The sequence below is a fragment of the Buteo buteo genome, chromosome 13 (genome assembly GCF_964188355.1).
Source record: "Buteo buteo chromosome 13, bButBut1.hap1.1, whole genome shotgun sequence".
Lineage (NCBI taxonomy): Eukaryota > Metazoa > Chordata > Aves > Accipitriformes > Accipitridae > Buteo > Buteo buteo.
This window is the reverse complement of record NC_134183.1, coordinates 12603903-12671138: the sequence shown is the minus strand read 5'-3', so window position 1 is coordinate 12671138 and position 67236 is coordinate 12603903. Positions and strand designations below refer to the sequence as shown.

The following is a 67236-nucleotide window of genomic DNA, read 5'->3' as shown; positions in this document are numbered from 1 at the left end:
CACCACAGGGTTTCACGGTAGCGACGCCAAAGTTTCACCACAGGGTTTCACGGTAGCGACGCCAAAGTTTCACCACAGGGTTTCACGGTAGCGACGCCAAAGTTTCACCACAGGGTTTCACGGTAGCGACGCCAAAGTTTCACCACAGGGTTTCACGGTAGCGACGCCAAAGTTTCACCACAGGGTTTCACCGTAGCAACGTCAAAGTTTCACCGTTCAACATTCAAGTTTCACCACAGGGTTTCACGGTAGCGACGCCAAAGTTTCACCGTTCAACATTCAAGTTTCACCACAGGGTTTCACGGTAGCGACGCCAAAGTTTCACCACAGGGTTTCACGGTAGCGACGCCAAAGTTTCACCACAGGGTTTCACGGTAGCGACGCCAAAGTTTCACCACAGGGTTTCACGGTAGCGACGCCAAAGTTTCACCACAGGGTTTCACGGTAGCGACGCCAAAGTTTCACCACAGGGTTTCACGGTAGCGACGCCAAAGTTTCACCACAGGGTTTCACGGTAGCGACGCCAAAGTTTCACCACAGGGTTTCACGGTAGCGACGCCAAAGTTTCACCACAGGGTTTCACGGTAGCGACGCCAAAGTTTCACCACAGGGTTTCACGGTAGCGACGCCAAAGTTTCTTATAGCAGCTTTCAAGTTTTACAATACAGTTTCACAATAGCAACTTTACATTTTTACAATACATTTGTACAACAGCAACTTTAAAAATTGCAATACAAATGGCTTCCACCATAATAGTAAATTTTTTATTTTTTTTCTTAATTACACCCAGGGGCAGTGCCATATCCTACTGCTTTTTATTATTGTTTCACATAGTATTTAAATACAAAGTTTACAGACCATGTTCTGAGTTTACAGACCATGTTCCAACGCATCATTCTTTTCCACATTCCTCACTGCCATTATGTCCTTTGCTGCACATCCAGAAGTTTTACTGCCCCAGGTGACGTTACCTCCATGATCGCTGTTCCCAAGTAGAAAAGGAGTTAGCTCCGCTCCTTTTCACAGACTGCCGACTTCCACACCTAGGTGCAAAAAACAAAAATTGAAAAATACCGTTACATCACAAACTACAAAGAGCACCCTAATATTTTACAAACACACCAAGGAAAAATACAGTTACACTCACGCACTTCACAACCCTGGCCTACTCCATGCTGGCCATCTGGTCCAAATGCCCCCACCCTTCGCCCGCAAAATCCTCAACTGTCTTGCAAAGACCATCCGCTGACCAACTTAATTCCCTACACTAATTGGCAATTACCATGTTCCATGGGAGCACCATTCCCGGAACCCTGGAAAAAAATTGTCCTGCCTACCAAAACCCCAGCCCAAGCCTGACCCCCATCAGAACATTGGCAATGAACATCACCTCACAGAGCAGCTGGTACTGGGGAAAAAAAAAAAAAAACAAAAAAAAACAAAAAAACACCACCACACAACACAACCCTGGCTGGGGGAAAAAAAAAAAAAAAAATCCCTTGGGTAGAGGTTTTTTTATTCTAATTATATTTTTTTTTCAATTCTAATTCCCTGGAAAACATCTCACCTGTATAACCTGAAAGGAAAAAAAACATTAGAAAGTCAAAACGCATAACCTTACAAGGTTACACACATTCACAACACACCACTCATTCAGATCACATGCACACTAGCCCTCACTCTCAACTAACCCATCCCACCAACAAAGGGTATCAAGGGGCCATCACCCCTTACTCGCAGCACCCGGGCCCTCTAAAATCACCCTACCAGCAAAATCCCCAGCCCAACCTCCTTCCAAGCTCCCCACAAACTACCCTTCCATTACAGCAACACTTCAACACACACCATCTGCACCATACATAGATTTTCAACCAGATACTTAGCTTTCATAATGGCACTTACCACAGTCCAACCTCTGTAGCAGCCACATCGCCTAAACACGAGGTTCCTTCAATCGCCTTGTGGCCAGTGATCACCTGCAAAACCAACACACCAAACTCTTGAATACGCACTTCACCCTCGGCATAAAAAGAAATCCTCCACAGCTCCAAACACCTGCTTCCCACCGATTTCAAAAACAAAAACCTCAATGCCTTAACCATTTCTACAAGCTTACCACAAAGTGCCCACATAAACAATATTAACACCCATGCCCAGTTACTGCCTTACTATATTCTACCTCACAATCCACTTGCAATCCACTCCCCTACTGACATGCGATGACTGAAAAGTCATCTAACCCTCAATGCTAGCAATCTAGACATCTCAACATTTCACCTATAGACCCTTATTGCTGTTCCACCTACCCCTGACTCTACAGCCCCGGGCAGAGCAGCTCCAAGCCAAATGCACCCATGCACAGACCAACACAACACAGAACACTACAGACAAGGCAATTCGAAGAGAGAGAAGACTCTCAGCAAGAAGAATGACCCCCGGATGGGAAGTGCCATCTGGAAAATTGACCTACAACGCCCAAAACCACGAAGCGAGGAGGCTCTACGACAGCCCCAAAGAAGAAGAGGCAAAAGTAAGGGCCCATTACAAGATAGTACTGTCAAAACTAAGATGATGGATGCATAAGAAACCTGTCATCAAGACCTAGGAACATCAAGGTGCAGGGAAGAACTCCCAGTCCAAGACAACACACAGCTAGAGAGCAGAGCTGCCAAAGCAGCGCGGAAGAATGCCGCAAAGGAGAACCAGCAGGAACCTTCCAACACCAATCCACGCTTTAGAGCTCCGAGCGCAAGAAAAGAAGCGCCCGACTGGCACAGTGCCGATGAGTAAGGGCATTCAAGACCCTAGGGACGGTGCCTGAAGCGCATGCCGCACTCCTCCGGCACAAAGACTGATCATGATCATTGAGACTGATCATTGAGACCTGAGGAAGGTCTAAGCACAGAAGACAGACTACACAAACTACACACCACCACAGACACAGGCTGGAACTGCCCTGCCTGGCACACACTGGTCTCTTGCTGAAAAGCAACCCGCTCCCTTCATCTGCCCAAACAGGACTGCTCCTGGACAGCCCTGCCCTCCCAGTCCAACTTTAAAAACCCTTCTGGCAATTCCCAGCTTTGTCCCTCCCTCCCAGCTGCTCCCCAGCCCAGGTCCCTCAACTTAGCTTTCAGAGGGCCAAGAATACGAATCCATCCTCCGCAAAAATCACATGGGCCAACTGGGACGATCCGGCAGTCACCAGGCTCCTCTTCATCATCTGCAGTGAAGACAAAAAAAAAAAAAAAAAAACACACACAAAATCAGGAGAGGCAGTAAGTAACCCATCAGCCAACACCAACTACTTTCCCAACCCCCCACTTAATCACACACACCACAGCGTTATGCTTACCTGCTCATTCCAGAGTCAGACCCTGCAGCCATCATCATTCATGGTACCCGAGACAGCAAGACACACAAAATTAGCATAGCAGTCGTGAGACTCACCAGGCCCATTCTCCTCCTCCCTAATCCACAGCTCACCTCAAACGCTCATCCAAATCCAAAGGTGGCCCGCACAGCGCCTGCAAAACAAAAGATAAATGCTTAACCAAGCAACCACGTAATATTTGATATTCAGCACCGACTCAGCCCACAACCACCTCACCTTCTCAAACTCCTCATTGGCCTGCAGCATGGCTCCTCTGAGGCTGCGTGCACAACCTGCAAAAACCAAAGCAGAAGACGCATGCTGAGAGGCCGCCCGAAACCCTCAGCCTGCCCAGACTGATTCCCAACTCCCTCTCCTTTACCTTGGCCGCTCAACTACCCTGCTCTGTCATCGAGAGCTTGCCACGTCAAAGCATGTGTACTACCTGCAAAAGACAAACAAGGGATGCTTCCAACTTTGCCAACAATGCGACACCTCCAAAGGAACGGTTCCTTTAACCCAGTAGTCACAGCTCACCTTGCCAGAGACACCTCCGGTGCTGATGGCCCGCTTCGCTCCTTGCTTCGCACCTTCCAGATAAAAGAAAAAAAGAACCCTATCAGCTAGTCATAGAGCCACCGGCCGCATCTTCCCTCTGACTCCACTCACAGACCCACCTCCTTATGGCGCTCCGCTCCCCTCCTCCGTCGCTCTGGGGCACGCATCTTGTCTCTCCGCATCTGACTAAAACCCCATATCGAACGAGTCAGCCTGGATGCGGAGCAAGAGCCTAACAACTCCAGAGATCTTGATTCCATCTAGGAATACCAGTACTCCAGCTACAACCAGCCATTTTTTAAAAAACAAAAAACAAAACAAAAAAAACAGGGCCAAACTTTAAGCCCATCACATGCAAGCCCCAACACCTTAGAGACTCAAATCCACTTCACCACCCCTCAACAGCCTCTGCCACAAGCTTACAATCATTTCCATAAACAAATCTCAACGTTGCTGTCCACACAGCCCACCAATGCCTACTCGATCCCAGATGACTGTACAACCCGTGCCTAAACTATTAAGTCAAATCAACATTTCACCCATAGACTCTTATCGCTGTTCCACCTACCCCGACTCTACAGCCCTGGGCAGAGCAGCTCCAAGCCAAACACACCTGTGCACACACCAACACAAGACAGAACAGTACAGACAAGGTGATTCAGAGAGAAAACTCTCGGCATGAAGAATGACTCCCGGATGGGAGGTGCCATCCGGCAAGATGACCTACAGGGTCCAAAACACTGAGGCGAGGAGGCTGTACGGCAGGCCCCCGAGGAGTCCAACGTAACAGCCTGTTACAAGATGGTACTGTCAAAACCGAGATGATGGATGCGCCAGAAGCCTGTCATCAAGACCTAGGAACATCAAGATGCGGGGAAGAACTCCCAGTCTGAGAAAACGGACAGCTAGAGCGCAGAGCTGCCAAAGCAGCCCGAAAGAACGCCGCAAAAAGAACCGACTGGAATCTGCCGAGACCGATCCGTGCTTTAGAGCTCCAAATGCAAGAAAAGATGCACCTGATTGGCACCGGGCCGATGAGTAAGAGCATTCAAGACGCTAGGGACGGCTCCTAAAGCACATGCCATGCTCCCCCGGCACAAAGCGCAACGAGGACATTGAGATCCGAGGAAGGTCTAAGCCACGGAGGACAGACTACACAAACTGTGCACCACCACAGACACAGGCTGGAACTGCCCTGCCTGGCACATACTGGTCTCGTGCTGAAAAGCAACCCCCTCCCTTCACCTGCGCAAAGGTGACTGCTTTGAGACAGTCCTCTCTCCTGCGCTAACTTTAAAACCCCTCCCTGCAATTCCCAGCTTTGTCCCTTCCTCCCAGCCGCTCCCCAGCCCGGGTCCCTCAACTTAGCTTTCAGAGGGCCAAGAATACGAATCCATCCTCCGCAAAAATCACATGGACTAACTGGGATGTTCCTCAAGGGGACACATTGCTCTTCAACATCTGTAATGAAAAAAAACAAACAAGCAAAAAAACAACCAAATCAGAACAGGGAGTAAGCATCCCGCTGGCCAACGCCAACTACTTCCCCAACTCCCCCCTCCTCACAAGTGCCACTGTGTTTGCTTCCCCGCTCATTCCGGACTCAGTCCCTGCAGCTGTCATCACTCGGTGTCTCTTGGTACCTTAGGTACCACGAGACACCAAATTAGCATGGCACTCATGAGAAGTCATCGGCCCCACACTCCTCCTCCCTAATCCACAGCTGACCTCAAATGCTCATCCAATTCAAAGATAGCCCACACAACGCCTCCAGAACGGAGGTAAATGCTTAACCAAGCAGCCCCATAATACTTCGCTATTCAACACCGACCCGGCCAACAACTGCCTCACCTTCTCGGACCCCTCGTTGGCATGCAGCTTTGCAGGAGACCTTATGGCAGACTTCACAGTATGTAAAGGGTGCCTATAAGAAACCTGCAGAGGGACTTTTTACAAGGGTGTACAGCAATAGGACAAGGCAGTAACGACTTCAGTCCTAAAGAGGGTACATTTAGTTTAGGCATTAGGAAGACATTTCTCACTAGGGGTGGTGAGGCACTGGAACGCGTTGCCCAGAGAACCTGCGGATGCTCCCTCCCTGGAAGCATTCAAGGCCAGGTCAGATGGGGCTTTGAGCAAACTGGTCTCGCAGAAGGTGTCCCTACTCATTGCGGGGGGGGGGGGGGCAGAACTAGAGGATCTTTATGGTCCCTTCCAACCCAAACCATTCTACTATTCTATGACATCCCAATCCAACTGCTAAACTCATCTGAGAAGGGCTGGTGAACCCTCCTCCCTTTCCCCAGCAGTCCCAAAACTTTAGAAACCCCTTTTCTTCTCCTCAACTGTCAGGAAAGGAACCCTACTGCTTCCTGACACCTCCTACCCTTGATTCACACCCCTGAACCCCCTTCAGCGGCTACTCCTCAGGAGCTGCTCTTCTGAGCCACATCCCAAATTCTGGAGGCACCTCCTAACCTACAGCTTCCCAGAGACTCTAAGCTCTGCTACATGCCCACAAAATAAATTCAAGTCCCAAGACTTGTAACCTACAAGGGGCCTGCCACAAGCTGCAAAGGTTCTAGGGACAACATGGCTTTCTATGGGCAATGAAGAAAGGCGACGAGGTATCCCAGACCCTGAAAGTCATTGTGCCTCCCGGCACTTCTGCTTTCTTCAGAAATACTAAAACTCCATATACAAATACATACAAGACACTCACCCTAACCTCTGCTAAACAATGTCACCATCAGTCCCGTTAAGAGAGATATCAGCAACTTACACAACATACAGCAGAACTGGTGAAAAAAACCAAGGTTCCTTTTTCAATAAAGTTGGGAATTCCAGGAAAACACAATGCATGAAGAATAAAAAAAACCCAACAAACAATGCATACTATTAAACCATCTTTCTACACCTCAAAACAAAATTACTGACCTGAAAAAAAGAAAGGAAAAAAAAAAAAGCTGCATACAAGTGTTACTTTCTACCACACATGCTGCTGAACCTTGACTGGTCCTGAAGCTCTTACCTCAGGCAGACACCTCTTCCCAAAGGGCTGAGCCAGCTCAAAAGCTGCAAAGGACTCAAGGAAGAGCTGAACACCAACACCAGAGAAAGCCAGGAGCACAATAAGCTCCCTTAGCAGAGGCTGTGGCTCAAATACCCCGAGCCTCCGCCCACCACCCTTAGTGCAATCACCTGGGAAAGGGGATGGGCAAACCACCAGAAGTTATAAAGTCAGCTGCAGGAGCAGCAGCACTGTTCTCACCTGCCTTAAATTTACAGCAAATGAGACCCCAAACAGAGAAAGCGACACTTACTGGCAACAATGATACGTGCTCCTGTACTACAGCTACAACTATTGTATCGGCAATGTGACCAGGTAAGGAGTTCAACTTAATTTTTCTGAGGCGGAGACATAAAAAGATACACGTGTCTCTAAAGTAGGTAGGAAATTAGCTCGTTAAATGCAATAACAATGTAGTTATTAAAATCACATCACTCACTAGTGAGGCCAGCAGACGCAATGGTAAGTTGGCAGCTAAGCGCTAGAGTGAGGCGGACCGGGAGGTTCCCGAGGCCCAGGAGCCCTGGGGAAGAGCAGAGGGACAGTGCAGAGCCGGCAGCTCTCGCGAGAGAGGCTGACGTGGCGTGGGCATTGCCAGGGGCAACCGTGGGAGATTTAAATGGCCCTGAGGAGCGCCAGCGACGGGGAGCGTGGCAAACAGTGCGTGGTGCGTCAGAAAGGTGTGCTGTGGTGTGGCAGTTTGCGCGGGTAGGGCGCAGCCCCCGCCCCCCCTTCCCAGCTCGAGAAGGCTACTGAAGTGGTGGGCATCGGCCTCAGAAGGAGACCCCGATATGGCTGCCACTCAGCTGAAAGCCATTGCTAGGAAAAATGTAGAAAGAGAAATTAAAATGCAACTGGGTACAGGAAACATGGGAAAGCAGTAAAAAATAGGGAGCCACAGAGGGAAATGTAGAAAAAAAAAAAATAAAATTATAGATGAAGTGGTACAGGGCAGAGTTGGCAGAAGAGTAACAAGTTTTTGGGAGCCAGGCGGGCAGGTGGGCCGATGGAGGGAGAGACAGAAGGAGGGACAGGCAGGGAGGCGAACAGAGATCTGGGGAAGGGTGGCAGAGATGGAGCGGGATGCACGCGACAGAATGCGCGATGCTCCGCAGCTCCCGGCATCGGTGGGAGACCTTCACCGCCCCGATGCTTTTCTCTCTGCCTTGGCGGCAGGCGCCTCAACGCTCCTCTCCCGTGAGGCTTGCCGGTGGCTCACGCGCGTGGCCGACGGAGGTGCCGAGCTCCCGGCGCCGCGTGCTACTGGCGTGCTCTGTTGGGGATGGCTCGGAGGGATCCTTCCTTGCCGCGGGGGCTGGCTGTTCCTTGCTGGATGTGGCTGCCTGCGGGACCCCCTTGGATTCCCTCCTCGGACGGTTCACCTTCGTCAGCTCCCTCGGGTGGGCATGCCTGGGCAGACCCTTCCCCAGCTCAAGGGAGGGATTCCAAAATAGGACCAGTGAGCTGGATGGAGGGGTACATAGAAATAAAACTTAAAAAGCAATAGGGTACAAGACAGATAGGAAACCGTGAAGAAATAAAGGCAGGGAGATGGACTGGGGGATACATAGAAACAAACGAGAAAGCAGCGGGGTACAGGAAACAGGAAACAGTTTAAAACCAGGGACAGGGAGGAAGATAGAGGGAGAAATAGAAAAAAATTTCAAAAAGCGATGGGGTACGATTCACATGGACGCAAATTAAAAAATAAGTCCGGGGAGCTGGAGAGAGATGTACATATAAAGAAAATTTTAAAACCGACAGGGTAAAGGAAAGAGTGAGAAGAAATAAAGAAGAGGAAGAGGGAGCCAGATAGAGGGAGGCATAGGTAGAAATTTTTGCAAGAAATGAGGTGAAGAGCAGAGGGAATTTCCTGGGTTTGGCTGGAATAGAGATAATTTTCTTCCTAGTAGCTGGTATAGTGCTGTAGTTTGCATTTAACATGACCATAATGTTGATAAAAGACTGATGATTTAGTTGTCACTACGCAGTGTTCATACTAAGTCAAGGATGTTTCAGCTTCTCATACTGCCCTGGCAGCGGAGGCTGGGAGTGCAGACAGCTGAGCCAAACGAGCCAAAGGGGTATTCCATACCATATGATGTCCCAGCCAGTATATCAACTGGGGAAGTTGACCCCTAACCCCAGGCCCTGACCCCTGGCCCTGAGCCATGACACTGTGATCCCTGACACCGTGACCTTTGAGGCTGCGAACCCATGCTGTGACCTTTGACCCAATGGCCCTTTTCACCCTGTGACCACTGACCCCTGGCCTGGTGACCCTTTGACCCCTGATGGGTGACCTTTGACTTCTTGTCGGTGGCCTTTGACCCTGGCAGTTAAACTTTTGATCCTCTGATGCGGTAACCTTTGAGGTTTTGACCCCAAAGGCCTTTGACCCCTACCCTGTTGCCCTTTGACCCCTACCCGGTGATCTTTGACCCCAATGACCTTTGGCCCGGTGACCTTTTGACCTTAGCCCCATGACCTTCGACCCCAAGCCTGTGAACTTTGACCTTTGATCCCTGGCCCGGTGACCTTTGACCTCTGACCCTTTGACCTCGGTCCTGTGATCTTTGACCCCAAACCTGTGAGCTATGACCTTTTGTCCCTGTGACATTCGACCTTTGACCCCGTGACATTTGACCTCTGAGCTTTGACCCCGAACCAATGACCATTGACCTCTGACCCCCGTGACCTTTGCACCCCAACCCATGACCTTTCATTATTGACCCAGTGACCTTTGACCCCTGAACCCGTGACCTTTGACTCCTGACACGTGACCTTTCACCCCGTGAGCTTTGTCCTCCGATCCTTGACCTGTGACCCCAACCCCCACGACCTCTGACCTTTGACCCCGTGACATTTGACTTTTGACCCCAATCTATGACCTGTGACCTTTGACCCCTGACCCCATGACATCTGACCTTTGACCCTGGACCCCTTGATCTTTGATCTCTGACCCCGTGACCTTTGACCTCTGACCTTTCACTCCGGTCTACAACCTTTGACCTCTGGCCCCACGACCTTTGACCCCTGTGATCTTTGACATCTGACCTTTGACCCCATTCCATGACCTTTAACCTCTGACCCCGTGACCTTTGACGTCCTGACCCGTGACCTTTGACCCTGACCCCACAACCTCTGACCTTTGAGCCCAGACCCCTTGACCTTTAACCTCACTACCTCTGACCTTTGGCACCTGACCTCTGACCTTTGACCCCGTGACAGTTGACCTTTGATCTCTGGGCCCGCAACCTTTGACCTCTGACCCTGACCTTTACCCCCGATCTCTGACCTTTGACCTCCGGTCCCTGCCCTTTGACCTCTGACCCCATGGCTATTTCCGCTGACTTTGTGACCTTTGACCTCTGACCCTGCGACCTTTGACCCCGACCCCGTGGCACCTGACCCTGTGGCACTTGACCTTTGACAGCCGACCCTGTGGTCTCTGACCCCGTGACCTTTGACCCCTGACCCCATGACCTTTGACCCCTGAGCCCCATGAGCTTTGACCCTGACTTAGTGACCTGTGACCTTTGAGCTTGACCCTTGAACCTTTGAGCTTTTGACCCCCTGCCCCCAGTGACCTTTGACCATAACCCCGTGCCCTTTGAACTTTGACCCCGTAAGCTTTTACCCCATGACCTTTTACCCCGAGCCAGCAACCTTTGACATTTGACCCCTGACCCCATGAGCTTTGACCCTGACTTGGTGACCTTTCACCCCAACCCGTGACCTTTGAGCTTGACCCTTGAACCTGAGCTTTTGACCCCCTGACCCTGATGACCTTTGACCCCAGTGACTTTTGACCCCTGACCCCATGAGTTTTGACCCGGTGACCTTGGACCCCCTGGCTGTGGTGAGCTTTGACCCTTGGGCCTGGTGGCCTATGGCCTCTCAGCCCCACGACCTTTGACCTCCAACCCCTTGCCTTTGACCAAGTTAAGCACAGCAGTACTGCACATTTTGAAGTTAAACCACTGCCCTACTGCAACGTTGCAGTTGAAAATGGTTTCTGTCCTGGGAGTAAATTTTTTAACTTTACCTTATAGCTCTTTACTCCCAGAGACTGAGCCAGCGGCTAGTGCTGTTTTGTTTTAAGTTTAAGTTTTACAATACCTTTTTACAATCGCAACTTCAAAAGATGTACTTTTGTGCTGTGATATTAAATTTGACGTCTGCTGTGATATTAAATTTTTATTTTTTTTTACTTAAAAACTTCTTTACTTACACTCGGCAGCAGTAACATATTCTACTACTTTTTATTTTATTTAATTTCAACGTTTTGCAGAGCATTTTCCACCATATCACTCTTGTCCACATTCCTCATTGCCATTATGTCTGTTGTTGCCTGTCCAGAAGTTTTACTGCCCGAGGCGACGTTACCTCCATGATCCCTGTTCCCAAGCAGAAAACAAGTGAGCTCCACTTCTCTTCACACACTGTCCACTTCCACACTTAGACATAAAAATTATAAATATCATTAGATCACCTCAATATTTTACAAACACACCATGGAATAATAAAGTTACACTCACCCACTTTACAACCCTGGCCTACTCAATGCTGGCCATCAAGTCCAACTCCCCCCACCCTTTGCCCACAAAAATCCTCAACTGTCTTCCAAAGACCATCCACTGACCAACATAATTTCCTGCACTAAGTGGCAATTACCATGTTCCAGGGGAGTGCTCCACAGAACCGCCGCTCCCGGGAGCCTTGAAAAACCCACCCTACCTGCCACAACCCCAGCCCGAGCCTGACCCCCGTCCGAACATTGGCCATGACCACCGCCTCGTGGAGCAGCCAGGACCGGGAAAAAAAAAAAACAAAACCCACTCAGCTGGGTTGTTTTTATTCTAATTGTATTTTATTTTTTCCTAATTGCCTAACAAACATCTCTACATCCACCCTGCAAGAGACCACTAAAAAAGCTAAACCCCATAACCTACACAAGTTGGACTGTTGCAGTCTTACAGGGTTCGCAGAGCTGGTGTGTGATATTGGCACGAGTGGAGTGCTGCGTGGATGTGGAGAAGCTCTTTAGAAAGGACAGTGAGGGAAGATAGTGGAGGATTAGTTGTGCTTTCTGCAAGGAACTGGCCACAATGCACGGCACTTCACCATGGAGTGGGTGAGCATAAGCTCAAGAGCCTGTTCCTCAGGACTGGAGGGGAGAACACACTGTCAAGACGATGACGTGGTCACAGAAGGCTAAGCAGCAGAATGAAGAACCTGGGAGCTCATGAGAGCACTGAGGATTCAAGTTTCAAAATGAAAGAGGAGCTTGGCTTGTTCAGGGCAGGCAGGATCATTTGTCTGGCCCCTAGAGACTCACACAGACACAAACAGGCTCTATGGTATCTCTGGCAGATGGCCAGGACCCTCTGGTGCCTCCTGTAGCCAACACCTTCTGTGACCTCACCCTTACAGATACAGAGCCACTCGCTGCATCATCTGGCTTGATACTCGAGAACAACCACACGCTGACTTGCATACCCACACATGCTCCACTTGCTGGCACAATATTTCCACTCACCCTGGTCTGTCCAGGTGCTGGCACCCCAGACAAACACTCCCAATGACCTCTGGTCCCACTCCAGTGACTGGCACAACCAACACAGTAACCATGGCGACCTGTGGTTTGACTGCAGTTGCTGGCCCCTAGACTTCCATACACACACACACATACACACAGAATAGAGAGCCCATCGCCAGGGAAATTAGTTAGCAATACAACTTGAGAAGAAGCCAGGACAGGCTGCACTGATCAGAAGCAGGGCATAGCCAGGCAAGCATCCAAAAAAGCAACCATTTCCTAAGTGACAGCCACGTTATCCCACCTTCCCTCTAGATATCTCACATTTCTTCCTCCCAGGGGCACCCTGAACCGTCCTTTCACCCACCTCTGGTTCCTCCCCCAAAACATCCCATACTGAGCCTCGTGCTGTCCTGTGGTGCTCTTTTCCTGCACTCATCACAGTTTTCCAGTACTTAAAGGCCACTACAAAGACGACGGAGACTCTCTCTTAACAGCGAGACACATGGAGAGGACAGGGAGCAACCGGCAGAGGCTTCGCCTCGATATAAGAAAGACTTTTTTTACAGTGAGAACAATCATTCCCCGCAACGACCTCCCCAGAGACGTCGTAGAGTCCCCAAGACTGAAGGTTTTCAAGATGCGATTGGACAGGGGGCTAGGTAATCTCGTCTAGGCTCCCTTTCCCACAAAAGGTTGGACCAGAAGATCTGTTGAGGTTCCTACCAGTCGGGGCGATTCTACGATTCCATGAAAACTTGGCCTTCCCTCATACTTTGTTTTGTGGCCTTCGAGGTGTCCCGATGGGCAATGGGGCTCCTTCCACAAGAGCTCTCGCCCCAAACCGGCCTTGTCCCCATTGCTATGGGATGTCCGGGGCAAAAGACGAGGCCCTCTCAAACCCAGGAACTACGGAGAAAACCGTCGCTTTACCAAGGGAGGAACTCTTTTGGATACTCAGCTGGCTGGGACTGGAGAAGAGGGGAGAATGAAACACGACTCCCTTGCAAAGCTGATGCCCAGTGTCTTTAATGAGAAAATCAAAGGAGAAAGGAAAAGACGAGAGCATTTGGGAGGCTGAGTAAAGCTCAGAGGAGTGCTGCCATCTGAAGGAAAACCTCCACGGCAGGGATGCTTCTTTTCCAGTTCCCCTTCAAGGCTCTGGCAGTCATCTGTCGTTATCACCTAGACCCGTTGCTACGGAAGGAAGGAGGAGGTATTTCATGGGGAGCATGAGGTAAAGCAGAGCAAGAGGGGCAAAGAGAGAGGCTTCCTTGGAAGAGACGGAAGGCCAGCGCAGGCCCCTTCCTCGCAGCGCAGGCGGAGAAGCGGGAGCTCGGCTCCTCTGCGGACCACGGCCACGCGCTCAGGGCTGGCTCCAGGGCTTTCCTCGAGGCTCCTGGCGCTCGGCCACGGGCAGGCAATCCACGGGCTTCAGCATAAGAGATTGCCCCGTCCCAGAGGCCCACAGAGCCCACGGCCCAGACCGGACCACCCAAAGCCCCCAGAAGCGATGGGCACACTGCCAGCGCTGAGAGAGCTCCCCACGGCAGCCGACGCGGTGGATCCCACAGCTGTGCTCTGAGGGAAGGAGCTGAGGATTGGGCCCGGCAGCGTCACCAGGACTGGCGAGGGCTGGATCGCAACGCTGGAGTCGGCGCACCGGATGACGCACGGCTCGTTGCAGCTGTTGGCAAGCGGGGTTGGGCCGCAGGCGGCTGGCAGGCAGGAGCTGTAGCACGACATGTCTCGCGGAGGGAGGCGACCCTGTAAGACCGGGAGGGAGCAGAGGGCATTAGCTGTTGGGCCCTTTCGGACGCCCAGCTTGGCTCCCCTGAAAACGGGCAGCGCCTGGGAGCTCAGCGGAGAGAGATTTGGGATGGGGCACGAGTCAAGAAAGCTGTGTCCAGCAGCAGGGCTCACAATGGTGCCCTGCTGTGCTCTTGGCCGAACACCACAACGCACCCTCCTCTCCACCGCCTTAACCTCCCCGCTGCCTGGTCACACCCTGCCCTATCTGAAGACCTCTTCTCTCAGCCGCCTGGGATGTCTCACCCACAGGGACCTGGGCTAACGTGGCCAGAGTTACTTGCAACACCCCCATGAAATGCAGGGTCCCACTTGGTAATCATTCTCAAAGGCGGAAGCAGTGGCATGGCCCAACAGTTGATGGACCTCCAGTGTCTGCAGAGAGGGGGGTTCTGGGCCTTTTGGTGGGCCGGCAGTGGGCGTTTGTTTGTAATTGAAGGGTGATCCGAGAGGGTCCGTCCAAACGCAAGGAAGGTCCTCCCGTCCAAGGCAAGCTCCTTCGCAGCCTATACCTCAGCCGGCCTTGCCACTCCCAGGCATGCCTGACGCATGGAGGCACCCGGCTCCCTCCGGTTGCTCCATTAGCAAGGGTACGTCTGCAGGCTGTGAGGCTATTTCACAACAGTCCTTCTGCTCAGCCTTGAAGGCTTGGTAGGGAAGGCGCTCCAGAGAGAGCCCTCAGTAAGCCCCCTCCCAGTATGCGGAACTGGATGCCAGGTTTTTCAGATGGGTTGAGCATAGCCTTGATGCCATGGCCTTAGTCAGGGAAAGATTTCCTACCGCAGACCAAGAGGCTCCCCCTCCTCTTGGCGTCAGGCTGTGTACCTCCTGATCATCAGCCCTTGTACCAGCATCAATGTGTTCACTCAGACAAACAGGTCTCCTTCTCCCCCCTCCCCGCCCTCGAGACCCCTACTCTTGTCAGGTCAGGCTCCTCTCGCCCACTTCTCTCAGGAGGGGACATGTCTGAGTAAAACGCAACAGGGCTCCTGAAGACAGCAGCCACTACGGAAGAAGACGTCTATGGTGGGACTAGCTCTCCTGAGGAAGCTCCTCGTCAGGCCAATAGCGCAAAGGGAGCATTGCCGAACTGCGGATGGCAGAGGAAGTGCCCAGTCATTGGTTAGAGAGTGCTGGCCGTACGTCCCGAGCCTTGGAAAGAACCGCTGCTGGCAAAGAAACCAACCCATGCCCTGTTTCACATCCTAGACCATTCACCGAGGACAAGGGAGGCAAAATGCATGCAGCCCTCTCCACAAAAACTGTCCTGCCAACCGAGGAGACGAGAGGCAAAATGAACTGAGACTTACCAACTTCCCAGAGCAGAGGAAGGCACGAGGAGAGGATAGGGGAGCTGGGAGTTGGGCACACTTTTATACAGCGGGCCAGAGCCCCAGGGGAGCTGAAAAATGACGCAAACATGAAGCATGTTGAGAAACAGCAATTTTGGCTTCTCAAAGCTCTGCTGGTAGATGAAAGACATGCCTCCTTTGCCTGAAATGCTTGGCTCCCCTTTCATCCTGGGTAGCACTGAAGTGATTTTGTTGATAGCAATTATGTTTCTTCCCCAGACCAAGGCTCGTTTGAGGCCTCATTCCAGCAGCAGATTCAGGCCACGAGTAGGTGTTGTGCACGTCCTGCCCTTCCTGGGGAACACGGCCACCACTCACTTAGGACTTTGCCTGTGGAGCACGCCTGAAGGCCACTCAGAAGGGTCTCTCTTTGATGGGCTGAGGCTGACCCGGAGCAACACCAGTGCCTGCAGGCTATGGAGCGGCTCAGCGCCCAGCCAAGCCTCTGCAGGATGGCTGTTCCGCTGAGGGACAGAGAACGGAGGAGACTCAGACCCGCGGGGTGACTGGAAGGTGGTGGTCAAACAAGGCCCTCCTGCAGTCTGGAGAGAAACCCCGTTGTGTGCAGGGATGGGGACGCTGAGGCCATTGCTGGAGTGGACGAGGGTACTCGGCGGCAGATCTCTGCTCCCCCCCGGGCCTCGGTGATGCACACACTTGCCAGCCGTGCAAAGGGAGCCCAGCAGTTGAGCTGTCGTCTTCGGTGAGGAAAGGCCAGAGTGTTTTCTTTGGGAACTGCACAGCCCTTGCCTCGCCTGCCAGGACTTTACTCATCACTCTCCTGAGGAGAAGCAACGGCTCAACGTGGCCCTGGAGAGCAAGGAAGGAGCCTGCTGACTCATGCCTGAAAGTGAGCCATCACCAAGTGGACCTGTTTGCTTCGGCGCAGTCTTCCCAAACAACACTCATCTTTGCATCGTTGCTGGGTGCTCGTTCAGGTCACTGACCCAGAGGGTCTGGCTTGTTTTTCCTGGCTCAGGGACGGATTGGCACATTTAATTGCAAGGTGGCACCAGCAGACCACCTCGGAGTCACCTGTGAGTCACCCAAAAGTGCCGAGGCACTATGAGAGACCTCAGCTCCACCTCGGTGCGAATCATCCATGCACTGGCATGAGGGGCTCTGGGGGAAATGGATTCAGACGTGCAGAGGACCCTAGGCGCAACCTCATGTCCGCATTCCTGCAGAAATGCAGCTTTTTGTACAGTGTTGTCACCATGGCTGTTAGCATCTTGCCCAACCGCTTGGTGACTCCTTGACATCCTGTCATGCTCCTTGGTGAAACTGCAGCCAAAGGAGGACATCATGGACGTGCCCTGACGTTCCCACTCCCGGACAGTTCTGGAGCACAGACCAAATTGAGGAAAGTCGAGGCCCCTACGTGTCCAGGGCCTGGGGAGCCTGCTTTTTTGACGGACCGGTGTGACAGACCACCGGACTGAGGCTGCAGCCACTGAGTGGCACCAGGTGGTGCTCCCTGCTGCCCTACGAGACATAGAGGAGACCGGGCCAGTCGGTCTGGGAAGGCTGGGGGGGGAGCTCAAAGGCCAGGCATGTGTCGCCAGCCCTGAGAGCTGCCTGGAAAAGGCCTCTGACTACCCACGCTGCTCGGGAAGGTGGGCCACGCTCTCACCCGGGCGGCCGTGCTGTTTGGGGGAAGGGTCTTGGGAGGGGATTGTTGTTTTCTCCTGCAGAGGATTGATGGCTCTTGTCTCACTTCTGCTGTCATTTCCAGCAGGGCCATGCTCTGGGGCTGTTGTGCCATCCTGCCAGGACGGTCGACCCAGTGCCACAGCTCACAGCAGAAACGCACTCGCTGCGTACAGGCAGAAACAGGTCCCAGGAGTCAGTATGGCACCAGGGTGGGAGGCAGCCACCCGCGGCTCTTTTCCAGGTGGAACTGGAAGCGCACTGACAAAGCAGCCAGTGATGCTCCCTCCTGAAAGGCTCCGAGAGGAACTTGCGAGGCACTCAAGCCGCAGCGTGTCCTCAAGTGAAGGGCAGGAAGCAGCTGCCTATCTCTTCCAGCCCCCCGAGCCCCAAGATGTGGCCCTTTGAGATGTGGCCCAGCCCCGCAGAAGAGGCACGGGTTGCCCACAGCAATCTCCACGGGGGAAGCCGCCAGCAGGAACCAGCCACGAGGGAAACTCCCCGAATGGGACGACCTGCCTGTCGTGGCTTAACCCTAGCCGGCAACTGAGCACCACGCAGCCGCTCACTCACCTCCCTCACAGTGGCATGGGGGAGAGAATCAGAAGGGTAAAAGTGAGAAAACTCGTGGGCTGAGATAAAGGCAGTTTAATAGGTAAAGCAAAAGCCGTGCACGCAGGCAAAGCAAAACAAGGGATTCCTTCACTACTTCCCATCGGCAGGCAGGTGTTCCGCCTCCATCTCCAGGAAAGCAGGGCTCCATCACGCGTAACGGTTACTTGGGAAGACAAACGCCATCACTCTGAACGCCCCGCCCCCCGCCCCTTCCTTCTTCTTCCCCCAGCTTTATATGCGGAGCATGACGTCGTATGGTCTGGATTATCCCTTTTGTCAGTTGGGGTCAGCTGTCCCAGCTGTGTCTCCTCCCAACTTCTTGCGCGCCCCCAGCCTACTCGCTGGTGGGGTGGTGTGAGAAGCAGAAAAGGCCTTGACTCTGTAGAAGCACTGCTTAGCAGTAACGAAAGCATCTCAGCATTATCAACGCTGTTTTCAGCACAAATCCAAAACATAGCCCCATACTAGCTACTACGGAGAAAATTAACTCTATCCCAGCCAAACGCAGCACACTGCCCTACGGCTGCTCTGTTCCCGGATGGTGCGCTAATGGAGGAGCGCTCAAACTACTGATGTGCACCAGCACGTGCCAAAGGCCACGGTGGGTGAGGGGAGAAGTTGAGTACAGCCTTGCTGTTCGTCCCTCCCTGCTCTCCCTTCTGGCAATTGAGAGGCCATGCAAAGAGGAGCAGACGCCGGGACAGACACTCTGCTCCTCACGTAGCCTCCTTTGCCACCAGACAGGAGCATGACACAGCCCGTCACACCTCCGCTACAGCAGGCAGTGAGTACCATTGCTGGGCTGCTCTCCTCCTTGGCCTGCCACCCTGCCCCGCTGCTGGATGCGGGAAGGGTGGTGAGGCATTCCTCTGCCGCATGAGGAGCCTGGCATTTGCTGTGCCTGAGCAAAGCTGAGGCAGCGGGAGAGGGCACATGCATCCACCTGCCTCAGCAGGCATGTGGTAACACCTGAGGGCAGGAAGCGGACAGCACAGGCCCATCCTTGCTCCGCAAGATGCCTTCTGCTTTGAACTGCAGCCACAAGAGGACATGTCCTTCCCAGGGCTGGCAAGGCAACCGAAAGTGAAGAGCACCCTCAGTCAAATGCCTGTGAGTTTACTCCTCAGCCGCTTTGACCTTGAACCCTTGGGGCTGACTACCCACTTTGAGAATGACAGTTTTGAGAATGAGAATTGACAGATTGCCATAGAACAAGATTTCCGCGCGCCCCCCCGCCCCCTCCCCTTCCCATTTTTTCCTTTGTTTTGGCGCCACCACAGAGCTACCGGGCCACCTCTAGGAATGGTCCCAGTGCCCCCACCCCTTCACACAGCGGCGCTTCTCTCCATCTCACAGAGGGTCCTTCCTTGGCCTTCACCTTCCAACCACCTCTGGGCTTCTGAGTCCCCTCCTTTCCGTCTCCCTCGGCCAGACAAGCATCCAGCTGGGGCTTGGCTGATTGCTGAGCCCTTCCATGGCCCTGCGGGGCCTTGTGCTTCTCAGGGTCAGCCTCAGCCCTTCAACAGGAGACCCACGTGAGTGGCCTTCATCAGGAGTGCTCCACAGCTGAAGGCCTGACTGAGAGTGGTAGTCACGTTCCCCAGCAAGGATGTGCACAACCCACACACAGGCCCTGGAGCTACTGAAACCCTTTCCTGGGAACTGGCATGGGACCTCAAATGACCGTTGCTTTGAGGAGCCAGCATCTAATGCATCACTGTGCTCTCGCCCAATAGGGAAATGCAAGCCAGACCTTGCAGATGAAAGAGACAAGCTCTTCACCTCTTGGCTGCGCTTTGCAAGCCTCAAATTGCTGTTGGTCAATGTGCTTCACACCGAAGGCGTGTTCCAGCTCTCCTGAGGCGCTGGCTCACCATATAAAAAGCCTGTGCCACTCCAGGCCCTTCCATCCAAATCTCTTCCCTTGCTCTCCACGGTGAACTTGGTAAGTCTGAACTCACTCCCTCTCTTCCTGCTGGTAGGATTTCTGTCACGGGGACTGCTTCCCTTCTGTGCGTGGTCCTTCTGATATGTGGTCCAGGCTTGAAAACCCATTGTGCTTCCCTCTTCCGGGAGGTGAGTTGGTGAGGGAAGAGGGGAGGCTTCAGTCCCTTCCGAGGGGGACTGGGCTCTTTTGTAGCAGCGGCTCTGCTGAAGCCTGAGGCTGAACGACCAGTACCATCTAACCGGTCGCCAGGTACTTCCTCCCCCAACGACAGTGCAGCGACATGCCTCGGTCACTCTTGGCGTGGAAAGGAACTTTGCAGGGAGATCTGGCCCTACGCAGGCACTGCCCGTTTTCAGGGGAGCCAAGCTGGGCGTCCGAAAGGGCCCAACAGCTAATGCCCTCTGCTCCCTCCCGGTCTTACAGGGTCGCCTCCCTCCGCGAGACATGTCGTGCTACAGCTCCTGCCTGCCAGCCGCCTGCGGCCCAACCCCGCTTGCCAACAGCTGCAACGAGCCGTGCGTCATCCGGTGCGCCGACTCCAGCGTTGCGATCCAGCCCTCGCCAGTCCTGGTGACGCTGCCGGGCCCAATCCTCAGCTCCTTCCCTCAGAGCACAGCTGTGGGATCCACCGCGTCGGCTGCCGTGGGGAGCTCTCTCAGCGCTGGCAGTGTGCCCATCGCTTCTGGGGGCTTTGGGTGGTCCGGTCTGGGCCGTGGGCTCTGTGGGCCTCTGGGACGGGGCAATCTCTTATGCTGAAGCCCGTGGATTGCCTGCCCGTGGCCAAGCGCCAGGAGCCTCGAGGAAAGCCCTGGAGCCAGCCCTGAGCGCGTGGCCGTGGTCCGCAGAGGAGCCGAGCTCCCGCTTCTCCGCCTGCGCTGCGAGGAAGGGGCCTGCGCTGGCCTTCCGTCTCTTCCAAGGAAGCCTCTCTCTTTGCCCCTCTTGCTCTGCTTTACCTCATGCTCCCCATGAAATACCGCCTCCTTCCTTCCGTAGCAACGGGTCTAGGTGATAACGACAGATGACTGCCAGAGCCTTGAAGGGGAACTGGAAAAGAAGCATCCCTGCCGTGGAGGTTTTCCTTCAGATGGCAGCACTCCTCTGAGCTTTACTCAGCCTCCCAAATGCTCTCGTCTTTTCCTTTCTCCTTTGATTTTCTCATTAAAGACACTGGGCATCAGCTTTGCAAGGGAGTCGTGTTTCATTCTCCCCTCTTCTCCAGTCCCAGCCAGCTGAGTATCCAAAGGAGTTCCTCCCTTGGTAAAGCGACGGTTTTCTCCGTAGTTCCTGGGTTTGAGAGGGCCTCGTCTTTTGCCCCGGACATCCCATAGCAATGGGGACAAGGCCGGTTTGGGGCGAGAGCTCTTGTGGAAGGAGCCCCATTGCCCATCGGGACACCTCGAAGGCCACAAAACAAAGTATGAGGGAAGGCCAAGTTTTCATGGAATCGTAGAATCGCCCCGACTGGTAGGAACCTCAACAGATCATCTGGTCCAACCTTTTGTGGGAAAGGGAGCCTAGACGAGATTACCTAGCCCCCTGTCCAATCGCATCTTGAAAACCTTCAGTCTTGGGGACTCTACCACGTCTCTGGGGAGGTCGTTGCGGGGAATGATTGTTCTCACTGTAAAAAAAGTCTTTCTTATATCGAGGCGAAGCCTCTGCCGGTTGCTCCCTGTCCTCTCCATGTGTCTCGCTGTTAAGAGAGAGTCTCCGTCGTCTTTGTAGTGGCCTTTAAGTACTGGAAAACTGTGATGAGTGCAGGAAAAGAGCACCACAGGACAGCACGAGGCTCAGTATGGGTTGTATACATGGATTTGTGTGTGTGTGTGTGCCTCCTGGGAGGGGTGTGTGTGTGTGCCTCCTGGGAGGCATGCTCAGCCTCGCTGCTGGCTGGGCCTGGGGGCGTGGAGCTGTGGCAGCCTGGGCTCTGCTGGGCTCCTGGGTTCAGCAGCCACTGAAGAGAAAGGGATCCTTCTGGGCTGTCCAAACCACCAAGCTCATCTGTCGATGAGAAAGAGTTCTGCTCTTCTTCTCTTCCCTGAGGCTGGCCAGGTGAGATCAAGGTGCCCATGAAGAAGCTGACCCCTCCGCAGCAGGCAGCCCCTTTCTCATCTCCCCCAGGCTCTGCCTCTGGATTCAGACCCAACTGGGCTGGCAGTGGCCCCCTTTGCCTGGCTCACAGGCCTTAGGGATACGCGAGGCTGGCGGCGGGGTGGGGTCAGCAGCATTCTGAGCTCTGAGCCCCTTGGCCAAGCCCCAGTCTCTTCTTCTCGTATCATGTTTGCATGCTGGCGCGTGCGGGCACGCTGCTCACAGGTGCTGGTCAGCAGGAGCCACGAGGCATCCTTGGAAGTGCAAACCTACTGGGAAGGGCACCCAGAGGAGAGCAGGGTGGGGAGAGCAAGAAGCCCACGGTCGTGGGGAAGAGATATCCGAAGGAAATTGGGTGAGGGAGGCAGGTGGCCAGGGAGGCAGAAGTGCAAGTGTGTGTAAGGGAGGGGAGGTCGCGTGGGCAGGAAGAGGCTCCAGCCAGCTCTGTGCCTTTCACAACCACGCTGGATCGTCCCTGTTCCTCCGACCCCTGCCAAGTCGCTCCTGACCACCCGGGACAGCACATCCCTTGGCGGCATGGCTGGCTGCTGGCTACCCCTGCCTGCACACGGGTCTTCCCTGCAGATCCCTGCTTTGTCACAGAACCGGTTAAGGGCTTGGCGAGTCTGAAATAGGAGGGGAGGCTGTGAGAGCTGGGATTCTTCCCACACCTGACGGAAGGGAATGAAGAGGGAGCCAGACTCTTCTCACTAGTACCAACTGGCAGCGCAAGAGTCAATGGGCACAAATTAAAACACGTGAAATTCCATCGCAAGGCAGGAAACCACTTTCTTACCGTGAGGGTGGTCAAACAGTGGACCAGGTTGCCCAGAGAGGTTGTGGAGTCTCCATCCTTGGAGATACTCAAAACCCAACCCGACTACGTCCTAAGCAACCAGCTCAAGTTGACCTTGCTGGAGCAGTTGGCTTGGACTAAAGGATCTCAGGAGGAGGATCCCTTGCAACCCCAACGATTCTGAGATTCTGTGAACGGATAAGAGCAATGTCTCCCACAGCAAAATACCTTACCCAAAATGTTCTGTGACTGGAAGTGCTTGACGCCTATTTTGTTTTTCGTTCCCATGGCTGGTTGAGCCTTACCGAAGGCAAGGTAAACAACATCCACCGCTCTTCCCTTCCCCACCAAGCTAGTCACCTCACTGTAGAAGGCTACCAGCTTGGTTAAGCATGACTTCTCCTTTGTAAATCCATGCTTGCTACTCCCAACCACCTTCCTGTGCTACCTATGTTTGGAAACTACTTCCAAGATGTTTTGCTCTACCGTCTTCCCAGGGACTGCGGAGAGGCTGACCATCCTGTGAGTTCCCTGGATCTTCGTCCTCTCCCTTCTTGTTCCTCTTGCCTATGTGGAGACAGAAGAGGTTGAGGTGTGTCCTGAGCCACTTCAAACCCTCGCAAGTTTCTTTGCAGGCCACTCTCATCTCAAAACAAAGGCTTACTTGGGGGCACACATCGAGCTGCTCACACTCAGAAACTCTGACCATTGTTGGGCTGACCGACGAGGATGGGATTCGAACCCATGCGTGCAGAGCACAATGGATTAGCAGTCCATCGCCTTCACCACTCGGCCACCTCGTCAGCATGCTGCTGCTGCTCCTGCCACTGCTGCCGCTGCTCCTGCTGCTGCTTCTCCTGCTCCTGCTTCTCCTGCTCCTGCTCCTACTCCTGCCACTGCCGCTGCCACTGCTCCTGATCTTGCTGTTCCTGCTCCTGCTCCTGTTCCTGCTCCAGCTCCAGCTCCAGCTCCTGCTCCTGCTCCTGACACCTACACCTTTTTAACCTGCTTCTTGACATGGCAGAGAAGGAGCCAGCCTCCAGCTTTTGCCTTTTGGGACTGGTCCACTCTCCCGACAGCTGGGCTCAGCTCCAGGGACCTTTCGGAAATAGGTCTCGGCGTTCACATCAGAAAATGACTGAACGGCGGAGCCCCACGCTCCTTCCCGGGAAGGAACACGGGAGAGTGACCCCGGAGTGGCTCAGCGCCTCCAAAGGACTCGAGCCTGGCTTTGAGATTAATTTCTCACCAGCCACGTTCCCCTTGCACTCTGGAAGGATACCACCAGCTCATACGGCCAGGAGTCACTCACGCTTGACGGGTGGACTTTTCACCAGGACAGAGCATGTGCCTCAGGCTTGGCTGTGGTGTCTCTGTGCTGTTCCCCCTGGCGCTCACCCAGGATCTCGTCACAGGCTGCTTCTCTCCCAGCACAGCTAACAGTCGGGAACGAAGCGGGAGCTGAGGGGCACCGGCCCCACTGCACACAACTCCTCTTCTTACCCGCCAGAGCTCCAGTGCTGCAGAGAGTTGAAACCACTGCACTGGTCCCCTGAGCCCAAGCCTCTCTGTGCCTTGAAGGTCAGACCTTGAGCTGGGGGAAACGGTGCAGAGGCCAGGCTTGCTGCCCCTGGTGGATAACAGAAAGGTGGGTAGGGGGTTGCGCACTGTGGGGTGGACACCGATGGCAGGGCCCTGCGATCCTCTCTTTCTGCTCCGCCCGGTTAATTCCTGTCCTGGACAAAAGGGAGCAGTGCACAGCCTTGGGGGGCTGGGACCAGAACCACTTGCACCCTGGTCACTCCGAGTAGTTTCCCCAGCCCGAGCCCGCCCCATGGGCCTGTAATGGCAGAGCTATGTGAACAAGGAGGACCGGCAGAGTCAACATCGCCGCCGGGGCAGGAGCCCACAGCAGGAGGGAGGACTGGCCTGGGAAACACAATGCTCTGCCGACCTCCTTCCCCAGACTGATGGCACTCCCTGTTGTGGATATGAAAAATTCCTGGGATTGGCTTTCTGAGTTCTTAACAAAGACGTTCCTGACAAAGTAGCCAGCGCCACCATTGGCTCTCATTCATCCAGCAGCCTGTTGAGTCCCTGCCGTAACCAATGCAGCACAGGGAGATTCAACAGAAAATTCGGGCTTCCCTCATACTTTGTTTTGTGGCCTTCGAGGTGTCCCGATGGGCAATGGGGCTCCTTCCACAAGAGCTCTCGCCCCAAACCGGCCTTGTCCCCATTGCTATGGGATGTCCGGGGCAAAAGACGAGGCCCTCTCAAACCCAGGAACTACGGAGAAAACCGTCGCTTTACCAAGGGAGGAACTCTTTTGGATACTCAGCTGGCTGGGACTGGAGAAGAGGGGAGAATGAAACACGACTCCCTTGCAAAGCTGATGCCCAGTGTCTTTAATGAGAAAATCAAAGGAGAAAGGAAAAGACGAGAGCATTTGGGAGGCTGAGTAAAGCTCAGAGGAGTGCTGCCATCTGAAGGAAAACCTCCACGGCAGGGATGCTTCTTTTCCAGTTCCCCTTCAAGGCTCTGGCAGTCATCTGTCGTTATCACCTAGACCCGTTGCTACGGAAGGAAGGAGGCGGTATTTCATGGGGAGCGTGAGGTAAAGCAGAGCAAGAGGGGCAAAGAGAGAGGCTTCCTTGGAAGAGACGGAAGGCCAGCGCAGGCCCCTTCCTCGCAGCGCAGGCGGAGAAGCGGGAGCTCGGCTCCTCTGCGGACCACGGCCACGCGCTCAGGGCTGGCTCCAGGGCTTTCCTCGAGGCTCCTGGCGCTCGGCCACGGGCAGGCAATCCACGGGCTTCAGCATAAGAGATTGCCCCGTCCCAGAGGCCCACAGAGCCCACGGCCCAGACCGGACCACCCAAAGCCCCCAGAAGCGATGGGCACACTGCCAGCGCTGAGAGAGCTCCCCACGGCAGCCGACGCGGTGGATCCCACAGCTGTGCTCTGAGGGAAGGAGCTGAGGATTGGGCCCGGCAGCGTCACCAGGACTGGCGAGGGCTGGATCGCAACGCTGGAGTCGGCGCACCGGATGACGCACGGCTCGTTGCAGCTGTTGGCAAGCGGGGTTGGGCCGCAGGCGGCTGGCAGGCAGGAGCTGTAGCACGACATGTCTCGCGGAGGGAGGCGACCCTGTAAGACCGGGAGGGAGCAGAGGGCATTAGCTGTTGGGCCCTTTCGGACGCCCAGCTTGGCTCCCCTGAAAACGGGCAGCGCCTGGGAGCTCAGCGGAGAGAGATTTGGGATGGGGCACGAGTCAAGAAAGCTGTGTCCAGCAGCAGGGCTCACAATGGTGCCCTGCTGTGCTCTTGGCCGAACACCACAACGCACCCTCCTCTCCACCGCCTTAACCTCCCCGCTGCCTGGTCACACCCTGCCCTATCTGAAGACCTCTTCTCTCAGCCGCCTGGGATGTCTCACCCACAGGGACCTGGGCTAACGTGGCCAGAGTTACTTGCAACACCCCCATGAAATGCAGGGTCCCACTTGGTAATCATTCTCAAAGGCGGAAGCAGTGGCATGGCCCAACAGTTGATGGACCTCCAGTGTCTGCAGAGAGGGGGGTTCTGGGCCTTTTGGTGGGCCGGCAGTGGGCGTTTGTTTGTAATTGAAGGGTGATCCGAGAGGGTCCGTCCAAACGCAAGGAAGGTCCTCCCGTCCAAGGCAAGCTCCTTCGCAGCCTATACCTCAGCCGGCCTTGCCACTCCCAGGCATGCCTGACGCATGGAGGCACCCGGCTCCCTCCGGTTGCTCCATTAGCAAGGGTACGTCTGCAGGCTGTGAGGCTATTTCACAACAGTCCTTCTGCTCAGCCTTGAAGGCTTGGTAGGGAAGGCGCTCCAGAGAGAGCCCTCAGTAAGCCCCCTCCCAGTATGCGGAACTGGATGCCAGGTTTTTCAGATGGGTTGAGCATAGCCTTGATGCCATGGCCTTAGTCAGGGAAAGATTTCCTACCGCAGACCAAGAGGCTCCCCCTCCTCTTGGCGTCAGGCTGTGTACCTCCTGATCATCAGCCCTTGTACCAGCATCAATGTGTTCACTCAGACAAACAGGTCTCCTTCTCCCCCCTCCCCGCCCTCGAGACCCCTACTCTTGTCAGGTCAGGCTCCTCTCGCCCACTTCTCTCAGGAGGGGACATGTCTGAGTAAAACGCAACAGGGCTCCTGAAGACAGCAGCCACTACGGAAGAAGACGTCTATGGTGGGACTAGCTCTCCTGAGGAAGCTCCTCGTCAGGCCAATAGCGCAAAGGGAGCATTGCCGAACTGCGGATGGCAGAGGAAGTGCCCAGTCATTGGTTAGAGAGTGCTGGCCGTACGTCCCGAGCCTTGGAAAGAACCGCTGCTGGCAAAGAAACCAACCCATGCCCTGTTTCACATCCTAGACCATTCACCGAGGACAAGGGAGGCAAAATGCATGCAGCCCTCTCCACAAAAACTGTCCTGCCAACCGAGGAGACGAGAGGCAAAATGAACTGAGACTTACCAACTTCCCAGAGCAGAGGAAGGCACGAGGAGAGGATAGGGGAGCTGGGAGTTGGGCACACTTTTATACAGCGGGCCAGAGCCCCAGGGGAGCTGAAAAATGACGCAAACATGAAGCATGTTGAGAAACAGCAATTTTGGCTTCTCAAAGCTCTGCTGGTAGATGAAAGACATGCCTCCTTTGCCTGAAATGCTTGGCTCCCCTTTCATCCTGGGTAGCACTGAAGTGATTTTGTTGATAGCAATTATGTTTCTTCCCCAGACCAAGGCTCGTTTGAGGCCTCATTCCAGCAGCAGATTCAGGCCACGAGTAGGTGTTGTGCACGTCCTGCCCTTCCTGGGGAACACGGCCACCACTCACTTAGGACTTTGCCTGTGGAGCACGCCTGAAGGCCACTCAGAAGGGTCTCTCTTTGATGGGCTGAGGCTGACCCGGAGCAACACCAGTGCCTGCAGGCTATGGAGCGGCTCAGCGCCCAGCCAAGCCTCTGCAGGATGGCTGTTCCGCTGAGGGACAGAGAACGGAGGAGACTCAGACCCGCGGGGTGACTGGAAGGTGGTGGTCAAACAAGGCCCTACTGCAGTCTGGAGAGAAATCCCGTTGTGTGCAGGGATGGGGACGCTGAGGCCATTGCTGGAGTGGACGAGGGTACTCGGCGGCAGATCTCTGCTCCCCCCCGGGCCTCGGTGATGCACACACTTGCCAGCCGTGCAAAGGGAGCCCAGCAGTTGAGCTGTCGTCTTCGGTGAGGAAAGGCCAGAGTGTTTTCTTTGGGAACTGCACAGCCCTTGCCTCGCCTGCCAGGACTTTACTCATCACTCTCCTGAGGAGAAGCAACGGCTCAACGTGGCCCTGGAGAGCAAGGAAGGAGCCTGCTGACTCATGCCTGAAAGTGAGCCATCACCAAGTGGACCTGTTTGCTTCGGCGCAGTCTTCCCAAACAACACTCATCTTTGCATCGTTGCTGGGTGCTCGTTCAGGTCACTGACCCAGAGGGTCTGGCTTGTTTTTCCTGGCTCAGGGACGGATTGGCACATTTAATTGCAAGGTGGCACCAGCAGACCACCTCGGAGTCACCTGTGAGTCACCCAAAAGTGCCGAGGCACTATGAGAGACCTCAGCTCCACCTCGGTGCGAATCATCCATGCACTGGCATGAGGGGCTCTGGGGGAAATGGATTCAGACGTGCAGAGGACCCTAGGCGCAACCTCATGTCCGCATTCCTGCAGAAATGCAGCTTTTTGTACAGTGTTGTCACCATGGCTGTTAGCATCTTGCCCAACCGCTTGGTGACTCCTTGACATCCTGTCATGCTCCTTGGTGAAACTGCAGCCAAAGGAGGACATCATGGACGTGCCCTGACGTTCCCACTCCCGGACAGTTCTGGAGCACAGACCAAATTGAGGAAAGTCGAGGCCCCTACGTGTCCAGGGCCTGGGGAGCCTGCTTTTTTGACGGACCGGTGTGACAGACCACCGGACTGAGGCTGCAGCCACTGAGTGGCACCAGGTGGTGCTCCCTGCTGCCCTACGAGACATAGAGGAGACCGGGCCAGTCGGTCTGGGAAGGCTGGGGGGGGAGCTCAAAGGCCAGGCATGTGTCGCCAGCCCTGAGAGCTGCCTGGAAAAGGCCTCTGACTACCCACGCTGCTCGGGAAGGTGGGCCACGCTCTCACCCGGGCGGCCGTGCTGTTTGGGGGAAGGGTCTTGGGAGGGGATTGTTGTTTTCTCCTGCAGAGGATTGATGGCTCTTGTCTCACTTCTGCTGTCATTTCCAGCAGGGCCATGCTCTGGGGCTGTTGTGCCATCCTGCCAGGACGGTCGACCCAGTGCCACAGCTCACAGCAGAAACGCACTCGCTGCGTACAGGCAGAAACAGGTCCCAGGAGTCAGTATGGCACCAGGGTGGGAGGCAGCCACCCGCGGCTCTTTTCCAGGTGGAACTGGAAGCGCACTGACAAAGCAGCCAGTGATGCTCCCTCCTGAAAGGCTCCGAGAGGAACTTGCGAGGCACTCAAGCCGCAGCGTGTCCTCAAGTGAAGGGCAGGAAGCAGCTGCCTATCTCTTCCAGCCCCCCGAGCCCCAAGATGTGGCCCTTTGAGATGTGGCCCAGCCCCGCAGAAGAGGCACGGGTTGCCCACAGCAATCTCCACGGGGGAAGCCGCCAGCAGGAACCAGCCACGAGGGAAACTCCCCGAATGGGACGACCTGCCTGTTGTGGCTTAACCCTAGCCGGCAACTGAGCACCACGCAGCCGCTCACTCACCTCCCTCACAGTGGCATGGGGGAGAGAATCAGAAGGGTAAAAGTGAGAAAACTCGTGGGCTGAGATAAAGGCAGTTTAATAGGTAAAGCAAAAGCCGTGCACGCAGGCAAAGCAAAACAAGGGATTCCTTCACTACTTCCCATCGGCAGGCAGGTGTTCCGCCTCCATCTCCAGGAAAGCAGGGCTCCATCACGCGTAACGGTTACTTGGGAAGACAAACGCCATCACTCTGAACGCCCCGCCCCCCGCCCCTTCCTTCTTCTTCCCCCAGCTTTATATGCGGAGCATGACGTCGTATGGTCTGGATTATCCCTTTTGTCAGTTGGGGTCAGCTGTCCCAGCTGTGTCTCCTCCCAACTTCTTGCGCGCCCCCAGCCTACTCGCTGGTGGGGTGGTGTGAGAAGCAGAAAAGGCCTTGACTCTGTAGAAGCACTGCTCAGCAGTAACGAAAGCATCTCAGCATTATCAACGCTGTTTTCAGCACAAATCCAAAACATAGCCCCATACTAGCTACTACGGAGAAAATTAACTCTATCCCAGCCAAACGCAGCACACTGCCCTACGGCTGCTCTGTTCCCGGATGGTGCGCTAATGGAGGAGCGCTCAAACTACTGATGTGCACCAGCACGTGCCAAAGGCCACGGTGGGTGAGGGGAGAAGTTGAGTACAGCCTTGCTGTTCGTCCCTCCCTGCTCTCCCTTCTGGCAATTGAGAGGCCATGCAAAGAGGAGCAGACGCCGGGACAGACACTCTGCTCCTCACGTAGCCTCCTTTGCCACCAGACAGGAGCATGACACAGCCCGTCACACCTCCGCTACAGCAGGCAGTGAGTACCATTGCTGGGCTGCTCTCCTCCTTGGCCTGCCACCCTGCCCCGCTGCTGGATGCGGGAAGGGTGGTGAGGCATTCCTCTGCCGCATGAGGAGCCTGGCATTTGCTGTGCCTGAGCAAAGCTGAGGCAGCGGGAGAGGGCACATGCATCCACCTGCCTCAGCAGGCATGTGGTAACACCTGAGGGCAGGAAGCGGACAGCACAGGCCCATCCTTGCTCCGCAAGATGCCTTCTGCTTTGAACTGCAGCCACAAGAGGACATGTCCTTCCCAGGGCTGGCAAGGCAACCGAAAGTGAAGAGCACCCTCAGTCAAATGCCTGTGAGTTTACTCCTCAGCCGCTTTGACCTTGAACCCTTGGGGCTGACTACCCACTTTGAGAATGACAGTTTTGAGAATGAGAATTGACAGATTGCCATAGAACAAGATTTCCGCGCGCCCCCCCGCCCCCTCCCCTTCCCATTTTTTCCTTTGTTTTGGCGCCACCACAGAGCTACCGGGCCACCTCTAGGAATGGTCCCAGTGCCCCCACCCCTTCACACAGCGGCGCTTCTCTCCATCTCACAGAGGGTCCTTCCTTGGCCTTCACCTTCCAACCACCTCTGGGCTTCTGAGTCCCCTCCTTTCCGTCTCCCTCGGCCAGACAAGCATCCAGCTGGGGCTTGGCTGATTGCTGAGCCCTTCCATGGCCCTGCGGGGCCTTGTGCTTCTCAGGGTCAGCCTCAGCCCTTCAACAGGAGACCCACGTGAGTGGCCTTCATCAGGAGTGCTCCACAGCTGAAGGCCTGACTGAGAGTGGTAGTCACGTTCCCCAGCAAGGATGTGCACAACCCACACACAGGCCCTGGAGCTACTGAAACCCTTTCCTGGGAACTGGCATGGGACCTCAAATGACCGTTGCTTTGAGGAGCCAGCATCTAATGCATCACTGTGCTCTCGCCCAATAGGGAAATGCAAGCCAGACCTTGCAGATGAAAGAGACAAGCTCTTCACCTCTTGGCTGCGCTTTGCAAGCCTCAAATTGCTGTTGGTCAATGTGCTTCACACCGAAGGCGTGTTCCAGCTCTCCTGAGGCGCTGGCTCACCATATAAAAAGCCTGTGCCACTCCAGGCCCTTCCATCCAAATCTCTTCCCTTGCTCTCCACGGTGAACTTGGTAAGTCTGAACTCACTCCCTCTCTTCCTGCTGGTAGGATTTCTGTCACGGGGACTGCTTCCCTTCTGTGCGTGGTCCTTCTGATATGTGGTCCAGGCTTGAAAACCCATTGTGCTTCCCTCTTCCGGGAGGTGAGTTGGTGAGGGAAGAGGGGAGGCTTCAGTCCCTTCCGAGGGGGACTGGGCTCTTTTGTAGCAGCGGCTCTGCTGAAGCCTGAGGCTGAACGACCAGTACCATCTAACCGGTCGCCAGGTACTTCCTCCCCCAACGACAGTGCAGCGACATGCCTCGGTCACTCTTGGCGTGGAAAGGAACTTTGCAGGGAGATCTGGCCCTACGCAGGCACTGCCCGTTTTCAGGGGAGCCAAGCTGGGCGTCCGAAAGGGCCCAACAGCTAATGCCCTCTGCTCCCTCCCGGTCTTACAGGGTCGCCTCCCTCCGCGAGACATGTCGTGCTACAGCTCCTGCCTGCCAGCCGCCTGCGGCCCAACCCCGCTTGCCAACAGCTGCAACGAGCCGTGCGTCATCCGGTGCGCCGACTCCAGCGTTGCGATCCAGCCCTCGCCAGTCCTGGTGACGCTGCCGGGCCCAATCCTCAGCTCCTTCCCTCAGAGCACAGCTGTGGGATCCACCGCGTCGGCTGCCGTGGGGAGCTCTCTCAGCGCTGGCAGTGTGCCCATCGCTTCTGGGGGCTTTGGGTGGTCCGGTCTGGGCCGTGGGCTCTGTGGGCCTCTGGGACGGGGCAATCTCTTATGCTGAAGCCCGTGGATTGCCTGCCCGTGGCCGAGCGCCAGGAGCCTCGAGGAAAGCCCTGGAGCCAGCCCTGAGCGCGTGGCCGTGGTCCGCAGAGGAGCCGAGCTCCCGCTTCTCCGCCTGCGCTGCGAGGAAGGGGCCTGCGCTGGCCTTCCGTCTCTTCCAAGGAAGCCTCTCTCTTTGCCCCTCTTGCTCTGCTTTACCTCATGCTCCCCATGAAATACCGCCTCCTTCCTTCCGTAGCAACGGGTCTAGGTGATAACGACAGATGACTGCCAGAGCCTTGAAGGGGAACTGGAAAAGAAGCATCCCTGCCGTGGAGGTTTTCCTTCAGATGGCAGCACTCCTCTGAGCTTTACTCAGCCTCCCAAATGCTCTCGTCTTTTCCTTTCTCCTTTGATTTTCTCATTAAAGACACTGGGCATCAGCTTTGCAAGGGAGTCGTGTTTCATTCTCCCCTCTTCTCCAGTCCCAGCCAGCTGAGTATCCAAAGGAGTTCCTCCCTTGGTAAAGCGACGGTTTTCTCCGTAGTTCCTGGGTTTGAGAGGGCCTCGTCTTTTGCCCCGGACATCCCATAGCAATGGGGACAAGGCCGGTTTGGGGCGAGAGCTCTTGTGGAAGGAGCCCCATTGCCCATCGGGACACCTCGAAGGCCACAAAACAAAGTATGAGGGAAGGCCAAGTTTTCATGGAATCGTAGAATCGCCCCGACTGGTAGGAACCTCAACAGATCATCTGGTCCAACCTTTTGTGGGAAAGGGAGCCTAGACGAGATTACCTAGCCCCCTGTCCAATCGCATCTTGAAAACCTTCAGTCTTGGGGACTCTACCACGTCTCTGGGGAGGTCGTTGCGGGGAATGATTGTTCTCACTGTAAAAAAAGTCTTTCTTATATCGAGGCGAAGCCTCTGCCGGTTGCTCCCTGTCCTCTCCATGTGTCTCGCTGTTAAGAGAGAGTCTCCGTCGTCTTTGTAGTGGCCTTTAAGTACTGGAAAACTGTGATGAGTGCAGGAAAAGAGCACCACAGGACAGCACGAGGCTCAGTATGGGTTGTATACATGGATTTGTGTGTGTGTGTGTGCCTCCTGGGAGGGGTGTGTGTGTGTGCCTCCTGGGAGGCATGCTCAGCCTCGCTGCTGGCTGGGCCTGGGGGCGTGGAGCTGTGGCAGCCTGGGCTCTGCTGGGCTCCTGGGTTCAGCAGCCACTGAAGAGAAAGGGATCCTTCTGGGCTGTCCAAACCACCAAGCTCATCTGTCGATGAGAAAGAGTTCTGCTCTTCTTCTCTTCCCTGAGGCTGGCCAGGTGAGATCAAGGTGCCCATGAAGAAGCTGACCCCTCCGCAGCAGGCAGCCCCTTTCTCATCTCCCCCAGGCTCTGCCTCTGGATTCAGACCCAACTGGGCTGGCAGTGGCCCCCTTTGCCTGGCTCACAGGCCTTAGGGATACGCGAGGCTGGCGGCGGGGTGGGGTCAGCAGCATTCTGAGCTCTGAGCCCCTTGGCCAAGCCCCAGTCTCTTCTTCTCGTATCATGTTTGCATGCTGGCGCGTGCGGGCACGCTGCTCACAGGTGCTGGTCAGCAGGAGCCACGAGGCATCCTTGGAAGTGCAAACCTACTGGGAAGGGCACCCAGAGGAGAGCAGGGTGGGGAGAGCAAGAAGCCCACGGTCGTGGGGAAGAGAAATCCGAAGGAAATTGGGTGAGGGAGGCAGGTGGCCAGGGAGGCAGAAGTGCAAGTGTGTGTAAGGGAGGGGAGGTCGCGTGGGCAGGAAGAGGCTCCAGCCAGCTCTGTGCCTTTCACAACCACGCTGGATCGTCCCTGTTCCTCCGACCCCTGCCAAGTCGCTCCTGACCACCCGGGACAGCACATCCCTTGGCGGCATGGCTGGCTGCTGGCTACCCCTGCCTGCACACGGGTCTTCCCTGCAGATCCCTGCTTTGTCACAGAACCGGTTAAGGGCTTGGCGAGTCTGAAATAGGAGGGGAGGCTGTGAGAGCTGGGATTCTTCCCACACCTGACGGAAGGGAATGAAGAGGGAGCCAGACTCTTCTCACTAGTACCAACTGGCAGCGCAAGAGTCAATGGGCACAAATTAAAACACGTGAAATTCCATCGCAAGGCAGGAAACCACTTTCTTACCGTGAGGGTGGTCAAACAGTGGACCAGGTTGCCCAGAGAGGTTGTGGAGTCTCCATCCTTGGAGATACTCAAAACCCAACCCGACTACGTCCTAAGCAACCAGCTCAAGTTGACCTTGCTGGAGCAGTTGGCTTGGACTAAAGGATCTCAGGAGGAGGATCCCTTGCAACCCCAACGATTCTGAGATTCTGTGAACGGATAAGAGCAATGTCTCCCACAGCAAAATACCTTACCCAAAATGTTCTGTGACTGGAAGTGCTTGACGCCTATTTTGTTTTTCGTTCCCATGGCTGGTTGAGCCTTACCGAAGGCAAGGTAAACAACATCCACCGCTCTTCCCTTCCCCACCAAGCTAGTCACCTCACTGTAGAAGGCTACCAGCTTGGTTAAGCATGACTTCTCCTTTGTAAATCCATGCTTGCTACTCCCAACCACCTTCCTGTGCTACCTATGTTTGGAAACTACTTCCAAGATGTTTTGCTCTACCGTCTTCCCAGGGACTGCGGAGAGGCTGACCATCCTGTGAGTTCCCTGGATCTTCGTCCTCTCCCTTCTTGTTCCTCTTGCCTATGTGGAGACAGAAGAGGTTGAGGTGTGTCCTGAGCCACTTCAAACCCTCGCAAGTTTCTTTGCAGGCCACTCTCATCTCAAAACAAAGGCTTACTTGGGGGCACACATCGAGCTGCTCACACTCAGAAACTCTGACCATTGTTGGGCTGACCGACGAGGATGGGATTCGAACCCATGCGTGCAGAGCACAATGGATTAGCAGTCCATCGCCTTCACCACTCGGCCACCTCGTCAGCATGCTGCTGCTGCTCCTGCCACTGCTGCCGCTGCTCCTGCTGCTGCTTCTCCTGCTCCTGCTTCTCCTGCTCCTGCTCCTACTCCTGCCACTGCCGCTGCCACTGCTCCTGATCTTGCTGTTCCTGCTCCTGCTCCTGTTCCTGCTCCAGCTCCAGCTCCAGCTCCTGCTCCTGCTCCTGACACCTACACCTTTTTAACCTGCTTCTTGACATGGCAGAGAAGGAGCCAGCCTCCAGCTTTTGCCTTTTGGGACTGGTCCACTCTCCCGACAGCTGGGCTCAGCTCCAGGGACCTTTCGGAAATAGGTCTCGGCGTTCACATCAGAAAATGACTGAACGGCGGAGCCCCACGCTCCTTCCCGGGAAGGAACACGGGAGAGTGACCCCGGAGTGGCTCAGCGCCTCCAAAGGACTCGAGCCTGGCTTTGAGATTAATTTCTCACCAGCCACGTTCCCCTTGCACTCTGGAAGGATACCACCAGCTCATACGGCCAGGAGTCACTCACGCTTGACGGGTGGACTTTTCACCAGGACAGAGCATGTGCCTCAGGCTTGGCTGTGGTGTCTCTGTGCTGTTCCCCCTGGCGCTCACCCAGGATCTCGTCACAGGCTGCTTCTCTCCCAGCACAGCTAACAGTCGGGAACGAAGCGGGAGCTGAGGGGCACCGGCCCCACTGCACACAACTCCTCTTCTTACCCGCCAGAGCTCCAGTGCTGCAGAGAGTTGAAACCACTGCACTGGTCCCCTGAGCCCAAGCCTCTCTGTGCCTTGAAGGTCAGACCTTGAGCTGGGGGAAACGGTGCAGAGGCCAGGCTTGCTGCCCCTGGTGGATAACAGAAAGGTGGGTAGGGGGTTGCGCACTGTGGGGTGGACACCGATGGCAGGGCCCTGCGATCCTCTCTTTCTGCTCCGCCCGGTTAATTCCTGTCCTGGACAAAAGGGAGCAGTGCACAGCCTTGGGGGGCTGGGACCAGAACCACTTGCACCCTGGTCACTCCGAGTAGTTTCCCCAGCCCGAGCCCGCCCCATGGGCCTGTAATGGCAGAGCTATGTGAACAAGGAGGACCGGCAGAGTCAACATCGCCGCCGGGGCAGGAGCCCACAGCAGGAGGGAGGACTGGCCTGGGAAACACAATGCTCTGCCGACCTCCTTCCCCAGACTGATGGCACTCCCTGTTGTGGATATGAAAAATTCCTGGGATTGGCTTTCTGAGTTCTTAACAAAGACGTTCCTGACAAAGTAGCCAGCGCCACCATTGGCTCTCATTCATCCAGCAGCCTGTTGAGTCCCTGCCGTAACCAATGCAGCACAGGGAGATTCAACAGAAAATTCGGGCTTCCCTCATACTTTGTTTTGTGGCCTTCGAGGTGTCCCGACGGGGAATGGGGCTCCTTCCACAAGAGCTCTCGCCCCAAACCGGCCTTGTCCCCATTGCTATGGGATGTCCGGGGCAAAAGACGAGGCCCTCTCAAACCCAGGAACTACGGAGAAAACCGTCGCTTTACCAAGGGAGGAACTCTTTTGGATACTCAGCTGGCTGGGACTGGAGAAGAGGGGAGAATGAAACACGACTCCCTTGCAAAGCTGATGCCCAGTGTCTTTAATGAGAAAATCAAAGGAGAAAGGAAAAGACGAGAGCATTTGGGAGGCTGAGTAAAGCTCAGAGGAGTGCTGCCATCTGAAGGAAAACCTCCACGGCAGGGATGCTTCTTTTCCAGTTCCCCTTCAAGGCTCTGGCAGTCATCTGTCGTTATCACCTAGACCCGTTGCTACGGAAGGAAGGAGGCGGTATTTCATGGGGAGCATGAGGTAAAGCAGAGCAAGAGGGGCAAAGAGAGAGGCTTCCTTGGAAGAGACGGAAGGCCAGCGCAGGCCCCTTCCTCGCAGCGCAGGCGGAGAAGCGGGAGCTCGGCTCCTCTGCGGACCACGGCCACGCGCTCAGGGCTGGCTCCAGGGCTTTCCTCGAGGCTCCTGGCGCTCGGCCACGGGCAGGCAATCCACGGGCTTCAGCATAAGAGATTGCCCCGTCCCAGAGGCCCACAGAGCCCACGGCCCAGACCGGACCACCCAAAGCCCCCAGAAGCGATGGGCACACTGCCAGCGCTGAGAGAGCTCCCCACGGCAGCCGACGCGGTGGATCCCACAGCTGTGCTCTGAGGGAAGGAGCTGAGGATTGGGCCCGGCAGCGTCACCAGGACTGGCGAGGGCTGGATCGCAACGCTGGAGTCGGCGCACCGGATGACGCACGGCTCGTTGCAGCTGTTGGCAAGCGGGGTTGGGCCGCAGGCGGCTGGCAGGCAGGAGCTGTAGCACGACATGTCTCGCGGAGGGAGGCGACCCTGTAAGACCGGGAGGGAGCAGAGGGCATTAGCTGTTGGGCCCTTTCGGACGCCCAGCTTGGCTCCCCTGAAAACGGGCAGCGCCTGGGAGCTCAGCGGAGAGAGATTTGGGATGGGGCACGAGTCAAGAAAGCTGTGTCCAGCAGCAGGGCTCACAATGGTGCCCTGCTGTGCTCTTGGCCGAACACCACAACGCACCCTCCTCTCCACCGCCTTAACCTCCCCGCTGCCTGGTCACACCCTGCCCTATCTGAAGACCTCTTCTCTCAGCCGCCTGGGATGTCTCACCCACAGGGACCTGGGCTAACGTGGCCAGAGTTACTTGCAACACCCCCATGAAATGCAGGGTCCCACTTGGTAATCATTCTCAAAGGCGGAAGCAGTGGCATGGCCCAACAGTTGATGGACCTCCAGTGTCTGCAGAGAGGGGGGTTCTGGGCCTTTTGGTGGGCCGGCAGTGGGCGTTTGTTTGTAATTGAAGGGTGATCCGAGAGGGTCCGTCCAAACGCAAGGAAGGTCCTCCCGTCCAAGGCAAGCTCCTTCGCAGCCTATACCTCAGCCGGCCTTGCCACTCCCAGGCATGCCTGACGCATGGAGGCACCCGGCTCCCTCCGGTTGCTCCATTAGCAAGGGTACGTCTGCAGGCTGTGAGGCTATTTCACAACAGTCCTTCTGCTCAGCCTTGAAGGCTTGGTAGGGAAGGCGCTCCAGAGAGAGCCCTCAGTAAGCCCCCTCCCAGTATGCGGAACTGGATGCCAGGTTTTTCAGATGGGTTGAGCATAGCCTTGATGCCATGGCCTTAGTCAGGGAAAGATTTCCTACCGCAGACCAAGAGGCTCCCCCTCCTCTTGGCGTCAGGCTGTGTACCTCCTGATCATCAGCCCTTGTACCAGCATCAATGTGTTCACTCAGACAAACAGGTCTCCTTCTCCCCCCTCCCCGCCCTCGAGACCCCTACTCTTGTCAGGTCAGGCTCCTCTCGCCCACTTCTCTCAGGAGGGGACATGTCTGAGTAAAACGCAACAGGGCTCCTGAAGACAGCAGCCACTACGGAAGAAGACGTCTATGGTGGGACTAGCTCTCCTGAGGAAGCTCCTCGTCAGGCCAATAGCGCAAAGGGAGCATTGCCGAACTGCGGATGGCAGAGGAAGTGCCCAGTCATTGGTTAGAGAGTGCTGGCCGTACGTCCCGAGCCTTGGAAAGAACCGCTGCTGGCAAAGAAACCAACCCATGCCCTGTTTCACATCCTAGACCATTCACCGAGGACAAGGGAGGCAAAATGCATGCAGCCCTCTCCACAAAAACTGTCCTGCCAACCGAGGAGACGAGAGGCAAAATGAACTGAGACTTACCAACTTCCCAGAGCAGAGGAAGGCACGAGGAGAGGATAGGGGAGCTGGGAGTTGGGCACACTTTTATACAGCGGGCCAGAGCCCCAGGGGAGCTGAAAAATGACGCAAACATGAAGCATGTTGAGAAACAGCAATTTTGGCTTCTCAAAGCTCTGCTGGTAGATGAAAGACATGCCTCCTTTGCCTGAAATGCTTGGCTCCCCTTTCATCCTGGGTAGCACTGAAGTGATTTTGTTGATAGCAATTACGTTTCTTCCCCAGACCAAGGCTCGTTTGAGGCCTCATTCCAGCAGCAGATTCAGGCCACGAGTAGGTGTTGTGCACGTCCTGCCCTTCCTGGGGAACACGGCCACCACTCACTTAGGACTTTGCCTGTGGAGCACGCCTGAAGGCCACTCAGAAGGGTCTCTCTTTGATGGGCTGAGGCTGACCCGGAGCAACACCAGTGCCTGCAGGCTATGGAGCGGCTCAGCGCCCAGCCAAGCCTCTGCAGGATGGCTGTTCCGCTGAGGGACAGAGAACGGAGGAGACTCAGACCCGCGGGGTGACTGGAAGGTGGTGGTCAAACAAGGCCCTCCTGCAGTCTGGAGAGAAATCCCGTTGTGTGCAGGGATGGGGACGCTGAGGCCATTGCTGGAGTGGACGAGGGTACTCGGCGGCAGATCTCTGCTCCCCCCCGGGCCTCGGTGATGCACACACTTGCCAGCCGTGCAAAGGGAGCCCAGCAGTTGAGCTGTCGTCTTCGGTGAGGAAAGGCCAGAGTGTTTTCTTTGGGAACTGCACAGCCCTTGCCTCGCCTGCCAGGACTTTACTCATCACTCTCCTGAGGAGAAGCAACGGCTCAACGTGGCCCTGGAGAGCAAGGAAGGAGCCTGCTGACTCATGCCTGAAAGTGAGCCATCACCAAGTGGACCTGTTTGCTTCGGCGCAGTCTTCCCAAACAACACTCATCTTTGCATCGTTGCTGGGTGCTCGTTCAGGTCACTGACCCAGAGGGTCTGGCTTGTTTTTCCTGGCTCAGGGACGGATTGGCACATTTAATTGCAAGGTGGCACCAGCAGACCACCTCGGAGTCACCTGTGAGTCACCCAAAAGTGCCGAGGCACTATGAGAGACCTCAGCTCCACCTCGGTGCGAATCATCCATGCACTGGCATGAGGGGCTCTGGGGGAAATGGATTCAGACGTGCAGAGGACCCTAGGCGCAACCTCATGTCCGCATTCCTGCAGAAATGCAGCTTTTTGTACAGTGTTGTCACCATGGCTGTTAGCATCTTGCCCAACCGCTTGGTGACTCCTTGACATCCTGTCATGCTCCTTGGTGAAACTGCAGCCAAAGGAGGACATCATGGACGTGCCCTGACGTTCCCACTCCCGGACAGTTCTGGAGCACAGACCAAATTGAGGAAAGTCGAGGCCCCTACGTGTCCAGGGCCTGGGGAGCCTGCTTTTTTGACGGACCGGTGTGACAGACCACCGGACTGAGGCTGCAGCCACTGAGTGGCACCAGGTGGTGCTCCCTGCTGCCCTACGAGACATAGAGGAGACCGGGCCAGTCGGTCTGGGAAGGCTGGGGGGGGAGCTCAAAGGCCAGGCATGTGTCGCCAGCCCTGAGAGCTGCCTGGAAAAGGCCTCTGACTACCCACGCTGCTCGGGAAGGTGGGCCACGCTCTCACCCGGGCGGCCGTGCTGTTTGGGGGAAGGGTCTTGGGAGGGGATTGTTGTTTTCTCCTGCAGAGGATTGATGGCTCTTGTCTCACTTCTGCTGTCATTTCCAGCAGGGCCATGCTCTGGGGCTGTTGTGCCATCCTGCCAGGACGGTCGACCCAGTGCCACAGCTCACAGCAGGAACGCACTCGCTGCGTACAGGCAGAAACAGGTCCCAGGAGTCAGTACGGCACCAGGGTGGGAGGCAGCCACCCGCGGCTCTTTTCCAGGTGGAACTGGAAGCGCACTGACAAAGCAGCCAGTGATGCTCCCTCCTGAAAGGCTCCGAGAGGAACTTGCGAGGCACTCAAGCCGCAGCGTGTCCTCAAGTGAAGGGCAGGAAGCAGCTGCCTATCTCTTCCAGCCCCCCGAGCCCCAAGATGTGGCCCTTTGAGATGTGGCCCAGCCCCGCAGAAGAGGCACGGGTTGCCCACAGCAATCTCCACGGGGGAAGCCGCCAGCAGGAACCAGCCACGAGGGAAACTCCCCGAATGGGACGACCTGCCTGTCGTGGCTTAACCCTAGCCGGCAACTGAGCACCACGCAGCCGCTCACTCACCTCCCTCACAGTGGCATGGGGGAGAGAATCAGAAGGGTAAAAGTGAGAAAACTCGTGGGCTGAGATAAAGGCAGTTTAATAGGTAAAGCAAAAGCCGTGCACGCAGGCAAAGCAAAACAAGGGATTCCTTCACTACTTCCCATCGGCAGGCAGGTGTTCCGCCTCCATCTCCAGGAAAGCAGGGCTCCATCACGCGTAACGGTTACTTGGGAAGACAAACGCCATCACTCTGAACGCCCCCCCCCCGCCCCTTCCTTCTTCTTCCCCCAGCTTTATATGCGGAGCATGACGTCGTATGGTCTGGATTATCCCTTTTGTCAGTTGGGGTCAGCTGTCCCAGCTGTGTCTCCTCCCAACTTCTTGCGCGCCCCCAGCCTACTCGCTGGTGGGGTGGTGTGAGAAGCAGAAAAGGCCTTGACTCTGTAGAAGCACTGCTCAGCAGTAACGAAAGCATCTCAGCATTATCAACGCTGTTTTCAGCACAAATCCAAAACATAGCCCCATACTAGCTACTACGGAGAAAATTAACTCTATCCCAGCCAAACGCAGCACACTGCCCTACGGCTGCTCTGTTCCCGGATGGTGCGCTAATGGAGGAGCGCTCAAACTACTGATGTGCACCAGCACGTGCCAAAGGCCACGGTGGGTGAGGGGAGAAGTTGAGTACAGCCTTGCTGTTCGTCCCTCCCTGCTCTCCCTTCTGGCAATTGAGAGGCCATGCAAAGAGGAGCAGACGCCGGGACAGACACTCTGCTCCTCACGTAGCCTCCTTTGCCACCAGACAGGAGCATGACACAGCCCGTCACACCTCCGCTACAGCAGGCAGTGAGTACCATTGCTGGGCTGCTCTCCTCCTTGGCCTGCCACCCTGCCCCGCTGCTGGATGCGGGAAGGGTGGTGAGGCATTCCTCTGCCGCATGAGGAGCCTGGCATTTGCTGTGCCTGAGCAAAGCTGAGGCAGCGGGAGAGGGCACATGCATCCACCTGCCTCAGCAGGCATGTGGTAACACCTGAGGGCAGGAAGCGGACAGCACAGGCCCATCCTTGCTCCGCAAGATGCCTTCTGCTTTGAACTGCAGCCACAAGAGGACATGTCCTTCCCAGGGCTGGCAAGGCAACCGAAAGTGAAGAGCACCCTCAGTCAAATGCCTGTGAGTTTACTCCTCAGCCGCTTTGACCTTGAACCCTTGGGGCTGACTACCCACTTTGAGAATGACAGTTTTGAGAATGAGAATTGACAGATTGCCATAGAACAAGATTTCCGCGCGCCCCCCCGCCCCCTCCCCTTCCCATTTTTTCCTTTGTTTTGGCGCCACCACAGAGCTACCGGGCCACCTCTAGGAATGGTCCCAGTGCCCCCACCCCTTCACACAGCGGCGCTTCTCTCCATCTCACAGAGGGTCCTTCCTTGGCCTTCACCTTCCAACCACCTCTGGGCTTCTGAGTCCCCTCCTTTCCGTCTCCCTCGGCCAGACAAGCATCCAGCTGGGGCTTGGCTGATTGCTGAGCCCTTCCATGGCCCTGCGGGGCCTTGTGCTTCTCAGGGTCAGCCTCAGCCCTTCAACAGGAGACCCACGTGAGTGGCCTTCATCAGGAGTGCTCCACAGCTGAAGGCCTGACTGAGAGTGGTAGTCACGTTCCCCAGCAAGGATGTGCACAACCCACACACAGGCCCTGGAGCTACTGAAACCCTTTCCTGGGAACTGGCATGGGACCTCAAATGACCGTTGCTTTGAGGAGCCAGCATCTAATGCATCACTGTGCTCTCGCCCAATAGGGAAATGCAAGCCAGACCTTGCAGATGAAAGAGACAAGCTCTTCACCTCTTGGCTGCGCTTTGCAAGCCTCAAATTGCTGTTGGTCAATGTGCTTCACACCGAAGGCGTGTTCCAGCTCTCCTGAGGCGCTGGCTCACCATATAAAAAGCCTGTGCCACTCCAGGCCCTTCCATCCAAATCTCTTCCCTTGCTCTCCACGGTGAACTTGGTAAGTCTGAACTCACTCCCTCTCTTCCTGCTGGTAGGATTTCTGTCACGGGGACTGCTTCCCTTCTGTGCGTGGTCCTTCTGATATGTGGTCCAGGCTTGAAAACCCATTGTGCTTCCCTTTTCCGGGAGGTGAGTTGGTGAGGGAAGAGGGGAGGCTTCAGTCCCTTCCGAGGGGGACTGGGCTCTTTTGTAGCAGCGGCTCTGCTGAAGCCTGAGGCTGAACGACCAGTACCATCTAACCGGTCGCCAGGTACTTCCTCCCCCAACGACAGTGCAGCGACATGCCTCGGTCACTCTTGGCGTGGAAAGGAACTTTGCAGGGAGATCTGGCCCTACGCAGGCACTGCCCGTTTTCAGGGGAGCCAAGCTGGGCGTCCGAAAGGGCCCAACAGCTAATGCCCTCTGCTCCCTCCCGGTCTTACAGGGTCGCCTCCCTCCGCGAGACATGTCGTGCTACAGCTCCTGCCTGCCAGCCGCCTGCGGCCCAACCCCGCTTGCCAACAGCTGCAACGAGCCGTGCGTCATCCGGTGCGCCGACTCCAGCGTTGCGATCCAGCCCTCGCCAGTCCTGGTGACGCTGCCGGGCCCAATCCTCAGCTCCTTCCCTCAGAGCACAGCTGTGGGATCCACCGCGTCGGCTGCCGTGGGGAGCTCTCTCAGCGCTGGCAGTGTGCCCATCGCTTCTGGGGGCTTTGGGTGGTCCGGTCTGGGCCGTGGGCTCTGTGGGCCTCTGGGACGGGGCAATCTCTTATGCTGAAGCCCGTGGATTGCCTGCCCGTGGCCGAGCGCCAGGAGCCTCGAGGAAAGCCCTGGAGCCAGCCCTGAGCGCGTGGCCGTGGTCCGCAGAGGAGCCGAGCTCCCGCTTCTCCGCCTGCGCTGCGAGGAAGGGGCCTGCGCTGGCCTTCCGTCTCTTCCAAGGAAGCCTCTCTCTTTGCCCCTCTTGCTCTGCTTTACCTCACGCTCCCCATGAAATACCTCCTCCTTCCTTCCGTAGCAACGGGTCTAGGTGATAACGACAGATGACTGCCAGAGCCTTGAAGGGGAACTGGAAAAGAAGCATCCCTGCCGTGGAGGTTTTCCTTCAGATGGCAGCACTCCTCTGAGCTTTACTCAGCCTCCCAAATGCTCTCGTCTTTTCCTTTCTCCTTTGATTTTCTCATTAAAGACACTGGGCATCAGCTTTGCAAGGGAGTCGTGTTTCATTCTCCCCTCTTCTCCAGTCCCAGCCAGCTGAGTATCCAAAAGAGTTCCTCCCTTGGTAAAGCGACGGTTTTCTCCGTAGTTCCTGGGTTTGAGAGGGCCTCGTCTTTTGCCCCGGACATCCCATAGCAATGGGGACAAGGCCGGTTTGGGGCGAGAGCTCTTGTGGAAGGAGCCCCATTGCCCATCGGGACACCTCGAAGGCCACAAAACAAAGTATGAGGGAAGGCCAAGTTTTCATGGAGTCGTAGAATCGCCCCGACTGGTAGGAACCTCAACAGATCATCTGGTCCAACCTTTTGTGGGAAAGGGAGCCTAGACGAGATTACCTAGCCCCCTGTCCAATCGCATCTTGAAAACCTTCAGTCTTGGGGACTCTACCACGTCTCTGGGGAGGTCGTTGCGGGGAATGATTGTTCTCACTGTAAAAAAAGTCTTTCTTATATCGAGGCGAAGCCTCTGCCGGTTGCTCCCTGTCCTCTCCATGTGTCTCGCTGTTAAGAGAGAGTCTCCGTCGTCTTTGTAGTGGCCTTTAAGTACTGGAAAACTGTGATGAGTGCAGGAAAAGAGCACCACAGGACAGCACGAGGCTCAGTATGGGTTGTATACATGGATTTGTGTGTGTGTGTGTGCCTCCTGGGAGGGGTGTGTGTGTGTGCCTCCTGGGAGGCATGCTCAGCCTCGCTGCTGGCTGGGCCTGGGGGCGTGGAGCTGTGGCAGCCTGGGCTCCTGGGTTCAGCAGCCACTGAAGAGAAAGGGATCCTTCTGGGCTGTCCAAACCACCAAGCTCATCTGTCGATGAGAAAGAGTTCTGCTCTTCTTCTCTTCCCTGAGGCTGGCCAGGTGAGATCAAGGTGCCCATGAAGAAGCTGACCCCTCCGCAGCAGGCAGCCCCTTTCTCATCTCCCCCAGGCTCTGCCTCTGGATTCAGACCCAACTGGGCTGGCAGTGGCCCCCTTTGCCTGGCTCACAGGCCTTAGGGATACGCGAGGCTGGCGGCGGGGTGGGGTCAGCAGCATTCTGAGCTCTGAGCCCCTTGGCCAAGCCCCAGTCTCTTCTTCTCGTATCATGTTTGCATGCTGGCGCGTGCGGGCACGCTGCTCACAGGTGCTGGTCAGCAGGAGCCACGAGGCATCCTTGGAAGTGCAAACCTACTGGGAAGGGCACCCAGAGGAGAGCAGGGTGGGGAGAGCAAGAAGCCCACGGTCGTGGGGAAGAGAAATCCGAAGGAAATTGGGTGAGGGAGGCAGGTGGCCAGGGAGGCAGAAGTGCAAGTGTGTGTAAGGGAGGGGAGGTCGCGTGGGCAGGAAGAGGCTCCAGCCAGCTCTGTGCCTTTCACAACCACGCTGGATCGTCCCTGTTCCTCCGACCCCTGCCAAGTCGCTCCTGACCACCCGGGACAGCACATCCCTTGGCGGCATGGCTGGCTGCTGGCTACCCCTGCCTGCACACGGGTCTTCCCTGCAGATCCCTGCTTTGTCACAGAACCGGTTAAGGGCTTGGCGAGTCTGAAATAGGAGGGGAGGCTGTGAGAGCTGGGATTCTTCCCACACCTGACGGAAGGGAATGAAGAGGGAGCCAGACTCTTCTCACTAGTACCAACTGGCAGCGCAAGAGTCAATGGGCACAAATTAAAACACGTGAAATTCCATCGCAAGGCAGGAAACCACTTTCTTACCGTGAGGGTGGTCAAACAGTGGACCAGGTTGCCCAGAGAGGTTGTGGAGTCTCCATCCTTGGAGATACTCAAAACCCAACCCGACTACGTCCTAAGCAACCAGCTCAAGTTGACCTTGCTGGAGCAGTTGGCTTGGACTAAAGGATCTCAGGAGGAGGATCCCTTGCAACCCCAACGATTCTGAGATTCTGTGAACGGATAAGAGCAATGTCTCCCACAGCAAAATACCTTACCCAAAATGTTCTGTGACTGGAAGTGCTTGACGCCTATTTTGTTTTTCGTTCCCATGGCTGGTTGAGCCTTACCGAAGGCAAGGTAAACAACATCCACCGCTCTTCCCTTCCCCACCAAGCTAGTCACCTCACTGTAGAAGGCTACCAGCTTGGTTAAGCATGACTTCTCCTTTGTAAATCCATGCTTGCTACTCCCAACCACCTTCCTGTGCTACCTATGTTTGGAAACTACTTCCAAGATGTTTTGCTCTACCGTCTTCCCAGGGACTGCGGAGAGGCTGACCATCCTGTGAGTTCCCTGGATCTTCGTCCTCTCCCTTCTTGTTCCTCTTGCCTATGTGGAGACAGAAGAGGTTGAGGTGTGTCCTGAGCCACTTCAAACCCTCGCAAGTTTCTTTGCAGGCCACTCTCATCTCAAAACAAAGGCTTACTTGGGGGCACACATCGAGCTGCTCACACTCAGAAACTCTGACCATTGTTGGGCTGACCGACGAGGATGGGATTCGAACCCATGCGTGCAGAGCACAATGGATTAGCAGTCCATCGCCTTCACCACTCGGCCACCTCGTCAGCATGCTGCTGCTGCTCCTGCCACTGCTGCCGCTGCTCCTGCTGCTGCTTCTCCTGCTCCTGCTTCTCCTGCTCCTGCTCCTACTCCTGCCACTGCCGCTGCCACTGCTCCTGATCTTGCTGTTCCTGCTCCTGCTCCTGTTCCTGCTCCAGCTCCAGCTCCAGCTCCTGCTCCTGCTCCTGACACCTACACCTTTTTAACCTGCTTCTTGACATGGCAGAGAAGGAGCCAGCCTCCAGCTTTTGCCTTTTGGGACTGGTCCACTCTCCCGACAGCTGGGCTCAGCTCCAGGGACCTTTCGGAAATAGGTCTCGGCGTTCACATCAGAAAATGACTGAACGGCGGAGCCCCACGCTCCTTCCCGGGAAGGAACACGGGAGAGTGACCCCGGAGTGGCTCAGCGCCTCCAAAGGACTCGAGCCTAGCTTTGAGATTAATTTCTCACCAGCCACGTTCCCCTTGCACTCTGGAAGGATACCACCAGCTCATACGGCCAGGAGTCACTCACGCTTGACGGGTGGACTTTTCACCAGGACAGAGCATGTGCCTCAGGCTTGGCTGTGGTGTCTCTGTGCTGTTCCCCCTGGCGCTCACCCAGGATCTCGTCACAGGCTGCTTCTCTCCCAGCACAGCTAACAGTCGGGAACGAAGCGGGAGCTGAGGGGCACCGGCCCCACTGCACACAACTCCTCTTCTTACCCGCCAGAGCTCCAGTGCTGCAGAGAGTTGAAACCACTGCACTGGTCCCCTGAGCCCAAGCCTCTCTGTGCCTTGAAGGTCAGACCTTGAGCTGGGGGAAACGGTGCAGAGGCCAGGCTTGCTGCCCCTGGTGGATAACAGAAAGGTGGGTAGGGGGTTGCGCACTGTGGGGTGGACACCGATGGCAGGGCCCTGCGATCCTCTCTTTCTGCTCCGCCCGGTTAATTCCTGTCCTGGACAAAAGGGAGCAGTGCACAGCCTTGGGGGGCTGGGACCAGAACCACTTGCACCCTGGTCACTCCGAGTAGTTTCCCCAGCCCGAGCCCGCCCCATGGGCCTGTAATGGCAGAGCTATGTGAACAAGGAGGACCGGCAGATTCAACATCGCCGCCGGGGCAGGAGCCCACAGCAGGAGGGAGGACTGGCCTGGGAAACACAATGCTCTGCCGACCTCCTTCCCCAGACTGATGGCACTCCCTGTTGTGGATATGAAAAATTCCTGGGATTGGCTTTCTGAGTTCTTAACAAAGACGTTCCTGACAAAGTAGCCAGCGCCACCATTGGCTCTCATTCATCCAGCAGCCTGTTGAGTCCCTGCCGTAACCAATGCAGCACAGGGAGATTCAACAGAAAATTCGGGCTTCCCTCATACTTTGTTTTGTGGCCTTCGAGGTGTCCCGACGGGGAATGGGGCTCCTTCCACAAGAGCTCTCGCCCCAAACCGGCCTTGTCCCCATTGCTATGGGATGTCCGGGGCAAAAGACGAGGCCCTCTCAAACCCAGGAACTACGGAGAAAACCGTCGCTTTACCAAGGGAGGAACTCTTTTGGATACTCAGCTGGCTGGGACTGGAGAAGAGGGGAGAATGAAACACGACTCCCTTGCAAAGCTGATGCCCAGTGTCTTTAATGAGAAAATCAAAGGAGAAAGGAAAAGACGAGAGCATTTGGGAGGCTGAGTAAAGCTCAGAGGAGTGCTGCCATCTGAAGGAAAACCTCCACGGCAGGGATGCTTCTTTTCCAGTTCCCCTTCAAGGCTCTGGCAGTCATCTGTCGTTATCACCTAGACCCGTTGCTACGGAAGGAAGGAGGAGGTATTTCATGGGGAGCGTGAGGTAAAGCAGAGCAAGAGGGGCAAAGAGAGAGGCTTCCTTGGAAGAGACGGAAGGCCAGCGCAGGCCCCTTCCTCGCAGCGCAGGCGGAGAAGCGGGAGCTCGGCTCCTCTGCGGACCACGGCCACGCGCTCAGGGCTGGCTCCAGGGCTTTCCTCGAGGCTCCTGGCGCTCGGCCACGGGCAGGCAATCCACGGGCTTCAGCATAAGAGATTGCCCCGTCCCAGAGGCCCACAGAGCCCACGGCCCAGACCGGACCACCCAAAGCCCCCAGAAGCGATGGGCACACTGCCAGCGCTGAGAGAGCTCCCCACGGCAGCCGACGCGGTGGATCCCACAGCTGTGCTCTGAGGGAAGGAGCTGAGGATTGGGCCCGGCAGCGTCACCAGGACTGGCGAGGGCTGGATCGCAACGCTGGAGTCGGCGCACCGGATGACGCACGGCTCGTTGCAGCTGTTGGCAAGCGGGGTTGGGCCGCAGGCGGCTGGCAGGCAGGAGCTGTAGCACGACATGTCTCGCGGAGGGAGGCGACCCTGTAAGACCGGGAGGGAGCAGAGGGCATTAGCTGTTGGGCCCTTTCGGACGCCCAGCTTGGCTCCCCTGAAAACGGGCAGTGCCTGCGTAGGGCCAGATCTCCCTGCAAAGTTCCTTTCCACGCCAAGAGTGACCGAGGCATGTCGCTGCACTGTCGTTGGGGGAGGAAGTACCTGGCGACCGGTTAGATGGTACTGGTCGTTCAGCCTCAGGCTTCAGCAGAGCCGCTGCTACAAAAGAGCCCAGTCCCCCTCGGAAGGGACTGAAGCCTCCCCTCTTCCCTCACCAACTCACCTCCCGGAAGAGGGAAGCACAATGGGTTTTCAAGCCTGGACCACATATCAGAAGGACCACGCACAGAAGGGAAGCAGTCCCCGTGACAGAAATCCTACCAGCAGGAAGAGAGGGAGTGAGTTCAGACTTACCAAGTTCACCGTGGAGAGCAAGGGAAGAGATTTGGATGGAAGGGCCTGGAGTGGCACAGGCTTTTTATATGGTGAGCCAGCGCCTCAGGAGAGCTGGAACACGCCTTCGGTGTGAAGCACATTGACCAACAGCAATTTGAGGCTTGCAAAGCGCAGCCAAGAGGTGAAGAGCTTGTCTCTTTCATCTGCAAGGTCTGGCTTGCATTTCCCTATTGGGCGAGAGCACAGTGATGCATTAGATGCTGGCTCCTCAAAGCAACGGTCATTTGAGGTCCCATGCCAGTTCCCAGGAAAGGGTTTCAGTAGCTCCAGGGCCTGTGTGTGGGTTGTGCACATCCTTGCTGGGGAACGTGACTACCACTCTCAGTCAGGCCTTCAGCTGTGGAGCACTCCTGATGAAGGCCACTCACGTGGGTCTCCTGTTGAAGGGCTGAGGCTGACCCTGAGAAGCACAAGGCCCCGCAGGGCCATGGAAGGGCTCAGCAATCAGCCAAGCCCCAGCTGGATGCTTGTCTGGCCGAGGGAGACGGAAAGGAGGGGACTCAGAAGCCCAGAGGTGGTTGGAAGGTGAAGGCCAAGGAAGGACCCTCTGTGAGATGGAGAGAAGCGCCGCTGTGTGAAGGGGTGGGGGCACTGGGACCATTCCTAGAGGTGGCCCGGTAGCTCTGTGGTGGCGCCAAAACAAAGGAAAAAATGGGAAGGGGAGGGGGCGGGGGGGCGCGCGGAAATCTTGTTCTATGGCAATCTGTCAATTCTCATTCTCAAAACTGTCATTCTCAAAGTGGGTAGTCAGCCCCAAGGGTTCAAGGTCAAAGCGGCTGAGGAGTAAACTCACAGGCATTTGACTGAGGGTGCTCTTCACTTTCGGTTGCCTTGCCAGCCCTGGGAAGGACATGTCCTCTTGTGGCTGCAGTTCAAAGCAGAAGGCATCTTGCGGAGCAAGGATGGGCCTGTGCTGTCCGCTTCCTGCCCTCAGGTGTTACCACATGCCTGCTGAGGCAGGTGGATGCATGTGCCCTCTCCCGCTGCCTCAGCTTTGCTCAGGCACAGCAAATGCCAGGCTCCTCATGCGGCAGAGGAATGCCTCACCACCCTTCCCGCATCCAGCAGCGGGGCAGGGTGGCAGGCCAAGGAGGAGAGCAGCCCAGCAATGGTACTCACTGCCTGCTGTAGCGGAGGTGTGACGGGCTGTGTCATGCTCCTGTCTGGTGGCAAAGGAGGCTACGTGAGGAGCAGAGTGTCTGTCCCGGCGTCTGCTCCTCTTTGCATGGCCTCTCAATTGCCAGAAGGGAGAGCAGGGAGGGACGAACAGCAAGGCTGTACTCAACTTCTCCCCTCACCCACCGTGGCCTTTGGCACGTGCTGGTGCACATCAGTAGTTTGAGCGCTCCTCCATTAGCGCACCATCCGGGAACAGAGCAGCCGTAGGGCAGTGTGCTGCGTTTGGCTGGGATAGAGTTAATTTTCTCCGTAGTAGCTAGTATGGGGCTATGTTTTGGATTTGTGCTGAAAACAGCGTTGATAATGCTGAGATGCTTTCGTTACTGCTGAGCAGTGCTTCTACAGAGTCAAGGCCTTTTCTGCTTCTCACACCACCCCACCAGCGAGTAGGCTGGGGGCGCGCAAGAAGTTGGGAGGAGACACAGCTGGGACAGCTGACCCCAACTGACAAAAGGGATAATCCAGACCATACGACGTCATGCTCCGCATATAAAGCTGGGGGAAGAAGAAGGAAGGGGCGGGGGGGGGGCGTTCAGAGTGATGGCGTTTGTCTTCCCAAGTAACCGTTACGCGTGATGGAGCCCTGCTTTCCTGGAGATGGAGGCGGAACACCTGCCTGCCGATGGGAAGTAGTGAAGGAATCCCTTGTTTTGCTTTGCCTGCGTGCACGGCTTTTGCTTTACCTATTAAACTGCCTTTATCTCAGCCCACGAGTTTTCTCACTTTTACCCTTCTGATTCTCTCCCCCATGCCACTGTGAGGGAGGTGAGTGAGCGGCTGCGTGGTGCTCAGTTGCCGGCTAGGGTTAAGCCACGACAGGCAGGTCGTCCCATTCGGGGAGTTTCCCTCGTGGCTGGTTCCTGCTGGCGGCTTCCCCCGTGGAGATTGCTGTGGGCAACCCGTGCCTCTTCTGCGGGGCTGGGCCACATCTCAAAGGGCCACATCTTGGGGCTCGGGGGGCTGGAAGAGATAGGCAGCTGCTTCCTGCCCTTCACTTGAGGACACGCTGCGGCTTGAGTGCCTCGCAAGTTCCTCTCGGAGCCTTTCAGGAGGGAGCATCACTGGCTGCTTTGTCAGTGCGCTTCCAGTTCCACCTGGAAAAGAGCCGCGGGTGGCTGCCTCCCACCCTGGTGCCGTACTGACTCCTGGGACCTGTTTCTGCCTGTACGCAGCGAGTGCGTTCCTGCTGTGAGCTGTGGCACTGGGTCGACCGTCCTGGCAGGATGGCACAACAGCCCCAGAGCATGGCCCTGCTGGAAATGACAGCAGAAGTGAGACAAGAGCCATCAATCCTCTGCAGGAGAAAACAACAATCCCCTCCCAAGACCCTTCCCCCAAACAGCACGGCCGCCCGGGTGAGAGCGTGGCCCACCTTCCCGAGCAGCGTGGGTAGTCAGAGGCCTTTTCCAGGCAGCTCTCAGGGCTGGCGACACATGCCTGGCCTTTGAGCTCCCCCCCCAGCCTTCCCAGACCGACTGGCCCGGTCTCCTCTATGTCTCGTAGGGCAGCAGGGAGCACCACCTGGTGCCACTCAGTGGCTGCAGCCTCAGTCCGGTGGTCTGTCACACCGGTCCGTCAAAAAAGCAGGCTCCCCAGGCCCTGGACACGTAGGGGCCTCGACTTTCCTCAATTTGGTCTGTGCTCCAGAACTGTCCGGGAGTGGGAACGTCAGGGCACGTCCATGATGTCCTCCTTTGGCTGCAGTTTCACCAAGGAGCATGACAGGATGTCAAGGAGTCACCAAGCGGTTGGGCAAGATGCTAACAGCCATGGTGACAACACTGTACAAAAAGCTGCATTTCTGCAGGAATGCGGACATGAGGTTGCGCCTAGGGTCCTCTGCACGTCTGAATCCATTTCCCCCAGAGCCCCTCATGCCAGTGCATGGATGATTCGCACCGAGGTGGAGCTGAGGTCTCTCATAGTGCCTCGGCACTTTTGGGTGACTCACAGGTGACTCCGAGGTGGTCTGCTGGTGCCACCTTGCAATTAAATGTGCCAATCCGTCCCTGAGCCAGGAAAAACAAGCCAGACCCTCTGGGTCAGTGACCTGAACGAGCACCCAGCAACGATGCAAAGATGAGTGTTGTTTGGGAAGACTGCGCCGAAGCAAACAGGTCCACTTGGTGATGGCTCACTTTCAGGCATGAGTCAGCAGGCTCCTTCCTTGCTCTCCAGGGCCACGTTGAGCCGTTGCTTCTCCTCAGGAGAGTGATGAGTAAAGTCCTGGCAGGCGAGGCAAGGGCTGTGCAGTTCCCAAAGAAAACACTCTGGCCTTTCCTCACCGAAGACGACAGCTCAACTGCTGGGCTCCCTTTGCACGGCTGGCAAGTGTGTGCATCACCGAGGCCCGGGGGGGAGCAGAGATCTGCCGCCGAGTACCCTCGTCCACTCCAGCAATGGCCTCAGCGTCCCCATCCCTGCACACAACGGGATTTCTCTCCAGACTGCAGGAGGGCCTTGTTTGACCACCACCTTCCAGTCACCCCGCGGGTCTGAGTCTCCTCCGTTCTCTGTCCCTCAGCGGAACAGCCATCCTGCAGAGGCTTGGCTGGGCGCTGAGCCGCTCCATAGCCTGCAGGCACTGGTGTTGCTCCGGGTCAGCCTCAGCCCATCAAAGAGAGACCCTTCTGAGTGGCCTTCAGGCGTGCTCCACAGGCAAAGTCCTAAGTGAGTGGTGGCCGTGTTCCCCAGGAAGGGCAGGACGTGCACAACACCTACTCGTGGCCTGAATCTGCTGCTGGAATGAGGCCTCAAACGAGCCTTGGTCTGGGGAAGAAACGTAATTGCTATCAACAAAATCACTTCAGTGCTACCCAGGATGAAAGGGGAGCCAAGCATTTCAGGCAAAGGAGGCATGTCTTTCATCTACCAGCAGAGCTTTGAGAAGCCAAAATTGCTGTTTCTCAACATGCTTCATGTTTGCGTCATTTTTCAGCTCCCCTGGGGCTCTGGCCCGCTGTATAAAAGTGTGCCCAACTCCCAGCTCCCCTATCCTCTCCTCGTGCCTTCCTCTGCTCTGGGAAGTTGGTAAGTCTCAGTTCATTTTGCCTCTCGTCTCCTCGGTTGGCAGGACAGTTTTTGTGGAGAGGGCTGCATGCATTTTGCCTCCCTTGTCCTCGGTGAATGGTCTAGGATGTGAAACAGGGCATGGGTTGGTTTCTTTGCCAGCAGCGGTTCTTTCCAAGGCTCGGGACGTACGGCCAGCACTCTCTAACCAATGACTGGGCACTTCCTCTGCCATCCGCAGTTCGGCAATGCTCCCTTTGCGCTATTGGCCTGACGAGGAGCTTCCTCAGGAGAGCTAGTCCCACCATAGACGTCTTCTTCCGTAGTGGCTGCTGTCTTCAGGAGCCCTGTTGCGTTTTACTCAGACATGTCCCCTCCTGAGAGAAGTGGGCGAGAGGAGCCTGACCTGACAAGAGTAGGGGTCTCGAGGGCGGGGAGGGGGGAGAAGGAGACCTGTTTGTCTGAGTGAACACATTGATGCTGGTACAAGGGCTGATGATCAGGAGGTACACAGCCTGACGCCAAGAGGAGGGGGAGCCTCTTGGTCTGCGGTAGGAAATCTTTCCCTGACTAAGGCCATGGCATCAAGGCTATGCTCAACCCATCTGAAAAACCTGGCATCCAGTTCCGCATACTGGGAGGGGGCTTACTGAGGGCTCTCTCTGGAGCGCCTTCCCTACCAAGCCTTCAAGGCTGAGCAGAAGGACTGTTGTGAAATAGCCTCACAGCCTGCAGACGTACCCTTGCTAATGGAGCAACCGGAGGGAGCCGGGTGCCTCCATGCGTCAGGCATGCCTGGGAGTGGCAAGGCCGGCTGAGGTATAGGCTGCGAAGGAGCTTGCCTTGGACGGGAGGACCTTCCTTGCGTTTGGACGGACCCTCTCGGATCACCCTTCAATTACAAACAAACGCCCACTGCCGGCCCACCAAAAGGCCCAGAACCCCCCTCTCTGCAGACACTGGAGGTCCATCAACTGTTGGGCCATGCCACTGCTTCCGCCTTTGAGAATGATTACCAAGTGGGACCCTGCATTTCATGGGGGTGTTGCAAGTAACTCTGGCCACGTTAGCCCAGGTCCCTGTGGGTGAGACATCCCAGGCGGCTGAGAGAAGAGGTCTTCAGATAGGGCAGGGTGTGACCAGGCAGCGGGGAGGTTAAGGCGGTGGAGAGGAGGGTGCGTTGTGGTGTTCGGCCAAGAGCACAGCAGGGCACCATTGTGAGCCCTGCTGCTGGACACAGCTTTCTTGACTCGTGCCCCATCCCAAATCTCTCTCCGCTGAGCTCCCAGGCGCTGCCCGTTTTCAGGGGAGCCAAGCTGGGCGTCCGAAAGGGCCCAACAGCTAATGCCCTCTGCTCCCTCCCGGTCTTACAGGGTCGCCTCCCTCCGCGAGACATGTCGTGCTACAGCTCCTGCCTGCCAGCCGCCTGTGGCCCAACCCCGCTTGCCAACAGCTGCAACGAGCCGTGCGTCATCCGGTGCGCCGACTCCAGCGTTGCGATCCAGCCCTCGCCAGTCCTGGTGACGCTGCCGGGCCCAATCCTCAGCTCCTTCCCTCAGAGCACAGCTGTGGGATCCACCGCGTCGGCTGCCGTGGGGAGCTCTCTCAGCGCTGGCAGTGTGCCCATCGCTTCTGGGGGCTTTGGGTGGTCCGGTCTGGGCCGTGGGCTCTGTGGGCCTCTGGGACGGGGCAATCTCTTATGCTGAAGCCCGTGGATTGCCTGCCCGTGGCCGAGCGCCAGGAGCCTCGAGGAAAGCCCTGGAGCCAGCCCTGAGCGCGTGGCCGTGGTCCGCAGAGGAGCCGAGCTCCCGCTTCTCCGCCTGCGCTGCGAGGAAGGGGCCTGCGCTGGCCTTCCGTCTCTTCCAAGGAAGCCTCTCTCTTTGCCCCTCTTGCTCTGCTTTACCTCACGCTCCCCATGAAATACCTCCTCCTTCCTTCCGTAGCAACGGGTCTAGGTGATAACGACAGATGACTGCCAGAGCCTTGAAGGGGAACTGGAAAAGAAGCATCCCTGCCGTGGAGGTTTTCCTTCAGATGGCAGCACTCCTCTGAGCTTTACTCAGCCTCCCAAATGCTCTCGTCTTTTCCTTTCTCCTTTGATTTTCTCATTAAAGACACTGGGCATCAGCTTTGCAAGGGAGTCGTGTTTCATTCTCCCCTCTTCTCCAGTCCCAGCCAGCTGAGTATCCAAAAGAGTTCCTCCCTTGGTAAAGCGACGGTTTTCTCCGTAGTTCCTGGGTTTGAGAGGGCCTCGTCTTTTGCCCCGGACATCCCATAGCAATGGGGACAAGGCCGGTTTGGGGCGAGAGCTCTTGTGGAAGGAGCCCCATTGCCCATCGGGACACCTCGAAGGCCACAAAACAAAGTATGAGGGAAGCCCGAATTTTCTGTTGAATCTCCCTGTGCTGCATTGGTTACGGCAGGGACTCAACAGGCTGCTGGATGAATGAGAGCCAATGGTGGCGCTGGCTACTTTGTCAGGAACGTCTTTGTTAAGAACTCAGAAAGCCAATCCCAGGAATTTTTCATATCCACAACAGGGAGTGCCATCAGTCTGGGGAAGGAGGTCGGCAGAGCATTGTGTTTCCCAGGCCAGTCCTCCCTCCTGCTGTGGGCTCCTGCCCCGGCGGCGATGTTGAATCTGCCGGTCCTCCTTGTTCACATAGCTCTGCCATTACAGGCCCATGGGGCGGGCTCGGGCTGGGGAAACTACTCGGAGTGACCAGGGTGCAAGTGGTTCTGGTCCCAGCCCCCCAAGGCTGTGCACTGCTCCCTTTTGTCCAGGACAGGAATTAACCGGGCGGAGCAGAAAGAGAGGATCGCAGGGCCCTGCCATCGGTGTCCACCCCACAGTGCGCAACCCCCTACCCACCTTTCTGTTATCCACCAGGGGCAGCAAGCCTGGCCTCTGCACCGTTTCCCCCAGCTCAAGGTCTGACCTTCAAGGCACAGAGAGGCTTGGGCTCAGGGGACCAGTGCAGTGGTTTCAACTCTCTGCAGCACTGGAGCTCTGGCGGGTAAGAAGAGGAGTTGTGTGCAGTGGGGCCGGTGCCCCTCAGCTCCCGCTTCGTTCCCGACTGTTAGCTGTGCTGGGAGAGAAGCAGCCTGTGATGAGATCCTGGGTGAGCGCCAGGGGGAACAGCACAGAGACACCACAGCCAAGCCTGAGGCACATGCTCTGTCCTGGTGAAAAGTCCACCCGTCAAGCGTGAGTGACTCCTGGCCGTATGAGCTGGTGGTATCCTTCCAGAGTGCAAGGGGAACGTGGCTGGTGAGAAATTAATCTCAAAGCCAGGCTCGAGTCCTTTGGAGGCGCTGAGCCACTCCGGGGTCACTCTCCCGTGTTCCTTCCCGGGAAGGAGCGTGGGGCTCCGCCGTTCAGTCATTTTCTGATGTGAACGCCGAGACCTATTTCCGAAAGGTCCCTGGAGCTGAGCCCAGCTGTCGGGAGAGTGGACCAGTCCCAAAAGGCAAAAGCTGGAGGCTGGCTCCTTCTCTGCCATGTCAAGAAGCAGGTTAAAAAGGTGTAGGTGTCAGGAGCAGGAGCAGGAGCTGGAGCTGGAGCTGGAGCAGGAACAGGAGCAGGAGCAGGAACAGCAAGATCAGGAGCAGTGGCAGCGGCAGTGGCAGGAGTAGGAGCAGGAGCAGGAGAAGCAGGAGCAGGAGAAGCAGCAGCAGGAGCAGCGGCAGCAGTGGCAGGAGCAGCAGCAGCATGCTGACGAGGTGGCCGAGTGGTGAAGGCGATGGACTGCTAATCCATTGTGCTCTGCACGCATGGGTTCGAATCCCATCCTCGTCGGTCAGCCCAACAATGGTCAGAGTTTCTGAGTGTGAGCAGCTCGATGTGTGCCCCCAAGTAAGCCTTTGTTTTGAGATGAGAGTGGCCTGCAAAGAAACTTGCGAGGGTTTGAAGTGGCTCAGGACACACCTCAACCTCTTCTGTCTCCACATAGGCAAGAGGAACAAGAAGGGAGAGGACGAAGATCCAGGGAACTCACAGGATGGTCAGCCTCTCCGCAGTCCCTGGGAAGACGGTAGAGCAAAACATCTTGGAAGTAGTTTCCAAACATAGGTAGCACAGGAAGGTGGTTGGGAGTAGCAAGCATGGATTTACAAAGGAGAAGTCATGCTTAACCAAGCTGGTAGCCTTCTACAGTGAGGTGACTAGCTTGGTGGGGAAGGGAAGAGCGGTGGATGTTGTTTACCTTGCCTTCGGTAAGGCTCAACCAGCCATGGGAACGAAAAACAAAATAGGCGTCAAGCACTTCCAGTCACAGAACATTTTGGGTAAGGTATTTTGCTGTGGGAGACATTGCTCTTATCCGTTCACAGAATCTCAGAATCGTTGGGGTTGCAAGGGATCCTCCTCCTGAGATCCTTTAGTCCAAGCCAACTGCTCCAGCAAGGTCAACTTGAGCTGGTTGCTTAGGACGTAGTCGGGTTGGGTTTTGAGTATCTCCAAGGATGGAGACTCCACAACCTCTCTGGGCAACCTGGTCCACTGTTTGACCACCCTCACGGTAAGAAAGTGGTTTCCTGCCTTGCGATGGAATTTCACGTGTTTTAATTTGTGCCCATTGACTCTTGCGCTGCCAGTTGGTACTAGTGAGAAGAGTCTGGCTCCCTCTTCATTCCCTTCCGTCAGGTGTGGGAAGAATCCCAGCTCTCACAACCTCCCCTCCTATTTCAGACTCGCCAAGCCCTTAACCGGTTCTGTGACAAAGCAGGGATCTGCAGGGAAGACCCGTGTGCAGGCAGGGGTAGCCAGCAGCCAGCCATGCCGCCAAGGGATGTGCTGTCCCGGGTGGTCAGGAGCGACTTGGCAGGGGTCGGAGGAACAGGGACGATCCAGCGTGGTTGTGAAAGGCACAGAGCTGGCTGGAGCCTCTTCCTGCCCACGCGACCTCCCCTCCCTTACACACACTTGCACTTCTGCCTCCCTGGCCACCTGCCTCCCTCACCCAATTTCCTTCGGATTTCTCTTCCCCACGACCGTGGGCTTCTTGCTCTCCCCACCCTGCTCTCCTCTGGGTGCCCTTCCCAGTAGGTTTGCACTTCCAAGGATGCCTCGTGGCTCCTGCTGACCAGCACCTGTGAGCAGCGTGCCCGCACGCGCCAGCATGCAAACATGATACGAGAAGAAGAGACTGGGGCTTGGCCAAGGGGCTCAGAGCTCAGAATGCTGCTGACCCCACCCCGCCGCCAGCCTCGCGTATCCCTAAGGCCTGTGAGCCAGGCAAAGGGGGCCACTGCCAGCCCAGTTGGGTCTGAATCCAGAGGCAGAGCCTGGGGGAGATGAGAAAGGGGCTGCCTGCTGCGGAGGGGTCAGCTTCTTCATGGGCACCTTGATCTCACCTGGCCAGCCTCAGGGAAGAGAAGAAGAGCAGAACTCTTTCTCATCGACAGATGAGCTTGGTGGTTTGGACAGCCCAGAAGGATCCCTTTCTCTTCAGTGGCTGCTGAACCCAGGAGCCCAGCAGAGCCCAGGCTGCCACAGCTCCACGCCCCCAGGCCCAGCCAGCAGCGAGGCTGAGCATGCCTCCCAGGAGGCACACACACACACCCCTCCCAGGAGGCACACACACACACACAAATCCATGTATACAACCCATACTGAGCCTCGTGCTGTCCTGTGGTGCTCTTTTCCTGCACTCATCACAGTTTTCCAGTACTTAAAGGCCACTACAAAGACGACGGAGACTCTCTCTTAACAGCGAGACACATGGAGAGGACAGGGAGCAACCGGCAGAGGCTTCGCCTCGATATAAGAAAGACTTTTTTTACAGTGAGAACAATCATTCCCCGCAACGACCTCCCCAGAGACGTGGTAGAGTCCCCAAGACTGAAGGTTTTCAAGATGCGATTGGACAGGGGGCTAGGTAATCTCGTCTAGGCTCCCTTTCCCACAAAAGGTTGGACCAGATGATCTGTTGAGGTTCCTACCAGTCGGGGCGATTCTACGACTCCATGAAAACTTGGCCTTCCCTCATACTTTGTTTTGTGGCCTTCGAGGTGTCCCGATGGGCAATGGGGCTCCTTCCACAAGAGCTCTCGCCCCAAACCGGCCTTGTCCCCATTGCTATGGGATGTCCGGGGCAAAAGACGAGGCCCTCTCAAACCCAGGAACTACGGAGAAAACCGTCGCTTTACCAAGGGAGGAACTCTTTTGGATACTCAGCTGGCTGGGACTGGAGAAGAGGGGAGAATGAAACACGACTCCCTTGCAAAGCTGATGCCCAGTGTCTTTATTGAGAAAATCAAAGGAGAAAGGAAAAGACGAGAGCATTTGGGAGGCTGAGTAAAGCTCAGAGGAGTGCTGCCATCTGAAGGAAAACCTCCACGGCAGGGATGCTTCTTTTCCAGTTCCCCTTCAAGGCTCTGGCAGTCATCTGTCGTTATCACCTAGACCCGTTGCTACGGAAGGAAGGAGGAGGTATTTCATGGGGAGCATGAGGTAAAGCAGAGCAAGAGGGGCAAAGAGAGAGGCTTCCTTGGAAGAGACGGAAGGCCAGCGCAGGCCCCTTCCTCGCAGCGCAGGCGGAGAAGCGGGAGCTCGGCTCCTCTGCGGACCACGGCCACGCGCTCAGGGCTGGCTCCAGGGCTTTCCTCGAGGCTCCTGGCGCTCGGCCACGGGCAGGCAATCCACGGGCTTCAGCATAAGAGATTGCCCCGTCCCAGAGGCCCACAGAGCCCACGGCCCAGACCGGACCACCCAAAGCCCCCAGAAGCGATGGGCACACTGCCAGCGCTGAGAGAGCTCCCCACGGCAGCCGACGCGGTGGATCCCACAGCTGTGCTCTGAGGGAAGGAGCTGAGGATTGGGCCCGGCAGCGTCACCAGGACTGGCGAGGGCTGGATCGCAACGCTGGAGTCGGCGCACCGGATGACGCACGGCTCGTTGCAGCTGTTGGCAAGCGGGGTTGGGCCGCAGGCGGCTGGCAGGCAGGAGCTGTAGCACGACATGTCTCGCGGAGGGAGGCGACCCTGTAAGACCGGGAGGGAGCAGAGGGCATTAGCTGTTGGGCCCTTTCGGACGCCCAGCTTGGCTCCCCTGAAAACGGGCAGTGCCTGCGTAGGGCCAGATCTCCCTGCAAAGTTCCTTTCCACGCCAAGAGTGACCGAGGCATGTCGCTGCACTGTCGTTGGGGGAGGAAGTACCTGGCGACCGGTTAGATGGTACTGGTCGTTCAGCCTCAGGCTTCAGCAGAGCCGCTGCTACAAAAGAGCCCAGTCCCCCTCGGAAGGGACTGAAGCCTCCCCTCTTCCCTCACCAACTCACCTCCCGGAAGAGGGAAGCACAATGGGTTTTCAAGCCTGGACCACATATCAGAAGGACCACGCACAGAAGGGAAGCAGTCCCCGTGACAGAAATCCTACCAGCAGGAAGAGAGGGAGTGAGTTCAGACTTACCAAGTTCACCGTGGAGAGCAAGGGAAGAGATTTGGATGGAAGGGCCTGGAGTGGCACAGGCTTTTTATATGGTGAGCCAGCGCCTCAGGAGAGCTGGAACACGCCTTCGGTGTGAAGCACATTGACCAACAGCAATTTGAGGCTTGCAAAGCGCAGCCAAGAGGTGAAGAGCTTGTCTCTTTCATCTGCAAGGTCTGGCTTGCATTTCCCTATTGGGCGAGAGCACAGTGATGCATTAGATGCTGGCTCCTCAAAGCAACGGTCATTTGAGGTCCCATGCCAGTTCCCAGGAAAGGGTTTCAGTAGCTCCAGGGCCTGTGTGTGGGTTGTGCACATCCTTGCTGGGGAACGTGACTACCACTCTCAGTCAGGCCTTCAGCTGTGGAGCACTCCTGATGAAGGCCACTCACGTGGGTCTCCTGTTGAAGGGCTGAGGCTGACCCTGAGAAGCACAAGGCCCCGCAGGGCCATGGAAGGGCTCAGCAATCAGCCAAGCCCCAGCTGGATGCTTGTCTGGCCGAGGGAGACGGAAAGGAGGGGACTCAGAAGCCCAGAGGTGGTTGGAAGGTGAAGGCCAAGGAAGGACCCTCTGTGAGATGGAGAGAAGCGCCGCTGTGTGAAGGGGTGGGGGCACTGGGACCATTCCTAGAGGTGGCCCGGTAGCTCTGTGGTGGCGCCAAAACAAAGGAAAAAATGGGAAGGGGAGGGGGCGGGGGGGCGCGCGGAAATCTTGTTCTATGGCAATCTGTCAATTCTCATTCTCAAAACTGTCATTCTCAAAGTGGGTAGTCAGCCCCAAGGGTTCAAGGTCAAAGCGGCTGAGGAGTAAACTCACAGGCATTTGACTGAGGGTGCTCTTCACTTTCGGTTGCCTTGCCAGCCCTGGGAAGGACATGTCCTCTTGTGGCTGCAGTTCAAAGCAGAAGGCATCTTGCGGAGCAAGGATGGGCCTGTGCTGTCCGCTTCCTGCCCTCAGGTGTTACCACATGCCTGCTGAGGCAGGTGGATGCATGTGCCCTCTCCCGCTGCCTCAGCTTTGCTCAGGCACAGCAAATGCCAGGCTCCTCATGCGGCAGAGGAATGCCTCACCACCCTTCCCGCATCCAGCAGCGGGGCAGGGTGGCAGGCCAAGGAGGAGAGCAGCCCAGCAATGGTACTCACTGCCTGCTGTAGCGGAGGTGTGACGGGCTGTGTCATGCTCCTGTCTGGTGGCAAAGGAGGCTACGTGAGGAGCAGAGTGTCTGTCCCGGCGTCTGCTCCTCTTTGCATGGCCTCTCAATTGCCAGAAGGGAGAGCAGGGAGGGACGAACAGCAAGGCTGTACTCAACTTCTCCCCTCACCCACCGTGGCCTTTGGCACGTGCTGGTGCACATCAGTAGTTTGAGCGCTCCTCCATTAGCGCACCATCCGGGAACAGAGCAGCCGTAGGGCAGTGTGCTGCGTTTGGCTGGGATAGAGTTAATTTTCTCCGTAGTAGCTAGTATGGGGCTATGTTTTGGATTTGTGCTGAAAACAGCGTTGATAATGCTGAGATGCTTTCGTTACTGCTGAGCAGTGCTTCTACAGAGTCAAGGCCTTTTCTGCTTCTCACACCACCCCACCAGCGAGTAGGCTGGGGGCGCGCAAGAAGTTGGGAGGAGACACAGCTGGGACAGCTGACCCCAACTGACAAAAGGGATAATCCAGACCATACGACGTCATGCTCCGCATATAAAGCTGGGGGAAGAAGAAGGAAGGGGCGGGGGGGGGGCGTTCAGAGTGATGGCGTTTGTCTTCCCAAGTAACCGTTACGCGTGATGGAGCCCTGCTTTCCTGGAGATGGAGGCGGAACACCTGCCTGCCGATGGGAAGTAGTGAAGGAATCCCTTGTTTTGCTTTGCCTGCGTGCACGGCTTTTGCTTTACCTATTAAACTGCCTTTATCTCAGCCCACGAGTTTTCTCACTTTTACCCTTCTGATTCTCTCCCCCATGCCACTGTGAGGGAGGTGAGTGAGCAGCTGCGTGGTGCTCAGTTGCCGGCTAGGGTTAAGCCACAACAGGCAGGTCGTCCCATTCGGGGAGTTTCCCTCGTGGCTGGTTCCTGCTGGCGGCTTCCCCCGTGGAGATTGCTGTGGGCAACCCGTGCCTCTTCTGCGGGGCTGGGCCACATCTCAAAGGGCCACATCTTGGGGCTCGGGGGGCTGGAAGAGATAGGCAGCTGCTTCCTGCCCTTCACTTGAGGACACGCTGCGGCTTGAGTGCCTCGCAAGTTCCTCTCGGAGCCTTTCAGGAGGGAGCATCACTGGCTGCTTTGTCAGTGCGCTTCCAGTTCCACCTGGAAAAGAGCCGCGGGTGGCTGCCTCCCACCCTGGTGCCATACTGACTCCTGGGACCTGTTTCTGCCTGTACGCAGCGAGTGCGTTTCTGCTGTGAGCTGTGGCACTGGGTCGACCGTCCTGGCAGGATGGCACAACAGCCCCAGAGCATGGCCCTGCTGGAAATGACAGCAGAAGTGAGACAAGAGCCATCAATCCTCTGCAGGAGAAAACAACAATCCCCTCCCAAGACCCTTCCCCCAAACAGCACGGCCGCCCGGGTGAGAGCGTGGCCCACCTTCCCGAGCAGCGTGGGTAGTCAGAGGCCTTTTCCAGGCAGCTCTCAGGGCTGGCGACACATGCCTGGCCTTTGAGCTCCCCCCCCAGCCTTCCCAGACCGACTGGCCCGGTCTCCTCTATGTCTCGTAGGGCAGCAGGGAGCACCACCTGGTGCCACTCAGTGGCTGCAGCCTCAGTCCGGTGGTCTGTCACACCGGTCCGTCAAAAAAGCAGGCTCCCCAGGCCCTGGACACGTAGGGGCCTCGACTTTCCTCAATTTGGTCTGTGCTCCAGAACTGTCCGGGAGTGGGAACGTCAGGGCACGTCCATGATGTCCTCCTTTGGCTGCAGTTTCACCAAGGAGCATGACAGGATGTCAAGGAGTCACCAAGCGGTTGGGCAAGATGCTAACAGCCATGGTGACAACACTGTACAAAAAGCTGCATTTCTGCAGGAATGCGGACATGAGGTTGCGCCTAGGGTCCTCTGCACGTCTGAATCCATTTCCCCCAGAGCCCCTCATGCCAGTGCATGGATGATTCGCACCGAGGTGGAGCTGAGGTCTCTCATAGTGCCTCGGCACTTTTGGGTGACTCACAGGTGACTCCGAGGTGGTCTGCTGGTGCCACCTTGCAATTAAATGTGCCAATCCGTCCCTGAGCCAGGAAAAACAAGCCAGACCCTCTGGGTCAGTGACCTGAACGAGCACCCAGCAACGATGCAAAGATGAGTGTTGTTTGGGAAGACTGCGCCGAAGCAAACAGGTCCACTTGGTGATGGCTCACTTTCAGGCATGAGTCAGCAGGCTCCTTCCTTGCTCTCCAGGGCCACGTTGAGCCGTTGCTTCTCCTCAGGAGAGTGATGAGTAAAGTCCTGGCAGGCGAGGCAAGGGCTGTGCAGTTCCCAAAGAAAACACTCTGGCCTTTCCTCACCGAAGACGACAGCTCAACTGCTGGGCTCCCTTTGCACGGCTGGCAAGTGTGTGCATCACCGAGGCCCGGGGGGGAGCAGAGATCTGCCGCCGAGTACCCTCGTCCACTCCAGCAATGGCCTCAGCGTCCCCATCCCTGCACACAACGGGGTTTCTCTCCAGACTGCAGGAGGGCCTTGTTTGACCACCACCTTCCAGTCACCCCGCGGGTCTGAGTCTCCTCCGTTCTCTGTCCCTCAGCGGAACAGCCATCCTGCAGAGGCTTGGCTGGGCGCTGAGCCGCTCCATAGCCTGCAGGCACTGGTGTTGCTCCGGGTCAGCCTCAGCCCATCAAAGAGAGACCCTTCTGAGTGGCCTTCAGGCGTGCTCCACAGGCAAAGTCCTAAGTGAGTGGTGGCCGTGTTCCCCAGGAAGGGCAGGACGTGCACAACACCTACTCGTGGCCTGAATCTGCTGCTGGAATGAGGCCTCAAACGAGCCTTGGTCTGGGGAAGAAACGTAATTGCTATCAACAAAATCACTTCAGTGCTACCCAGGATGAAAGGGGAGCCAAGCATTTCAGGCAAAGGAGGCATGTCTTTCATCTACCAGCAGAGCTTTGAGAAGCCAAAATTGCTGTTTCTCAACATGCTTCATGTTTGCGTCATTTTTCAGCTCCCCTGGGGCTCTGGCCCGCTGTATAAAAGTGTGCCCAACTCCCAGCTCCCCTATCCTCTCCTCGTGCCTTCCTCTGCTCTGGGAAGTTGGTAAGTCTCAGTTCATTTTGCCTCTCGTCTCCTCGGTTGGCAGGACAGTTTTTGTGGAGAGGGCTGCATGCATTTTGCCTCCCTTGTCCTCGGTGAATGGTCTAGGATGTGAAACAGGGCATGGGTTGGTTTCTTTGCCAGCAGCGGTTCTTTCCAAGGCTCGGGACGTACGGCCAGCACTCTCTAACCAATGACTGGGCACTTCCTCTGCCATCCGCAGTTCGGCAATGCTCCCTTTGCGCTATTGGCCTGACGAGGAGCTTCCTCAGGAGAGCTAGTCCCACCATAGACGTCTTCTTCCGTAGTGGCTGCTGTCTTCAGGAGCCCTGTTGCGTTTTACTCAGACATGTCCCCTCCTGAGAGAAGTGGGCGAGAGGAGCCTGACCTGACAAGAGTAGGGGTCTCGAGGGCGGGGAGGGGGGAGAAGGAGACCTGTTTGTCTGAGTGAACACATTGATGCTGGTACAAGGGCTGATGATCAGGAGGTACACAGCCTGACGCCAAGAGGAGGGGGAGCCTCTTGGTCTGCGGTAGGAAATCTTTCCCTGACTAAGGCCATGGCATCAAGGCTATGCTCAACCCATCTGAAAAACCTGGCATCCAGTTCCGCATACTGGGAGGGGGCTTACTGAGGGCTCTCTCTGGAGCGCCTTCCCTACCAAGCCTTCAAGGCTGAGCAGAAGGACTGTTGTGAAATAGCCTCACAGCCTGCAGACGTACCCTTGCTAATGGAGCAACCGGAGGGAGCCGGGTGCCTCCATGCGTCAGGCATGCCTGGGAGTGGCAAGGCCGGCTGAGGTATAGGCTGCGAAGGAGCTTGCCTTGGACGGGAGGACCTTCCTTGCGTTTGGACGGACCCTCTCGGATCACCCTTCAATTACAAACAAACGCCCACTGCCGGCCCACCAAAAGGCCCAGAACCCCCCTCTCTGCAGACACTGGAGGTCCATCAACTGTTGGGCCATGCCACTGCTTCCGCCTTTGAGAATGATTACCAAGTGGGACCCTGCATTTCATGGGGGTGTTGCAAGTAACTCTGGCCACGTTAGCCCAGGTCCCTGTGGGTGAGACATCCCAGGCGGCTGAGAGAAGAGGTCTTCAGATAGGGCAGGGTGTGACCAGGCAGCGGGGAGGTTAAGGCGGTGGAGAGGAGGGTGCGTTGTGGTGTTCGGCCAAGAGCACAGCAGGGCACCATTGTGAGCCCTGCTGCTGGACACAGCTTTCTTGACTCGTGCCCCATCCCAAATCTCTCTCCGCTGAGCTCCCAGGCGCTGCCCGTTTTCAGGGGAGCCAAGCTGGGCGTCCGAAAGGGCCCAACAGCTAATGCCCTCTGCTCCCTCCCGGTCTTACAGGGTCGCCTCCCTCCGCGAGACATGTCGTGCTACAGCTCCTGCCTGCCAGCCGCCTGCGGCCCAACCCCGCTTGCCAACAGCTGCAACGAGCCGTGCGTCATCCGGTGCGCCGACTCCAGCGTTGCGATCCAGCCCTCGCCAGTCCTGGTGACGCTGCCGGGCCCAATCCTCAGCTCCTTCCCTCAGAGCACAGCTGTGGGATCCACCGCGTCGGCTGCCGTGGGGAGCTCTCTCAGCGCTGGCAGTGTGCCCATCGCTTCTGGGGGCTTTGGGTGGTCCGGTCTGGGCCGTGGGCTCTGTGGGCCTCTGGGACGGGGCAATCTCTTATGCTGAAGCCCGTGGATT

At 56.4% G+C, this 67236-nt stretch overlaps 8 protein-coding genes and 4 non-coding genes across 12 annotated transcripts in view; 4 read left to right on the top strand and 8 right to left on the bottom strand.

Annotated features, from left to right (window-relative positions):
- Positions 1-13493: 13493 nt before the first annotated feature.
- LOC142038479 (feather beta keratin-like) lies at positions 13494-15694 on the bottom strand. Its single transcript, XM_075043928.1, has 2 exons — positions 15663-15694; positions 13494-14310 (listed from the first exon to the last, which is right to left on the bottom strand). The coding sequence occupies exon 2, from the start codon at positions 14287-14289 to the stop codon at positions 13978-13980; it is 312 nt and encodes a 103-aa protein (XP_074900029.1). The 5' UTR covers positions 14290-14310; positions 15663-15694; the 3' UTR covers positions 13494-13977.
- A 7831-nt stretch (positions 15695-23525) lies between these two features.
- TRNAS-GCU (transfer RNA serine (anticodon GCU)) lies at positions 23526-23607 on the bottom strand. The gene has a single exon. It is a non-coding gene; the product is annotated as a tRNA-Ser (tRNA).
- A 1851-nt stretch (positions 23608-25458) lies between these two features.
- Positions 25459-27335, bottom strand: LOC142038478 (feather beta keratin-like). Its single transcript, XM_075043927.1, has 2 exons — positions 27304-27335; positions 25459-25951 (listed from the first exon to the last, which is right to left on the bottom strand). The coding sequence occupies exon 2, from the start codon at positions 25928-25930 to the stop codon at positions 25619-25621; it is 312 nt and encodes a 103-aa protein (XP_074900028.1). The 5' UTR covers positions 25931-25951; positions 27304-27335; the 3' UTR covers positions 25459-25618.
- A 4189-nt stretch (positions 27336-31524) lies between these two features.
- Positions 31525-32725, top strand: LOC142038477 (feather beta keratin-like). The gene is made up of 2 exons (XM_075043926.1): positions 31525-31555; positions 31982-32725. Exon 2 carries the CDS (start codon positions 32003-32005, stop codon positions 32312-32314), a length of 312 nt encoding a protein of 103 aa, XP_074900027.1. The 5' UTR covers positions 31525-31555; positions 31982-32002; the 3' UTR covers positions 32315-32725.
- Positions 32726-35166: 2441 nt separating this feature from the next.
- Positions 35167-35248, bottom strand: TRNAS-GCU (transfer RNA serine (anticodon GCU)). Its single transcript has one exon. It is a non-coding gene; the product is annotated as a tRNA-Ser (tRNA).
- A 1600-nt stretch (positions 35249-36848) lies between these two features.
- LOC142038476 (feather beta keratin-like) lies at positions 36849-38976 on the bottom strand. The gene is made up of 2 exons (XM_075043925.1): positions 38945-38976; positions 36849-37592 (listed from the first exon to the last, which is right to left on the bottom strand). The coding sequence occupies exon 2, from the start codon at positions 37569-37571 to the stop codon at positions 37260-37262; it is 312 nt and encodes a 103-aa protein (XP_074900026.1). The 5' UTR covers positions 37572-37592; positions 38945-38976; the 3' UTR covers positions 36849-37259.
- Positions 38977-43164: 4188 nt separating this feature from the next.
- LOC142038475 (feather beta keratin-like) lies at positions 43165-44365 on the top strand. Its single transcript, XM_075043923.1, has 2 exons — positions 43165-43195; positions 43622-44365. The coding sequence occupies exon 2, from the start codon at positions 43643-43645 to the stop codon at positions 43952-43954; it is 312 nt and encodes a 103-aa protein (XP_074900024.1). The 5' UTR covers positions 43165-43195; positions 43622-43642; the 3' UTR covers positions 43955-44365.
- Positions 44366-46796: 2431 nt separating this feature from the next.
- Positions 46797-46878, bottom strand: TRNAS-GCU (transfer RNA serine (anticodon GCU)). The gene has a single exon. It is a non-coding gene; the product is annotated as a tRNA-Ser (tRNA).
- Positions 46879-48478: 1600 nt separating this feature from the next.
- LOC142038474 (feather beta keratin-like) lies at positions 48479-49679 on the bottom strand. The gene is made up of 2 exons (XM_075043922.1): positions 49649-49679; positions 48479-49222 (listed from the first exon to the last, which is right to left on the bottom strand). The coding sequence occupies exon 2, from the start codon at positions 49199-49201 to the stop codon at positions 48890-48892; it is 312 nt and encodes a 103-aa protein (XP_074900023.1). The 5' UTR covers positions 49202-49222; positions 49649-49679; the 3' UTR covers positions 48479-48889.
- Positions 49680-57595: 7916 nt separating this feature from the next.
- TRNAS-GCU (transfer RNA serine (anticodon GCU)) lies at positions 57596-57677 on the top strand. Its single transcript has one exon. It is a non-coding gene; the product is annotated as a tRNA-Ser (tRNA).
- Positions 57678-60141: 2464 nt separating this feature from the next.
- Positions 60142-61319, bottom strand: LOC142038473 (feather beta keratin-like). The gene is made up of 2 exons (XM_075043921.1): positions 61289-61319; positions 60142-60862 (listed from the first exon to the last, which is right to left on the bottom strand). The coding sequence occupies exon 2, from the start codon at positions 60839-60841 to the stop codon at positions 60530-60532; it is 312 nt and encodes a 103-aa protein (XP_074900022.1). The 5' UTR covers positions 60842-60862; positions 61289-61319; the 3' UTR covers positions 60142-60529.
- Positions 61320-65507: 4188 nt separating this feature from the next.
- Positions 65508-67236, top strand: part of LOC142038472 (feather beta keratin-like) — a 2430-nt gene continuing 701 nt past the window's right edge. Inside the window, exons 1-2 of the mRNA XM_075043920.1 lie at positions 65508-65539; positions 66892-67236. The exon at positions 66892-67236 is cut by the window's right edge and continues 701 nt beyond it. Of these exons, the coding sequence (XP_074900021.1) occupies positions 66913-67224 (312 nt within the window). The 5' untranslated portion in view covers positions 65508-65539; positions 66892-66912 and the 3' untranslated portion in view covers positions 67225-67236. The remainder of the gene's footprint in view (positions 65540-66891) is intronic.

Bases quoted from the DNA above. Each gene is read 5' to 3' on its own strand.
- LOC142038475 (XM_075043923.1), top strand. From the start codon at position 43,643: ATGTCGTGCTACAGCTCCTGCCTGCCAGCCGCCTGCGGCCCAACCCCG.
- LOC142038479 (XM_075043928.1), bottom strand. From the start codon at position 14,289: ATGTCGTGCTACAGCTCCTGCCTGCCAGCCGCCTGCGGCCCAACCCCG.
- LOC142038474 (XM_075043922.1), bottom strand. From the start codon at position 49,201: ATGTCGTGCTACAGCTCCTGCCTGCCAGCCGCCTGCGGCCCAACCCCG.
- LOC142038476 (XM_075043925.1), bottom strand. From the start codon at position 37,571: ATGTCGTGCTACAGCTCCTGCCTGCCAGCCGCCTGCGGCCCAACCCCG.
- LOC142038473 (XM_075043921.1), bottom strand. From the start codon at position 60,841: ATGTCGTGCTACAGCTCCTGCCTGCCAGCCGCCTGCGGCCCAACCCCG.
- LOC142038477 (XM_075043926.1), top strand. From the start codon at position 32,003: ATGTCGTGCTACAGCTCCTGCCTGCCAGCCGCCTGCGGCCCAACCCCG.
- LOC142038478 (XM_075043927.1), bottom strand. From the start codon at position 25,930: ATGTCGTGCTACAGCTCCTGCCTGCCAGCCGCCTGCGGCCCAACCCCG.